Source organism: Aegilops tauschii, chromosome 7, assembly GCF_002575655.3.
Source record: "Aegilops tauschii subsp. strangulata cultivar AL8/78 chromosome 7, Aet v6.0, whole genome shotgun sequence".
Lineage (NCBI taxonomy): Eukaryota > Viridiplantae > Streptophyta > Magnoliopsida > Poales > Poaceae > Aegilops > Aegilops tauschii.
In genome coordinates, this window is record NC_053041.3 from 239,961,082 (window position 1) to 240,013,326 (window position 52,245).

The following is a 52,245-nucleotide window of genomic DNA, read 5'->3' on the forward strand; positions in this document are numbered from 1 at the left end:
CGGCTCATAAACGTGTCCGGCTCGGTCTCTGCTCTATCTTACAACGCAAGTTTACATATTCATGCCGGTTTATGTCTACAGGACTTTAAACCGGTTTTGGGCCCTGGGCCTTCGTAAAGCGTCACCGTCTTGTCTTCATGGGCTTCAGGTATAATGAACCACTATGGGGTTAACCCGGCCTCTCCTGGCCGGTTTACGCCCAGTGGTAATATCCCCAACATTAGGCCCCAGATTGATTTGAACTGGTTCATGTCAATCCTCAATACTTAAGAAAATTTCTTCTTCAACACCTTCACATAGTCTTGTAAACCGCTGTGACATCACCTTCCAGGACCATGATAAATCGCCATGACATCATCTGTTATTAAAAACTGCGTATAACCCACCTTCATTAATGGGCCTCCGACAATCGAGGCAACAGAGCTGTCACATATCCCATTTTTTCGGGCTCCTTGATTCTCGCGCCTACCTTTTATCCATTCACCTTATAAATAAGACCGAGGGGTCCCTTTCACTTTTCCCCCTCATGCCTCTTCGCGTCGTCTTCTTCCTCGTGCCGATCGACCTTCAAGCTCAGCCGCCGCCGTCGTCCTTCGCCTCTGCCTCAACGACGGCCGCTGCATCAACCTGACCGTACCATAGAAACATGGTGATCCTCCGCTGCTTCCTTAGCACCAGTAAGTTCCTCCTTCCCTCACTCCAGATCCACCATTAGGGTTCGGTGCTCTTCATAGTTCTTCAAAGTTCTTGAAGCTGTTCTTCCTTGTTCCTCTTCAGTAATACCAATGGCTAGTTAGATTTGATTTCTCCAGCGCCCTTGTAGTTTAAACTCCTTTTTTCTTTGTTAGGGCATAAAACTCATCTGAACTTGTTGAACTCTTCAAACGCTTGAAACTAGGTCAGAATATATTTTGATTTTCCAATGCACGGTAGATCCAAAATTACCATGTCTCGCCGTGAAACTTGTTTTTCCTTCACTTACGCACCTTTAGACATATATCTTCAATACCAGATTAGGCGGTTTAACCTCATAGAAAAATGATGACTCAGTAGATACCATTAGTCCCATGTTGTACCGCCAAACCGCTTCAGCTTGGTACATCTCCCATGTATGATTCCGGTTTAACAATATCAGACTCCGGTTTAACAATATGTGTGCACCTCTGCTTTAACTTGCATCGCTATATAGTTGTCCACTTCGAATCTTAAACCGGTAATCATCATGTTTCAGCCTCCGTTGAAATGGCCAAACAAGTCTATGAATGCAACTGGGCTCCTTCCCGGGTCACGGAAGATCAGTTAAACAGATGCGTCACAACGGGTGCTTTAGCCAAGAAAGATGTCATTCACTGGCAGGCCCCTAGCCCGGAAAATCCTCCTACACCCAAGGACGGAGAGGTAGTCGTTTTTGTTGACCATCTGGGCCGAGGCTTTAGCCCTCCCGGTTCAAAATTCTTCCGAGATGTGTTGGCTAGCTTTCAACTTCACCCTCAGGACATCGGTCCAAATTCTATGACCAACATCTGCCACTTCCAAGTCTTCTGTGAAGCTTATCTGCAAGAGGAACCTACAGTTGAACTGTTTAGGGATTTCTTTCACTTAAACCGTCGCACAGAGTTCACAGATGGACCCAATACTGAATTGGGCGGAATGGCGGTTCAGAAAAGGAAGGAAGTCACCTTCCCTCATCCCAAGCTCCACAGTCACCCCAAAGAGTGGAACCAGACCTGGTTTTATTGCAAGGATACATCTCCAACTGATGAAAACCCCCTGCCGGGTTACCACCCTGAATGCCTTAGCAATACGCATCCTTTTCCTCAGATGTTAACAGCAAAGGAAAGGGCCGTCTATGCCCCACAGCTGTCGAAGCTTAGAGCCTTTATGGCAAACGGTTTAACAGGTGTTGATTTTGCTCGTTGCTGGATCGGCTGGAGCGTCCTACCCTTAAGCCGGCGCCCCGGCTTGATGTGTGAATACACATGGAGTTTGACCGACCCTCAACGGCACATTAATATTCAACTGACAGAGGCTGAAATTACTGAGGCTGTCAAGAAAATGTTGAATGAACCGGAGGCCGTCTGTAGCCAAACCGGACTAAGTCCTTTCTGTACCTTCAACAAACCGCCATGTGTAAGAATTATACAACTTCCTTACCGTAAGTTACCTCTTTCAAAATATTCTCTGAGAGTTTGTCTGATTTTGACAGGGTGATGATCCGTTCTGGCATAAAAAACCTCAAGACAAACCGGCAAAAACGCAAGATAAAACGGCAAAGCCACTGCGCCCAAAGACCAAGGTTGTTAAGAAACCTGCCAAGAAAAGGACCACTGCATCCTCCGAGCCAAATGCTGATGACGATGTGGGTAACCCGGAATCAGAGGTAGAACTTGACTCTCTTGGTTCATTTTTCGTACACCTCATTGACAATGACTATTATCAGGACGACGCTGAAGGCAGTCAAGCTGATGACGTAGAGGTAATCATTCTTTCCTCCGATTCAGATCCTCTGCCAACATCAAAAATTCGTCGAGCAAACCGGAAAGTAAAATTTTCTCACCCCCTTGCTACCTTGGACCCAAACTTTCTTTTGAAGACGCAGCAGCACGAGGCTCACCGCACAACCCGGCACAGCGGCCAGGTAGTTACCTCCGCCGGTTTACCGAACACTCCGGTTCGGAAACGCCGATCAGAGGTCTCTTATACCCTTGACACTTCATGCCCCAAAGCGGGTTGTTTCCGTCAGCCTCTTAACCCGTCTGATTCAAATTATCAGGGTACTTTCCATTCATCTTCTGGTGAGTCATCGGCCACAAAGCTTCCACCCCTCAAAACAGTTCTTGGGTGAGCTATACACTTGTTTTTATCCTTGATGTGTTATTTTTATATACTGTACTGATCCTCATGTTTATTTTTCTCAGCGCTAAGCCCAGACCCAGCAAGAAGGCTCGGTTGAATAAACCGGCTGATGATAACGTGGCCGTTGAACCGGAAAAGACTCCAGATCCTGAAGAGACTGATGCTGACGCCATGCTTAATGATCCACCGCCTCAAGACCATGACTTGTTTACTGAACAAGTAGAAATTGACACTACAAGCCACGCTGACAAACCGACCAGCCCGGTCTGTCCTGATGACAAATCGGCCAGTCCAGCTAAGGCTACCGACAAACCGCCAACTCCCGTGAAAGCTGCTGATGATAAAGAGGATGATGTCATGATTACTGGCATTGGCCATACCACTCCTGGCAATCCTGTTGCTTTATCAAAGCATACTGCCAAGGACGAGCTCTCTGCTATCGGCAAAGGCAAATGGAACGCCGATTTGTCAAGCTATGCCCATCTCAATGCTCAAGACCTTCACTCTGGCTTCTTGAACCGTCTGTACACCAGCCGTGACTATGAAGCCGGTTTGGTAAATTTGATGAAAGAGCGATATGAGGTAACTAATGCTCAACTCTGCTTAACTGTCTCTCTTGTAAATTCCAAATATAAACTCCAGTAGCCCCCAAGTGACGGTTTATGATATCAATCTGAACCGGGACTTAGCAACAACCTATCATGCTTAGCCTCCAGGGACCGGGTTATCACTTTAAGATGAACCGGGACTGTTAAAAGACTTCCCAAATCAGTACTTTGAGGTGCCAAGAGTAATACTTGTATTGTGCTTGGGACTTGTAAAAATTTCCGAGAACCAGCAAATATGCATTAGCCCCCAAGTATCAAGTACATAACTTGTTATGTGCTTGGTACTTCAAACATGTAGCACCAACTCATTATACTTCTGTCTTGTTATAGGCTGAACTGAGCAAAAAAGAAGTTCAAACCGCTTCCGCAAGAGAACATCAAATCCCAGCAAGCCGAAACCGCCAAGGCAAAGGATGAGCTGACTAGCGCTTTAGCCGCTATGGAAAAACTAAAGGAGAGTTTCAACAAAGAGCGTGCAGATTGGAACACGGAAAAATCTGCTTTGCAGAAAAGAGCCGAAGACGCAGAAGCAGCTCTTAAACCGGTGGTAGATGAGTTGACTGGCGTAAAGCGGCAGATACATGCCATGACTGCTGCTGTGTTCGGTAAGCATCCTTGCCTTATACTTTCAACATATCTTTCCATGCATTGCTGGTTTACTGACGTTTGTAACGATGCAGGAACTCGCATTAATCATCCGGGCTCTGATGTACAGAAAAAGCTGAAAGCTGCCTACACGCTGATAGAGCAATTGTATATCGGTGCGCAACGAATCATCTGCACCGCTTCTCACAATAAACTGCCCCCGACGTTAATCAAGGATACCTTAGACAAGCTATCTATGCTGCCTGCCCGGGTAGAAGAGCTAAAAAGATCTGCTGCAAGGGCTGGCGCTTTGACTGCACTAACCCGGGCAAAAGCATGGGTGCCTGATCTTGATCCGGCACACGTCATTAAAGGCTACCCAAGCTTAAAAGAAGATGGATCAGAATTTTGCACTGATGATCTCCACGCCATAAATCGGGAAGTTCGTCCACTGGCTTGTCAACTTGCTGAAGAGGCTGATCTTTCATTTTACCAGGCGAGTTATGACACCAATAACAAACGGGTTGCTACACCGACTCCAGAGGCTCAAAACCTGATCCCTCCAATCCGTAAGCACACTTATGCCCCTGATATTGAACCGTCCACCCTTATAAGCGACGAAGTTGTGTTCCAAGCGTTAACTGGGATCGACTGGACAACTATTGACTTCCAGCCGCTGGGTAGAGACGAAGAGGATGAACCAGTGCAAGATGATCCGCAGCCATCAGGTCAAGCCGGTGACCAATCATAATCAGGAGGCCGGTTTAGTCTTCCATGTGCTGCAACACGTATTTAAGAAACAATTATCCTTTTGGGCACTGAAACGCCTTGTAATAGGCTAGTTAAAACACTTGGTCTGTTATGCCTTCGTGCATATTTATCTGCGACTGATGCTTGCTAATCCGCCATGCTTAAGATATGATGTTCATAATCCATAGCAATTTATTCAAGCTATCCCTGCAGATAAGAAGCTTGAAGCGCCCTGGCGGTTTACCACCGGGCGGGTCATGATGCCCAAATATATATATAACCAAGGTTGTAAAAAGATAATCAAATATGGAAATATGTGACCTGTGATCTTGAGGCATAATGTCGGCTGACCAACTTTGTAGTGAGGGTAATAACCTAATCCGGAGTATCAGTAACTCCTGTCATATTATGCCGGTTTACAATAAAACCATTCCGGGTTGTGGTAAACACCGGTTTATTCAATACTGGTGACTTTGAGTCAAAACCAGACCGGGTTTAAGAAACTCCGGGTTATAAGTGATTATGTACTGACAACTTGTAGTTGACAGCCTAGCCGGGTTGATGAACACCGGTTTATCAAAAAACATCATAAGTCTTGTCAAAAGAGAGAAAAACTTGGCAAAAGCAAATGAAAACTTGTAGTCGAGGCTTTTCGCGGGCTGCCAGGCCCCAAATTCGAGGCTTTTCATGGGCTGCCAGGCCACTGAGTTAAACCATTTCACAAAGCCTTTTAAGATGGTCCTCAATCCTTAACCAATCATTGTTTTAACTTGATAAGTTCAGGGTCTTATCAGAGTAACTTGTCAAAGTTCGAAGGGTCGTACCAGGTTTACCTGGGCGGAGTGACTTACTTAAATAGGCAGGCTAACCCGGGGTTTTAGGTGTATACACCAGGCTTCCAAGCCATGGCTTGATAGCCTATTACAAGTGTAGATTCTTTCTTCATTTCGACAGCAAAGAATCCCCAAGTAACATTTTGAGCTGTGCTCAGCGGGTGCCTATGTTTGAGTTGTTGTTTTGCAACACTCTCTTTGGCCCCGGATTGATTTGGCTTTGAGCCGATCAAGAGGTGTGACTATGGTTCGGATACGACCAAGCCCCCAAGTGATGTTGTGGCATTGCGCCGATCAAGAGGTGTAGCTATGGTTCGGATACGACCAAGCCCCCAAGTGATGTTGTATAAAGCTTTGATAAGCTGAATCAAGGGGTAAACCGGACGCCGCTTTATAAACAGAAGCTCCATGTAACCACACATGATGTAAGAAAAACAACAGATACCCCGCTTTAGCTGAGGTTCCGGTTTATTATATTGATCATAATATATACATTGTCATAACTATGTACAAAAGCAGAGCCTATGGCTCAAGTATAGTAGGGCCGAAGATGAGCGATATTCCACGGCCGGTGGGTCTCCTCCTCCGATTTGCGTGAGTCTTTGCGCTCTCGAACATCGATTAGGTAGTATGACCCGTTGTGCAGATTCTTGCTGACCACAAAGGGTCCTTCCCAAGGGGGGACAACTTGTGCATATCCGACTGATCCTGGATGAGTCGGAGCACCAAATCGCCTTCTTGAAAGGTTCTGGTTCTAACCCGGCGGCTGTGATAATGAAGCAGATCTTGCTGATAAATCGCCGAACGGGCTGCTGCCATGTCGCGCTCCTCATCTAACAGGTCGAGAGCTTCCTGCCGTGCCTTCTCATTGTCAGCTTCGACATATGCCGCTACACGGGGTGAGTCATGACAGATGTCACTAGGAAGAACCACCTCTGCACCATAAACCATGAAAAAAGGCGTGTATCCCGTTGATCTGTTGGGTGTGGTATTGATGCTCCATAACACAGAAGGTAACTCCTCAACCTAACAACCCGACGTCCGTTGCAAAGGAACCATAAGCTGGGGTTTGATGCCTCTCAAGATCTCTTGATTGGCCCTCTCCGCTTGACCATTAGACTGGGGGTGAGCCACTGATGATACGTCAAGCCGGATGTGCTCACGTTGACAGAACTCCTTCATGGCACCCTTTGACAGATTGGTGCCATTGTCTGTTATAATGTTGTGTGGAAGGCCAAACCGGAAGATCACCTTTTTGATGAATTGAACCGCCGTAGCTGCATCACACTTACTGACTGGCTCTACCTCCACCCACTTCGTGAACTTATCAACCGCCACCAAAAGGTGGGTCTTCTTGTCCTTGGATCTCTTCAAGGGGCCAACCATATCCAGCCCCCAAGTTGCAAATGGCCAAGTGATTGGAATCATCCTCAATTCTTGAGACGGTACATGAGCACGTCGTGAGAATTTTTGACATCCATCACACCTTTTAACCAAGTCCTCGGCATCAGCATGAGCTGTTAACCAATAAAAACCATGACGAAACACCTTGGCCACTAGAGATTTTGAACCGACATGGTGACCGAAATCTCCTTCGTGGATCTCACGCAAAATTTCACGGCCTTCTTCAGGAGACACACAGCGTTGAAACGCCCCTGTCACACTGCAATGATGTCACTCTCCATTGATAATAGTCATGGACTTGGACCACCGGATTATCTGTCTGGCCAAAGTTTCATCCTCTGGTAACTCGCCCCGGTTCATATATGCCAAATATGGAACCGTCCAATCCGGAATAACATGAAGAGCCGCCACCAACTGAGCTTCCGGATCAGGAATAGCCAAATCCTCTTCACCAGGGAGCTTGACGGACGGATTATGCAGCACATCCAGGAAGACATTAGGTGGAACCGGTTTACGTTAGGAACCCAAGCGGCTTAAAGCGCCCGCCGCTTCATTCTTCTGCCGGTCCACATGATCCACCTGATAACCCTTGAAGTGACCTGCAACAATATCCACCTCACGACGATATGCCGCCATGAGTGGGTCCTTGGAGTCCCAAGTGCCGGACACTTGTTGAGCCACCAGGTCCGAGTCACCGAAGCACTTAACTCGGCTTAGGTTCATCTCCTTAGCCATCCGAAGACCATGGAGTAAGGCCTCATATTCAGCTGCGTTGTTAGTGCAAGGGAACATTAAACGGAGAACATAACAAAACTTATCACCTCGTGGGGAAGTTAATACGACTCCAGCCCCCGAGCCCTCCAATTGCCTGGACCCATCAAAATGAATAGTCCAATAAGTATGATCCGGCTTCTCTTCTGGCGCTTGTAGTTCTGTCCAATCATTGATGAAATCCACAAGTGCCTGAGATTTGATCGCCGTTCGGGGTATGTATTTCAACCCGTGAGGCCCGAGCTCGATAGCCCACTTAGCAATCCGGCCAGTTGCTTCCATGTTCTGGATTATATCCCCCAAAGGAGCAGAGCTGACCACCGTGATGGGATGACCTTGGAAATATTGCTTAAGCTTCCGGCTTGCCATGAAAACTCCATACACCAACTTCTGCCAATGCGGGTACCTCTGCTTGGACTCAATAAGTACCTCACTATTATAGTAAACCGGCCGTTGAACCAGATATTCCTTTCCGGCCTCCTTGCGCTCCACCACAATAGCCACGCTAACAGCCCGGGCGTTAGCTGCCACATATAGCAACAATGGCTCTTTGTCAATCGGAGCAGCGAGAACCGGCGGATTAGCCAGCTGCCGCTTTAAGTCCTCAAATGCTTCATTAGCGGCGTCACTCCAGACGAAGTTATCCGTTTTCTTCAGCATCCGATACAAAGGGATGGCCTTCTTGCCAAGGCGACTGATAAACCGGCTCAACGCGACAATCCGGCCTGCCAGGCGTTGAACATCATTGATACACTTCGGTTTGGCCAAAGAGGTGATGGCTTTGATCTTTTCCGGATTAGCTTCAATGCCCCTGTTAGACACCAAAAAGCCCAAGAGCTTGCCTGCCGGTACACCAAAAACACACTTGGCTGGATTAAGCATCATTTTATAAACCCGCGGGTTATCAAAGGTCTCCTTCAAGTCATCTATCAACATCTCCTTCTGTCTAGATTTTACCACAATATCATCCACATAAGCATGAACATTGCGGCCGATCTGATCATGAAGACAATTCTGCACACACCGCTGATAAGTTGCCTGCGCACTCTTGAGCCCAAAGGGCATAGACACATAACAGAAGGCTCCAAAAGGAGTTATGAAGGCTGTCTTCTCCTGGTCCTTAACTGCCATTTTGATCTGATGATAACCAGAATATGCATCCAGAAAGCTAAAACGCTCGCAACCCGCCGTAGCACCAATGATTTGATCAATACGCGGGAGAGCAAAAGGATCTGCTGGGCAAGCCTTGTTGAGATCTGTGTAGTCCACACACATACGCCAAGTGCCATTCTTCTTAAGTACTAGCACCGGATTAGCCAACCACTCAGGATGAAACACTTCGATGATAAACCCAGCCGCCAAGAGCCTGGCAACTTCTTCTCCAATAGCCTTGCGTCTTTCTTCATTGAACCGGTGAAGAAATTGCATGACCGATTTATACTTGGGATCAACATTGAGAGTGTGCTCAGCGAATTCTCTCGGTACACCTGGCATGTCAGAAGGCTTCCACACAAAGATGTCCCGATTCTCACGGATGAACTCGATGAGCGCGCTTTCCTATTTCGGATCCAAGTTAGCGCTGATGCTAAACTGTTTGGACGAATCGCCAGGCATGAAATCAACAAGCTTTGTCTCATCAGCCGATTTAAACTTCAGGGCCGGATCATGCTCTGTAGTTGGTTTCTTCAATGAAGTCATATCTGCCGGATCAACATTGTCTTTGTAAAACTTCAACTCTTCTGTTGCACAAACCGACTCAGCATAAGCCGCATCACCTTCTTCACACTCCAAAGCGATCTTGCGGCTCCCATGCACTGTTATAGTCCCCTTGTGACCCGGCATCTTGAGCTGCAGATAGACATAACAAGGTCGTGCCATAAACTTAGCATAAGCTGGCCGTCCAAACAGGGCATGATACGGGCTTTTGATTTTCACCACCTCAAAGGTCAATGTTTCTGATCTCGAGTCATGCTCATCTTCGAAAGCCACCTCCAGAGCTATTTTACCAACAGGATATGCCGATTTACCAGGCACCACACCATGGAACACTGTATTGGACGGTTTAAGATTTTTATCTGTTAACCCCATGCGACGGAAAGTTCCGTAATAAAGGATATTGATACTACTCCCCCCCATCCATGAGTACCTTAGTGAACTTATAACCTCCCACCTAAGGCGCCACCACCAATGCCAGATGACCCGGATTGTCAACCCGGGGTGGATGATCCTCTCTACTCCACACGATCAGCTGCTCAGACCAGCGTAAGTAACGGGGCACCATCGGTTCAACGGAGTTCACTGCCCTCTTATGAAGCTTCTGATCGCGCTTGCACAAGCTAGTAGTGAAGACATGATACTGCCCACTATTCAACTGCTTTGGGTTGCTCTGATAACCCGACTGCTGTTGTTGCTGCTGATTGCCCTGATGATTATAACCACCTTGGTTGCTCTGATTTCCTTGATTGTTATGTCCACCCTGATTACCGTGGAAGCCTGAACCGGAATTGCCTCCACCATAACCCGGCCCATGAGATCCGGGGCATGAACCGCCACCCGGTCCATGATCATACCGAAAGATATCAGAATTTTTGAATTCCTGCATGATATAACAATCCTTCCAGAGGTGCATGGACGGTGTCTCCTTCGTTCCGTGTTTTGGGCAAGGCTGGTTCAACAGATAAGACAGACGGTCCGGGTTAGGACTTGGCCCTCCACCACGCTGGGGCGGTTTACCCTTACGCCGCTGGCCTTTGTCATGTGTGTTGGTATTAGCCACAAAGTCTAAGTTGTGGTCCGCCTTACGCTTGCCGCCGTTTCCATGACCCGCCGGGTTATGCTGCTGCCCCTTGGCGTTGCCGCTCCTCTTTCCCTTCCCTGTCTTATCATCGTCAGACTCGGGGTCCTTGGTACTATCAGAGTCAGCATACTTTACCAGAGCTGCCATAAGTGTTCCCATGTCATTACAATGACGTTTGAGCCGTCCTAACTTCAACTTCAGGGGTTCAAACCGGCAATTGCCTTCCAATGTTAAAACTGTGGTATCAGCGTTGGTGCGGTCCGATGAATGCAAAATCTCCGAAACCCGGCGCACCCAACGGGTTGTTGACTCTCCTTCCTCCTGGACACAGGCAGCTAAGTCCACAATTGACATGGTCTGCTTGCATGTATCCTTGAAATTCTGGATAAACCGGGCTCTCAACTCGGCCCCTGACCTAATAGAATTAGCCGGTAAGCTCTTCAGCCAAGTGCGGACCGTCCCCTCTAGCATCATGGTGAAGTATTTAGCACACGCCGCATCGTCCACATCCAGCATCTCCATTGCCATCTCATAGCTTTCGACCCATGTCTCGGGGGATAAATCGGCGGTGTAATTCGGCACTTTGCGCGGGCCTTTGAAATCCTTGGGCAGACGCATGTTGCGCAGCGCCGGGACAAGACATGGTACCCCCAAAGAGCTGGAAGTAACTCCTGGTTCCACCGATGTGGTTGGACGAACCGGAGTAAGTTGGCGAGCCTCGTGCTGTGCTGCTAACTCGGCATCTCGACGAGCTCGAGCGTGATCCACCAGATCCTGAGCATCACCGCCACCACCCGCCGGGTTATGGCCACGGGGCGGATCACGGTTTCGTGCATTGCTTGATACGGCCGGTTCATCCATACGCCTGCTATAGCTCCGGCTTGGGCGGGGAGTAGAATGGATCCTCTCGCGACTATATGAATAAGCCTGCTGCTGAACCAAAGCAGTCTGAAGAAGCTCCCTAGCCCGTCGCGTTTCGACTGCCACCGGAGACTCGCCTTCGATCGGGAGGGCCGCCAGCCGTGAAGCGGCAGCGACAATGTTGTCCATCGGGTTAGAGTAATGACCCAGTGGTGTCGGAACATGTTGTGTCACAATGTTGTTCTGGTGAGGCGGATCCACCAAACGTGGCTGAACCGGCGCCCCCGCTCCAGGTGCCTCCGCCCGGTTTACCACCGGCGGATTACTGGTCCCTGCTCCTGGGGTATTAAAGACGTTCCTAGCTTCATAAACCGGAGGCAGACGAGATCGGTACCTCCTCTTCAGGACGTCGTTCGACGCACTCTGATCCAGCATAAGCCGGTAAGCATGTGCATCCAATGCGGCCCGTTCCGTAGCCATCCTGGTATCCTCAGCTGCCAAGTCGGCTTTGGCCTGGGTGATCTGATCTTTCACCTTCGCTATTTCCGCATTATGTGCATCTTGATCCGCCGAGTTAACCTCCGCCATCAGCGTTGCCAAAGCGTCAAATAAATCAGATAGAACCTGAGCCGGCGGTCGCACAGGGCCTCCTGCCCCGGCCACTGTCGTTGCTGCTGACCTGGAAATCATCGCCGCTGCGGTCGAAGAGTGGAGCGCTGGTTGTGTACCAGCCATGAAGATCGCAACCCGGTTTGGCAGATCAAAGGGGTCCAGAATACTGTCGCCATCGGAACAGACCCCAGTCCGGCCATCTTGCAACTGATACAACGACTCAGTCTCTCCGGTCGATGACTCGTCGCCAGAATAAACGACGGTTTCACCACCAGATTCCGATCTATCCTTAGATTCCCCTCCGTGGATGACTCCCACGAAGGCACGCTTCATGACAGGCTTAACCCGGGCAGGTCTCGCACGCTGAGCCGTTTCAACGAGGTCGGTGCAGATGTCCGGCTCAGGGCCCGGTTCGCTGATCTTGCCAATGAAAACGTGTATGCCACCGAAGGGGACCCGGTACCCGTACTCGATTGAGCCGGCCTTGGGGCCCCAGCCTGCATTGTCGATGTAGAGCTTGCCACGACGACTCTTGGTCATCCGGCCCACAGCGTAGCCCTTGAGTCCTTCGAAGCTGCCCTCTAAGAACTCGAAACCATCGTGCGATAGCCCCACGGTGGGCACCAACTGTCGTGGTTTTGTCACGGCAGATGTCCTAAGGAAAGGACTTACACGTGGAGCCATTGCGCGGATTAGCTTAAAGGGGTTAAAGCAGACAAGGGACGCAAAGAGTTTATACTGGTTCGGCCCCTTGCGTTGAAGGTAAAATCCTAATCCAGTTTGTTGTGGAATTGCTAGGGTTTCGATGACCAGGGAGCGAATATGCTTTGCCTGAGTCTCGAGTTGTTGTCTGTCCCCCTGAACCGCCGCCGGGTCGTCCCCTTATATACACGGGTTGACGCCCGTCGGTTTACAGAATCCTGAGGCCGGCTCATAAACGTGTCCGGCTCGGTCTCTGCTCTATCTTACAACGCAAGTTTACATATTCATGCCGGTCTATGTCTACAGGCCTTTAAACCGGTTTTGGGCCCTGGGCCTTCATAAAGTGTCACCGTCTTGTCTTCATGGGCTTCAGGTATAATGAACCACTATGGGGTTAACCCGGCCTCTCCTGGCCAGTTTACGCCCAGTGGTAATATCCCCAACAGAAAACATCGGTATCCATAAAAGATTTAACACAATCAAACTTAGGTGTCATACCTGACTCCTTACCTTCGTCGAGGTCCCAATCTTCAGAGTTGTGTTTAATTCTTTCCAATAAATCCCATTTGAATTCAATAGTCTTCATCATAAAAGAGCCAGTACAAGAAGTATCGAGCATGGAGCGATTATTGGGAGAAAGCCGAGCATAAAATTTTTGAATAATCATTTCTCTTGAGAGCTCATGATTGGGGCATAAATATAACATTGACTTAAGCCTCCCCCAAGCTTGAGCGATGCTTTGTCCTTCGCGAGGCCAAAAATTATATATATAATTGCGATCACGATGAACAAGATGCATAGGATAAAACTTCTGATGAAATTCCAATTTCAATCGGTTGTAGTTCCATGATCCCATATCATCACATAGCCTAAACCATGTCAATGCCTCTCCCTTCAAAGATAAAGGGAAGACCTACTCCTTGATAACATCCTCGGGCATACCTGCAAGCTTAAATAATCCACAAACTTCATCCACATAGATTAGGTGCAAATCGGGATGTAATGTTCCATCTCCTGTAAAAGGATTAGCTAGCAGTTTCTCTATCATACCCGAAGGAATTTCAAAGTAAACATTTTCAGTAGGTTCAGTAGGTTGAGGAGCAACTCTTTGCTCTACTGGTCGGGGTGAAGATACCCCGAACAAGCCCCTCAAAGGATTATGTTCCATACTAACAAGTGACAGTAAATTTTAGCACACTATATAAATTTTTCCTTACCAAATTCCACCTACCAAAGGCGCTTCACTCCCCGGCAATGGCGCCAGAAAAGAGTCTTGATGACCCACAAGTGTAGGGGATCTATCGTAGTCCTTTCGATAAGTAAGAGTGTCGAACCCAAAGAGGAGCAGAAGGAAATGACAAGCGGTTTTCAGTAAGGTATTCTCTGCAAGCACTGAAATTATCGGTAACAGATAGTTTTGTGATAAGGTAATTTGTAACGAGTAACAAGTAATGAAAGTAAGTAAGGTGCATCAAGATGGCCCAATCCTTTTGGTAGCAAAGGACAAGCGGGGACAAACTCTTATATAAAGGAAAGCGCTCCCGAGGACACATGGGAATTATTGTCAAGCTAGTTTTCATCACGCTCATATGATTCGCGTTCGTTACTTCGATAATTTGGTATGTGGGTGGACCAGTGCTTGGGTGTTGTCCTTTCTTGGACAAGCATCCCACTTATGATTAACCCCTATTGCAAGCATCCACAACTACAAAAGAAGTATTAAGGTAAACCTAACCATAGCATGAAACATATGGATCCAAATCAGCCCCTTACGAAGCAACTCATAAACTAGGGTTTAAGCTTCTGTCACTCTAGCAACACATCATCTACTTATTACTTCCCAATGCCTTCCTCTAGGCCCAAATAATGGTGAAGTGTCATGTAGTCGACGTTCACATAACACCACTAGAGGAGAGACAACATACATCTCATCAAAATATCGAACGAATACCAAATTCACATGACTACTTATAGCAAGACTTCTCCCATGTCCTCAGGAACAAACGTAACTACTCACAAATCATATTCATGTTCATAATCAGAGGGGTATTAATATGCATATAGGATCTGAACATATGATCTTCCACCAAATAAACCAACTAGCATCAACTACAAGGAGTAATCAACACTACTAGCAACCCACATGTACCAATCTGAGGTTTTGGGACAAAGATTGGATACAAGAGATGAACTAGGGTTTTAGATGAGATGGTGCTGGTGAAGATGTTGATGGAGATTGACCCCCTCCCGATGAGAGGATCGTTGGTGATGACGATGGCGATGATTTCTGATGGGGATCGTAGCAGAATTTTAAAATTTCCTACGCATCACCAAGATCCATCTATGGAGTATACTAGCAACGAGGGGAAAGGAGTGCATCTACATACCCTTGTAGATCGCGAGCGGAAGCGTTCCAATGAACGAGGTTGATGGAGTCGTACTCGCCGTGATCCAAATCACCGATGACCGAGTGCCGAACGGCCGGCACCTCCGCGTTCAACACACGTACGGAGCAGCGACGTCTCCTCCTTCTTGATCCAGCAAGGGGGAAGGAGAGTTTGATGGAGATCCAGCAGCACGACGGCGTGGTGGTGGATGTAGCGGGATCCCGGCAGGGCTTCGCCAAGCACTAGCGGGAGGGAGAGATGTTGCAGGGGGAGAGGGAGGCGCCAAAGGCTATGGTGCTGCTGCCCTCCCTCCCCCCCCCACTATTTATAGGACCCCTGGAGGGGGGGCGCCGGCCCTGGAACCCATCTGCATGGGGGGCGGCGGCCAGGGGGGGAGACTTACCCCCCAAGGCAAGTGGGGCGCCCCCACCCTAGGGTTTCCAACCCTAGGCGCAGGGGGGAGGCCCATGGTGGGCCCCCCAGCCCACTAAGGGCTGGTTCCCTTCCCACTTCAGCCCATGGGGCCCTCCGGGATAGGTGGCCCCACCCGGTGGACCCCCGGGACCCTTCCGGTGGTCCCGGTACAATACCGGTGACCCCCGAAACTTTCCCGGTGGCCGAAACTTGACTTCCTATATATAATTCTTCACCTCCGGACCATTCCGGAACTCCTCGTGACGTCCGGGATCTCATCCGGGACTCCGAACAACTTTCGGGTTTCCGCATACTCATATCTCTACAACCCTAGCGTCACCGAACCTTAAGTGTGTAGACCCTACGGGTTCGGGAGACATGCAGACATGACCGAGACGCCCCTCCGGTCAATAACCAACAGCGGGATCTGGATACCCATGTTGGCTCCCACATGTTCCACGATGATCTCATCGGATGAACCACGATGTCGAGGATTCAATCAATCCCGTATACAATTCCCTTTGTCAATCGGTATGTTACTTGCCCGAGATTCGATCGTCGGTATCCCAATACCTTGTTCAATCTCGTTACCGGCAAGTCTCTTTACTCGTACCGTAATGCATGATCCCGTGACTAACTCCTTAGTCACATTGAGCTCATTATGATGATGCATTACCGAGTGGGCCTAGAGATACCTCTCCGTCACACGGAGTGACAAATCCCAGTCTCAATCCGTGCAAACCCAACAGACACTTTCGGAGATACCCGTAGTGTACCTTTATAGTCACCCAGTTACGTTGTGACTTTTGGCACACCCAAAGCACTCCTACAGTATCCGGGAGTTGCACGATCTCATGGTCTAAGGAAAAGATATTGACATTGGAAAAGCTCTAGCAAACGAAATACACGATCTTTGAGCTATGCTTAGGATTGGGTCTTGTCCATCACATCATTCTCCTAATGATGTGATCCCGTTATCAACGACATCCAATGTCCATAGTCAGGAAACCATGACTATCGGTCGATCAACGAGCTAGTCAACTAGAGGCTTACTAGGGACATGTTGTGGTCTATGTATTCACACATGCATTACGATTTCCGGATAACACAATTATAGCATGAACAATAGACAATTACCATGAACAAAGAAATATAATAATAACCATTTATTATTGCCTCTAGGGCATATTTCCAACAGTCTCCCACTTGCACTAGAGTCAATAATCTAGTTACATTGTGATGAATCGAACACCCATTGCGTCCTGGTGTTGATCATGTTTTGCTCTAGGGAGAGGTTTAGTCAACGAATCTGCTACATTCAGGTCCGTATGTACTTTACAAATATCTATGTCTCCATTTTGAACACTTTCACGAATGGAATTGAAGCGACGCTTGATGTGCCTGGTCTTCCTGTGAAACCTGGGCTCCTTGGCAAGGGCAATAGCTCCAGTGTTGTCACAGAAGAGAGTCATCGGGCCCGACGCATTGGGAATCACCCCTAGGTCGGTAATGAACTCCTTCATCCAGACTGCTTCTTGTGCTGCCTCTGAGGCCGCCATGTACTCCGCTTCACTTGTAGATCCCGCCACGACGCTTTGCTTGCAACTGCACCAGCTTACTGCCCCTCCATTCAAAATATACACGTATCCGGTTTGTGACTTCGAGTCATCCAGATCTGTGTCGAAGCTAGCGTCGACGTAACCCTTTACGACGAGCTCTTCGTCACCTCCATAAACGAGAAACATATCCTTAGTCCTCTTCAGGTACTTCAGGATATTCTTGACCGCTGTCCAGTGTTCCATGCCGGGATTACTTTGGTACCTTCCTACCAAACTTACGGCAAGGTTTACATCAGGTCTGGTACACAGCATGGCATACATAATAGACCCTATGGCCGAGGCATAGGGGATGACACTCATCTTTTCTCTATCTTCTGCCGTGGTCGGGCATTGAGCCGTGCTCAATTGCACACCTTGCAATATAGGCAAGAACCCCTTCTTGGACTGATCCATATTGAACTTCTTCAATATCTTGTCAAGGTACGTACTCTGTGAAAGACCAATGAGGCGTCTCGATCTATCTCTATAGATCTTGATGCCTAATATATAAGCAGCTTCTCCAAGGTCCTTCATTGAAAAACACTTATTCAAATAGGCCTTTATGCTTTCTAAGAATTCTATATCATTTCCCATCAATAGTATGTCATCCACATATAATAAGAGAAATGCTACAGAGCTCCCACTCACTTTCTTGTAAACACAGGCTTCTCCATAAGTCTGTGTAAACCCAAACCGCTTTGATCATCTCGTCAAAGCGAATGTTCCAACTCCGAGATGCTTGCACCAGCCCATAGATTGAGCGCTGGAGCTTGCACACTTTGTTAACATTCTTAGGATCGACAAAACCTTCCGGCTGCATCATATACAACTCTTCCTTAAGGAAGCCGTTAAGGAATGCCGTTTTGACGTCCATCTGCCATATCTCATAATCATAGTATGCGGCAATTGCTAACATGATTCGGACAGACTTCAGCTTCGCTACGGGTGAGAAAGTCTCATCGTAGTCAACCCCTTGAACTTGTCAATAACCCTTAGCGACAAGTCGAGCCTTATAGATGGTCACATTACCATCCGCGTCTGTCTTCTTCTTAAAGATCCATTTATTTTCTATGGCTCGCCGATCATCGGGCAAGTCAGTCAAAGTCCCTACTTCGTTTTTATACATGGATCCTATCTCGGATTTCATGGCTTCTAGCCATTTGTCGGAATCCGGGCCCGCCATCGCTTCTTCATAGTTCGAAGGTTCACCGTTGTCTAACAACATGATTTCCAGGACAGGGTTGCCGTACCACTCTGGTGCGGAACGTGTCCTTGTGGACCTTCGAAGTTCAGCAGTAACTTGATCCGAAGCTTCATGATCATCATCATTAACTTCCTCCCCAGTCGGTGTAGGCACCACAAGAACATCTTCCCGCGCTGCGCTACTTTCCGGTTCGGAAGGGGTGACTATCACCTCATCAAGTTCCACTTTCCTCCCACTCAATTCTTTCGAGAGAAACTCTTTCTCTAGAAAGGACCCATTCTTGGCAACAAAGATCTTGCCTTCGGATCTGAGGTAGAAGGTATACCCAATAGTTTCCTTGGGGTATCCTATGAAGACGCATTTTTCCGACTTGGGTTCGAGCTTTTCAGGTTGAAGTTTCTTGACATAAGCATCGCATCCCCAAACTTTTAGAAACGACAGCTTAGGTTTCTTCCCAAACCATAATTCATACGGTGTCGTCTCAACGGATTTCGACGGAGCCCTATTTAAAGTGAATGCGGCAGTCTCTAAAGCATAGCCCCAAAATGAGAGCGGTAAATCGGAAGAGACATCATAGATCGCACCATATCCAATAGAGTGCGATTACGACGTTCGGACACACCGTTTCGCTGAGGTGTTCCAGGCGGCGTGAGTTGTGAAACGATTCCACATTTCCTTAAGAGTGCACCAAATTCGTGACTCAAATATTCTCCTTCACGATCTGATCGTAAGAATTTTATTTTCCTGTCACGTTGATTCTCAACCTCACTCTAAAATTCCTTGAACTTTTCAAAGGTTTCAGACTTGTGTTTCATTAGGTAGACATACCCATATCTACTTAAGTCATCAGTGAGAGTGAGAACATAACGATATCCTCCGCGAGCCTCAACACTCATTGGACCGCACACATCGGTATGTATGATTTCCAATAAGTTGGTTGCTCGCTCCATTGTTCCGGAGAACGGAGTCTTGGTCATCTTACCCATGAGGCATGGTTCGCACGTGTCAAATGATTCGTAATCAAGAGACTCCAAAAGTCCATCTGCATGGAGTTTCTTCATGCGCTTGACAACAATGTGACCAAGGCGGCAGTGCCACAAGTATGTAGGACTATCGTTATCAACTTTACATCTTTTGGTATTCACACTATGAATATGTGTAACATCACGTTCGAGATTCATCAAGAATAAACCATTGACCAGCGGTGCATGACCATAAAACATATCTCTCAAATAAATAGAACAACCATTATTCTCGGATTTAAATGAGTAGCCATCTCGAATTAAACGAGATCCAGATACAATGTTCATGCTCAAAGCTGGCACTAAATAACAATTATTGAGGTTTAAAACTAATCCCGTAGGTAGATGCAGAGGTAGCGTGCCGACGGCGATCACATCGACCTTTGAACCATTCCCGACGCGCATCGTCACCTCGTCCTTTGCCAGTCTCCGCTTATTCCGCAGCTCCTGTTTGAGTTACAAATATGAGCAACCGCACCGGTATCAAATACCCAGGAGCTACTACGAGTACTGGTAAGGTACACATCAATTACATGTATATCACATATACCTTTGGTGTTGCCGGCCTTCTTGTCCGCTAAGTATTTGGGGAAGCTCCGCTTCCAGTGACCACTTCCCTTGCAATAAAAGCACTCAGTCTCAGGCTTGGGTCCATTCTTTGACTTCTTCCCAGCAACTGGCTTACCGGGCGCGGCAACTCCCTTGCCGTCCTTCTTGAAGTTCTTCTTACCCTTGCCCTTCTTGAACTTATTGGTTTTATTCACCATCAACACTTGATGTTCCTTTCTGATCTCCACCTCCGCTGATTTCAGCATTGAATATACCTCAGGAATGGTCTTTTCCATCCCTTGCATATTGAAGTTCATCACAAAGCTCTTGTAGCTTGGTGGAAGCGACTGAAGGATTCTGTCAATGACCGCGTCATCCGGGAGATTAACTCCCAGCTGAGACAAGCGGTTGTGTAACCTAGACATTCTGAGTATGTGCTCACTGACAGAACTATTTTCCTCCATTTTACAGCTGAAGAACTTATCGGAGACTTCATATCTCTCGACCCGGGCATGAGCTTGGAAAACCATTTTCAGCTCTTCGAACATCTCATATGCTCCATGTTTCTCAAAACGCTTTTGGAGACCCGGTTCTAAGCTGTAAAGCATGCCACACTGAACGAGGGAGTAATCATCAGCACGCTGCTGCCAAGCGTTCATAACGTCTTGGTTCTCTGGGATTGGTGCTTCACCTAGCAGTGCTTCTAGGACATAATCTTTCTTGGCAGCCATGAGGATGATCCTCAGGTTCCGGACCCAGTCCGTATAGTTGCTGCCATCATCTAGCAGTTTGGTTTTCTCTAGGAACGCGTTGAAGTTGAGGACAACGTGGGCCATTTGATCTACAATACATATTGTAAAGATTTTAGACTAAGTTCATGATAATTAAGTTCATATAATCAAATTATTCAATGAACTCCCGCTCAGATAGACATCCCTCTAGTCATCTAAGTGAAACATGATCCGAGTTAACTAGGCCGTGTCCGATCATCACGTGAGACGGACTAGTCAAGATCGGTGAACATCTCCATGTTGATCGTATCTTCTATACGACTCATGCTCGACCTTTCGGTCCTCCGTGTTCCGAGGCCATGTCTGTACATGCTAGGCTCGTCAAGTCAACCTAAGTGTATTGCGTGTGTTCCGAGGCCATGTCTGTACATGCTAGGCTCGTCAACACCCGTTGTATGCGAACGTTAGAATCTATCACACCCGATCATCACGTGGTGCTTCGAAGCAACGAACCTTCGCAACGGTGCACAGTTAGGGAGAACACTTTCTTGAAATTATTATAAGGGATCATCTTACTTACTACCGTCGTTCTAAGCAAATAAGATGCAAAACATGATAAACAACACATGCAATCAAATAGTGGCATGATATGGCCAATATCATTATGCTCCTTTGATCTCCATCTTCGGGGCACCATGATCATCTTCGTCACCGGCATGACACCATGATCTCCATCATCATGATCTCCATCATTGTGTCTTCATGAAGTTGTCACGCCAACGATTACTTCTACTTCTATGGCTAACGCGTTTAGCAACAAAGTAAAGTAATTTACATGGCGTTATTCAATGACACGCAGGTCATACAAAATAATAAAGACAACTCCTATGGCTCCTGCCGGTTGTCATACTCATCGACATGCAAGTCGTGATTCCTATTACAAGAATATGATCAATCTCATACATCACATATATCATTCATCACATCTTCTGGCCATATCACATCACATAGCACTTGCTGCAAAAACAAGTTAGACGTCCTCTAATTGTTGTTGCAAGTTTTTACGTGGCTTGTATAGGTTTCTAGCAAGAACGTTTCTTACCTACGTAAAACCACAACGTGATATGCCAATTTCTATTTACCCTTCATAAGGACCCTTTTCATCGAATCCGTTCCGACTAAAGTGGGAGAGACAGACACCCGCTAGCCACCTTATGCAACTAGTGCATGTCAGTCGGTGGAACCTGTCTCACGTAAGCGTACGTGTAAGGTCGGTCCGGGCCGCTTCATCCCACAATACCGCCGAAACAAGATAAGACTAGTAGTGGCAAGAAGAATTGACAACATCTACGCCCACAACTGCTTTGTATTCTACTCGTGCATAGTAACTACGCATAGGCCTGGCTCATGATGCCACTGATGGGGATCGTAGCAGAATTTTAAAATTTCCTACGCATCACCAAGATCCATCTATGGATTATACTAGCAACGAGGGGAAAGGAGTGCATCTACATACCCTTGTAGATCGCGAGCGGAAGCGTTCCAATGAACGAGGTTGATGGAGTCGTACTCGCCGTGATCCAAATCACCGATGACCGAGTGCCGAACGGACGGCACCTCCGCGTTCAACACACGTACGGAGGAGCGACGTCTCCTCCTTTTTGATCCAGCAAGGGGGAAGGAGAGGTTGATGGAGATCCAGCAGCACGACGGCGTGGTGGTTGATGTAGCGGGATCCCGGCAGGGCTTCGCCAAGCACTAGCGGGAGGGAGAGGTGTTGCAGGGGGAGAGGGAGGCGCCAAAGGCTATGGTGCTGCTGCCCTCCCTCCCCCCACTATTTATAGGACCCCTGGAGGGGGGCGCCGGCCCTGAAACCCATCTGCATGGGGGGCGGCGGCCAAGGGGGAGACTTGCCCCCCAAGGCAAGTGGGGCGCCCCCCACCCTAGGGTTTCCAACCCTAGGCGCAGGGGGAGGCCCATGGGGGGCCCCCAGCCCACTAAGGGCTGGTTCCCTTCCCACTTCAGCCCATGGGGCCCTCCGGGATAGGTGGCCCCACCCGGTAGACCCCCGGGACCCTTTCGGTGGTCCCGGTACAATACCGGTGACCCCCGAAACTTTCCCGGTGGCCGAAACTTGACTTCCTATATATAATTTTTCACCTCCGGACCATTCCGGAACTCCTCGTGACGTCCGGGATCTCATCCGGGACTCCGAACAACTTTCGGGTTTCCGCATACTCATATCTCTACAACCCTAGCGTCACCGAACCTTAAGTGTGTAGACCCTACGGGTTCGGGAGACATGCAGACATGACCGAGACGCCTCTCTGGTCAATAACCAACAGCGGGATCTGGATACCCATGTTGGCTCCCACATGTTCCACGATGATCTCATCGGATGAACCACGATGTCGAGGATTCAATCAATCCCGTATACAATTCCCTTTGTCAATCGGTATATTACTTGCCCGAGATTCGATCGTCGGTATCCCAATACCTTGTTCAATCTCGTTACCGGCAAGTCTCTTTACTCGTACCGTAATGCATGATCCCGTGACTAACTCCTTAGTCACATTGAGCTCATTATGATGATGCATTACCGAGTGGGCCCAGAGATACCTCTCCGTCACACGGAGTGACAAATCCCAGTCTCGATCCGTGCCAACCCAACAGACACTTTCGGAGATACCCGTAGTGTACCTTTATAGTCACCCAGTTACGTTGTGACGTTTGGCACACCCAAAGCACTCCTACGGTATCCGGGAGTTGCACGATCTCATGGTCTAAGGAAAAGATACTTGACATTGGAAAAGCTCTAGCAAACGAACTACACGATCTTTGAGCTATGCTTAGGATTGGGTCTTGTCCATCACACCATTCTCCTAATGATGTGATCCCGTTATCAACGACATCCAATGTCCATAGTCAGGAAACCATGACTATCGGTCGATCAACGAGCTAGTCAACTAGAGGCTTACTAGGGACACGTTGTGGTCTATGTATTCACACATGCATTACGATTTCCGGATAACACAATTATAGCATGAACAATAGACAATTACCATGAACAAAGAAATATAATAATAACCATTTATTATTGCCTTTAGGGCATATTTCCAATAATTTCCCCCTCCCGGAGGGAAGTTTCCCCGGCAGAACAGCTCTGCCGGAGCCCTAGATTGGTTCCGCCAAGGTTCCGCCTCGTGGCGGCGGATTTTCTTCCCGAAAGCTAGCTTATGATTTTTTCCAGGGTAAAAGACTTCATATAGCAGAATATGGGCACCGGAGGCCTGCTAGGGGGCCCATGAGGCAGGGGGCGCCCCTAGGGGGGTAGGGCGCGCCCCCCGCCCTCGTGGCCAGGGTTTGGGCCCCCTCTGGTGGATTATTTCGCCAGTATTTTTTATTAATTCCAAAACGTGCCTCCGTGAAGTTTCAGGACTTTTGGAGCTATGCAGAATAGGTCTCCAATATTTGCTCCTTTTCCAGCCCAGAATTCCAGCTGCCAGCATTCTTCTAAACCTTGTAAAATAAGAGAGAAAAGGCATAAGTATTGTGACATAACATGTAATAACAGCCCATAATGCAATAAATATCGATATAAAACCATGATGCAAAATGGACGTATCAGCAAGGAGGAAGGACGCCGTGTTTGTTCCCCGCTCTCCACTCCCAACTCGCCCCCGTACAGCCGTCGCCTCTCCCCCACATCCCCATCTTGCCGCCGCTCCCGCAGTCCTTCCCGTCCCCCCGAGAGCATCGAACCCCGCGTCAGAGTTCAGCGGCAGAGCCGCCAGCCCTCCGCCGGATTTGAGCGGCAGGAGCGGAGCGAATCACCGGGCAACAAATAAAAAGGATTCTAGATCGAGGAGGGAGCAAGCCATTGCAGAGGAGAGGGGAGACGATGGTTGGTGGAGGTCAGGCATCAGCAGTGGAGACGAGGAAGAGCGCGAGAGGTGACGCCGGCCGGATGAGATGTGGCAGCGGAGCCCAAGACAGAGCAGCACATTCTCGTCACCCTTCTCCTTGCCTCCACCCAAGCGGCTCCCTGCAGAGGAGAACTCGATGATAGCTCTCAGTTCATGGAGAAAAGGCTGGCACCAGCAGAGAAATCTCACGGGTTAGTGCTCCTTGTGCTTTATGGCCATCTCTCATGGCTGTTGCGTCTCTGTTTCCTAGGGCTCATAGCGATGAGGAAAATAAGAGAGATGCTTAATTTTCCTGTCTGCCCCTTCTTTGGTTAGTCCTTTTGCAACCCAGCAGGGCCTTGTCTACATTTATGCATGATTTCTACTACTAGAAGTACAGTATTTATTCCAGAATGACAAGACTATATTGATCTTGATGAATTTCTTGCAGGTAGATGAGCAACATGTTTTTGATCTTGAATCCCCTTTTAAATTCAGATTGACACTTCAATGGCTCATTGAGATGAAAGTGCCAACGAATGATTCCCAGGGGAAGAAGCAGTTTCCAAACAAGGAAGGTTGGTTTAATTTGCCGAGAAAATGAATATGGTATGTTAAATTATTCTCAACACCAACTAATTATTAATTTGTTCAGGTATCCTTGCTAGGTTGTTGCCATGAAGATGGGAGAAACATCCTGGTCTATGAGTCCATGATGAATGGGATTCTGAAAGAGCATCTTCATGGTAATTTTTCTTATCCCCTACGGTAGCAGAAGAGTGAAATTCAGATGGGGTTCAACTGAACCGGTACATTAGATTTCTCTTCATTACATGTTCGGTCACAATATAACTCTTTCCTAAAATTCACTTTTGGTTTCAGTTTGAAGCTGTCCAGACCTGTAAAATAGATATGCTTTGTAACCTTGATATAATAGTATATACATGACTAAAGGAGCGGACATCGTCGTCGTCGTGAAGATGCTCTATCCCGTTTAAAAAAGAGGTGGACTACAATTACGCCTTTTTTTGGCTCAAACATATTAAATTCAGTACCGTGATTCTAAGTACAATTTTACATCTGCTCTCAGTTCATATTTTCCCCTTGTTGTTTTTTCGTTTGTAGGGTCGACGGTGCTGATTTGTTGTTTTGTCTTCTGTTGTGCGTCTAATCACTGTGTTTGCTAGAAGGTGAGACTATGTTTTTCCCATGCTTTTGACCTACTTGAATGCCTGTGTGGTCCTGTGTTCAGTTTGTTTGTCATGCTTCATATATGTCCTCTGTATTTACAAATTCGTTGGTGAGGTCAAAAGATACTTCTGGCGTTGCTTTGTGCAAATAAAGTTTCCGGCCGTTCTGATTTAGAGATTAGAATTATGAGTGTGTTGTTGTGGTCGATTCTTCTGAGTGTGCTATTCGTGGTTTTATTGCGTGTGGCAAGAATTAATCGTAGATTCTGAGTCTGAATGTAGCCGAAATTTCTGCACATTGAAATAGAGATGCATGCTTTGTTCCTATGCCTCATACAGAAGCTGAAGAAAAAAATTGCGCACATTGAAATAGAGATGCAGCATGTTAACATCATGTTCTAAACCATTTTTAGTGGTTGAGACACGAAACAATTGTTCAGGCTCATAAGCAAGAAGCTTTTCATTTATTTATTTGTGGTTTGATGCTTCATTTGCCACCCAAGTCAGCTAATACACAGGAACAACCTGTAGTCAGGTACATGATTCTCCTCTTATTCCTCTATAACTCAAGAGGATGTGTTCAAGTTTTGTCTGCCATTTTCATGGTTGCCAACATGTGTTTAGTTTCCCAGTTGCATAGGGAGATGCTAATGATGCCTCCTTTGTGGCATGAGGGTCAATTTTTCCTTTCTTTTCACATATTTGTTGTTTTAGTAACAAGCATCTCTGTAGTTGATTACAAAGTTGTTGTTTCACATAATGCCAAAGTGAGAATGAGTAGCAGCGCATTTTCAGGTTGAGTTCTAAAAAAATGAGTACAAGTTGAACGATACCTCCATGCAAAGGAGTTGGACCAACAATGCAATAATATCTCTCCTACTTGGAGAGTTGCTCCTTATGTGCAGTTCCTCCTAATTAATCTAGACTCGGCAGGTGGAGCTCGAGCCGAGGAGCTCAGCCTCGATCCGGATGAGGGGAGCAGCAGCCACAGCCCTCTTCTTCGCGCACGCCTCCAGTTTATTTACTTGTGATGCATTCATCTCTCTAGAAAGAGCATCTTGAGAAGAAGCTCTCGACTAAGAGACATGAGTTCCTGTTAATCTAATGTTCCATATGTTTGTTATACTACTTGGAGCCTTGGACCTTTGGCCTTTTGTCATTTATGTTTTTAATCGATTCCATACAACAATTTAGTCTTGGCTGTCTTAGGTGTAGCCACTAGCGATACAGTTTCATCCAAAGTGGTCAATGAGGCCTTTGTATTCTCTGATTTGCAGCAAAGTGGGACTCCCAAGTCTTCAACCATAATAGAAATCGGGAATGGAGCAAGAGTTCTGTTGGGCATCCTCTGCATTTTCCATATCAGGTTCCATTCTTCATAGTATGTGTGTAAACATAGCAATCCACTTCAGTTCACAATGTCATTTAATACGGGATGCATTAGGTACTATGTTTCCATTATGAACTGGTAATAATTAAGAGCATAGTACGGTGACCATAATCTGTGTTATAGCAGAATGTAGATGTGGTATGCTTGTACGAATAAAATGCAGAGTTTAGAAATGAACTAAGATCGGAGAGCAGGAAGTGATAGGATTATTTTTCAGTTAGAAAGATATGTATACTGTAGCATCATATACTTGTCAGGTTCATGTTTTATACATCATTTATACACCCGCATAAACTAAAGTTTGTTGTTTCAGCAGTAAACAGGGGCACGACTAAGTAATATGGGTAGAAAAATAAGAGCTTATGAAAAGAATAGTATCTCTATTGCAGATGTGTGAGAGCACCCCATTATCATGCAAATAGTACCAGGTTTAGAGCCTTGATTATGGTGGATATAAACACAAATAATCCATCTTATAATTTTGTATACAAACCACATTCTGGTGGGAATTACTCCAATTAGAATTCTAGCTGCAGCATATATCTAATTGGTCCCACATTGAAAATCTCAAATGTTAACCTCTGAAATACAGTACGCACTTGTCGGTGTGGTGTTGCTCCGTACACACTACCGCAGGATGCTGCTAACGCGACACTACGATCAGACGCCCTTCGAGAAACTGTGTGCGATGCCATAATCGCAAACGGTGCTGTATGAAAACCGTCAGAAATGTGTAAAACGTTTGCGATGACGGATGCATCAAACACGGTTCAGGTTTTAGTTGCGTGTGCGATGAAGGGCATACGGTTCAGTTCAATGAACTGTTTGCGATGAGGAGGAACAAAAGAAACAGGAAGCCAGATGGAGGCATGTGCGAGACACAGCATACGGTTCACTCGGATGAACTGTTTGTGATTAGGCAACACAAAAGAAAGGGCCAGCCAGATCAAAGGTGTGTGCGATGTACAGCATACGGTTCACTCGGATGAACTGTTTGTGATTAGGCAACACAAAAGAAACGGTCAGCCAGATCAAAGGTGTGTGCGATGTACAGCATACGGTTCACTCGGATGAACTGTTTGTGATTAGGCAAGAGAACAGAAACGGTTCAATATAACAAGATGTGTGTGATACGCGGCAAACAGGTCTGTAATCAGAACTGTGTGCGAAGACCGATAATAACGCAGACGATTGCTTCTAATAAGACATATGTGATATGCTCTGTCTACACAACATCTATTGGCCATTGTGGGACGGGCGGTCATCCGGATACGCCATAAGCATGCGAAGAGGCCTTCCTATCAGCAAGGACTAAACGTTCCACCAGTAGCTTATGCAAGAAAACTATCAAGTTAAGTGTGCTCAGGCTGGAGCAGCCATTGGATGGGTGACTGGATGGGAAGTTATGTCGATGTTAAATTAGGTGATGGGATGGGTCATTTCGGTCAAATGACCGAAATACCCCATTCCCTCAGCAAATTTAACCTCGAGGTCCTTGTTATTTTTTTTATTTTTTTATTTTTTTATTTTTTAACACATGTTAAAGAAGGTCTACCGCATTACTTTTTAACAATGTGCGATACGTGGCATACTGTTGATCCATCCGACCTATTTGTGATGGAATAGGCCATGTGTGTTGTGGGCAAACGCTTGCTAGTATTCAAACATTTGGGATTGATGAATTCACCACCGACGGGATCCCTAGTGTAGTCCGTGTTCATCTGATCATCATCTACTTCTTGTGCTAGCTCGATGCTAAGTTTCAATTAATTAATGGCGTTTTATGAACATGCCACCGTTTCCCGCCATTTCCTCACATGTTTCCCGCCACCCTGCTATGTTGCACATAGGGGGCGCCCGACGCACGGAGGCGACAAGCGCAGCCTGTAGCACATCCACCTTTTCCAAGCATGCCAACCCACCAAAGCGTCGCCTCTGCCATCAACCTCGTTGACGAGGAAAATGAGCAGGCGCCACGGCCCGTCGAGGCCGAGGCGCTCCCCAGCAACGCGATGGACGACGCTGTGATGCGCATCATCGCCAGGGTTGAGCAGACCTTTGGCGCATGGCGATTGAGCACCGCGGATCAAGATAGGTATGTCAGCGCCGACAGGCTGCAGCTCGCCGCTGATACGTCTCCATCGTATCTACTTTTCCAAACACTTTTGCCCTTGTCTTGGACTCTAACTTGCATGATTTGAATGGAACTAACTCGGACTGACGTTGTTTTCAGCAGAATTGCCATGGTGTTATTTTTGTGCAGAAATAAAAGTTCTCGGAATGACCTCAAACTTCACGGAGAATATTTTTGGAATATATAAAAAATACTGGCGAAAGAATCAAGGCCAGGGGCCCACACCCTGTCCACAAGGGTGGGGGCGCGCCTACCCCCTGGGCGTGCCCCCCTGCCTCGTGGGCCCTCTGGTGCTCCACCGACCTCAACTCCAACTCTATATATTCACGTTCGGGGAGAAAAAATCGAAGAGAAGGATTCATCGCGTTTTACGATACGGAGCCGCCGCCAAGCCCTAATCTCTCTCGGGAGGGCTGATCTGGAGTCCGTTCGGGGCTCCGGAGAGGGGAATCCGTCGCCATCGTCATCATCAACCTTCCTCCATCACCAATTTCGTGATGCTCACCGCCGTGCGTGAATAATTTCATCGTAGGCTTGTTGGACGGTGATGGGTTGGATGAGATTTATCATGTAATCGAGTTAGTTTTGTTAGGGTTTGATCCCTAGTATCCATTATGTTCTGAGATTGATGTTGCTATGACTTTGCTATGCTTAATGCTTGTCACTAGGGCCCGAGTGCCATGATTTCATATCTGAACCTATTATGTTTTCATGAATATATGTGAGTTCTTGATCCTATCTTGCAAGTCTATAGTCACCTATTATGTGTTATGATCCGTTAACCCCGAAGTGACAATAATCGGGATACTTACCGGTGATGACTGTAGCTTGAGGAGTTCATGTATTCACTAAGTGTTAATGCTTTGGTCGGTACTCTATTAAAAGGAGGCCTTAATATCCCTTAGTTTCCAATAGGACCCCGCTGCCACGGGAGGGTAGGACAAAAGATGTCATGCAAGTTCTTTTCTATAAGCACGTATGACTATATTCGGAATACATGCCTACATTACATTGATGAACGTGAGCTAGTTCTGCGTCACCTTATGTTATAAATGTTGCATGAGGAATCGCATCCGACATAATTCTCCATCACCGATCCAATGCCTACGAGCTTTTCACATATTGCTCTTTGCTTAGTTACTTTACCGTTGCCACTGTTACAATTACTACAAAACTACTACTGTTACTTTTGCCACCATTACCGTTACTTCCATACTACTTTGCTACTAAATACTTGCTGCAGATATTAAGTCTTACAGGTGTGGTTGAATTGACAACTCAACTGCTAATACTTGAGAATATTCTTTGGCTCCCCTTGTGTCGAATCAATAAATTTGGGTTGAATACACTACCCTCGAAAACTGTTGTGATCCCCTATACTTGTGGGTTATCAAGACTATTTTCTGGCGCCGTTGCCAGGGAGCATAACTCTAATCTTTGAGTCACTTGGGATTTATATCTGCTGATCACTATGAGCAACTTAAAAGACGAAAGAACTAAGATGTTTCCCTCAACTACGAGGGGAGGTAAGGAACTGCCATCTAGCTCTGCACTTGATTCACCTTCTGTTTTAAGTAAGTTTGCGACGCCTAAACCTGCTTTTGCTATTAATTCTGATATGTCGCATGTTATTGATGATGCCACTTCTGCTATGCATGATACTTATGATGAAACTACTTCTATGCTTGATACTACTGTGACATTAGGTGAATTTCTTGATGAACAACTTGCTAGGGCTAGAGAGAATGAAATTATTGAAACTGATAATATTGATGAAAGTGATGATGAAGATTCTCCCCCTAGATATGAATTTCATGTTGTGCCTGAGGGTTATGTTATGGACGAAGAAACTGCTAGATATTTTCTTGCTTGCAATGATAGATATGATTTTAAGAAATTATTAGCTAAGCTGAAAGAAAAGTCTTTGAATGCTAGAATGAAATATGACCCTGCTTTTGCTACTTCACCTATCTGTATTTTCGATAAGGATTATGATTTCTCTGTCAACCCTGAGATAATTACTTTGGTTGAATCTGATCCTTGTAATGGCTCTGAATCTAAAACTATTGTGGCACATCTTACTAAATTAAATGATATAGCCACCCTATTCACTAATGATGAGAAAACTCGCTACTACTATATCCTTAAATTATTTCCGTTCTCATTAAAGGGTGATGCTAAAACATGGTTTAATTCTCTTGATCCTGGTTGTGTGCGTAGTCCCCAGGATATGATTTATTACTTCTCTGCTAAATATTTCCCCGCTCATAAGAAACAAGCTGCCTTAAGGGAAATATATAATTTTGTGCAAATTGAAGAAGAGAGTCTCCCACAAGCTTGGGGGAGGCTTCTCCGATTACTTAATGCTTTGCCTGATCATCCTCTCAAGAAAAATGAAATACTTGATATCTTTTATAATGGACTAACTGATGCTTCCAGAGACCACCTGGATAGTTGTGCTGGTTGTGTTTTCAGGGAAAGAACTGTTAATCAAGCTGAATTGCTATTGAATAATATGATGAGTAATGAAAATAATTGGACACTTCCTGAACCAACTCCTAAGCCAGCTCCGAAGAAAAGGGGTATTCTATTTCTCAGACCTGAAGATATGCAAGAGGCAAATAAATCTATGAAAGAAAAGGGTATTAAAGCTGAAGATGTTAAGAATTTACCACCTATTGAAGAAATACATGGTCTTGATAACCCGACACAGGTAGTAAAGGTAAATTCTCTCTATAGATTTGATGAAGGTGATATTCCTTGTTATAAGTCTGCTAGCCAATGCTTAGATGAGTTTGATAATTTTATTGTTAAACAAGAAAACTTCAATGCTTATGTTGGTAGACAATTGAAACGAAATGCTTATATGATTGAACACTTGAGTAGTTATATGTCGAGTGTTTAGGGTGAACTTAAACTTATTAGTAAACATGCTTCTATGGTTACCACTTAAGTAGAACAAGTGCTTAAAGCTCAAAATGATTTGCTCAATAAATTAAATAATAAGAAAAATGATAATGTTATTAGAGTTATGACTAGAGGGGGTAAAATGACTCAGGAACCTTTGTATCCTGAGGGCCACCCTAAGAGAATTGAGCAATATTCTCAGAGAACTAATGTTGATACACCTAGTCCTTCTAAGAAGAAGAAAAAGAAAAATGATAGGACTTTGCATGCTTCTAGTGAACCTGTTGTTGACACACCTGAGAATCCCAATGATATTTCTATTTCTGATGCTGAAACACAATCTGGTAATGAACATGAACCTAGTGATAATGTTAATGATGATGTATATTGATGCTCAACCTAGCAATAACAATGATGTAGAGATTGAACCTGTTGTTGATCTTGATAACCCACAATCAAAGAATCAACGTTATGATAAGAGAGACTTCGTTGCTAGGAAGCACGGTAAAGAAAGAGAACCATGGGTTTAGAAACCCATGCCCTTTCCTCCTAAACCATCCAAGAAAAAGGATGATGAGGATTTTGAGCGCTTTGCTGAAATGATTAGACATATCTTTTTGCGTATGCGTTTGACTGATATGCTTAAAATGAATCCTTATGCTAAGTATATGAAGGATATTGTCACAAATAAAAGAAAGATACCGGAAGCTGAAATTTCCACCATGCTTGCTAATTATACTTTTAAAGGTGGAATACCAAAGAAACTAGAAGATCCCGGAGTACCAACTATACCATGCTCCATTAAGAGAAACTATGTTAAAACTGCTTTATGTGATCTTGGAGCCGGTGTTAGTGTTATGCCTCTCTCTTTATATCGTAGACTTGATTTGAATAAGTTGACACCTACTGAAATATCTTTGAAAATGGCCGATAAATGAACTGCTATACCTGTCGGTATTTGTGAGGATGTGCCTGTTGTGGTTGCAAATGTTACTATTTTAACGGACTTTGTTATTTTTGATATTCCCGAGGACGATAGTATGTAGATTATCCTTGGTAGACCCTTTTTGAATACTGCAGGGGCTGTTATTGATTGCAACAAAGGCAATCTCACTTTTCATGTTAATGGTAATGAGCATACGGTACACTTTCCGAGGAAACAACCTCAAGTCCACAGCATCAATTCTATTGGAAAAATTCCAACAATTACTATTGGAGGTTTTGAATTTCCTCTTCCTACTATCAAGAATAAATATGATATTCTTATTGTTGAGGATGTGCATATCCCCGTTGAGGTAACCTAGTGTTATTCGAAATTTCTCCGGTTCCATGTTATTCGAAAAGAGTTTGTTAACAAGACTTGATCAACCTTGTTAGTTGATTCCTTTTGATGAGCATGAGATGGATGAAGCTAGAAAGCACAACCTTATGTACCCTCCTTCTACTTTCTGTTATTTAGATTAAATAAAGCAAAAATAGTATTTTCTGTCTGTTTTCTGAATTATCCTTGCAATAAAAAATACCCCGAAAATAAAAGTTCTCCAAAAGTCCCGAAAATGGAATATGATTTTTTTCTAGAATATTTAAGAATTATTGGCATTGAGAACACACCAGGGGGAGCCACCACCTGGCACCGAGGGTGCAGGGCGCGCCCTACCCCCCTGGGTGCGCCCCCTGCCTTGTGGGCCCACGTGGCCCCCCTCCACTTATTCCAGCACCCACACACTTCGTCTTCCTCCACAAAAAATCACCAACCAGCTCAAGCACGAGTTCTAGCTCATCTGGCTGCCATTTTCGATCTCCTTGCTCAAAGCTCCATTCACAAAACTGCTTTGGGGGATTGTTCTTCGGTATGTGACTCCTCCAATGGTCCAATTGGTTTTTGTTCTAGTGCTTTATTTATTGCAAATTTTTGCTGCTTAGATGACCCTATTCTTGAGCTTGCATGTCAAATTTATACGGTCCCAAGTAGTTCTAATGCATGATATAGTCTCTAGGCACTTGTGGGAGTAGTTGCCATCAATCTTGTTGAGTTTGGTTCACTTTTATTTTCAGTTACTAAAAATTTCAGAAATTTTTCAGAGGAAGAAATATGTTTAGGAAAATGTACCAAGGTGGTTCTTCAAGGAAGCAAGGACCCAGACTCGCAATGCGTGAGCCTGACTATGAACCACCAAGAGAAGCTCAAGTGCGGCCTTGTGAATGGCCGTCAGAAAATTTCATGGTCCAAGCAGGAATTAAGGAGGAATTTGATGCATATGTGCGTAATGCTGAACTCGAGGGCTTCATGGCAGATAAGTGCCCTTAGTATTATTATCTAACTGATTCCTTTGTGAGAAGGTTCAAATTTTCATCCTCGCGCAATTCTCACACTGTCCTATTTGATCTTTATGATAAATCCTATACCATGGACTTAGAAGATTTTAATACTGCTTGTAAACTCCCGCGGTGGGGTAATGTTAGTGAACCTCGCAAATCTGAATTTAAAGATTTTCTTGCTGGTGTCACTATGGGGGAATCTAGAGAAATTGCACAAGCTACCATAGGGAGATTCCACTTTCCTGCCATATATTACTTTGCTCTCTTTATAGGTAGATGTATTAACGGTAAGGACGAGGCATGTCACATGTGTGTCCTGGATCTTACTCTGCGTTTGGATGTCTGTATTGGACCTTTCAATTGGATTTGGTATCGCCTGGCAGCCAATTCGGTTGTTTGGATGCGCACTGAAACGCGAGGCTGAATTGAGCCCAAATACAGGAGCGAATTTGCTCCCACGCACATAGCCCTCCCGCAATACAGACCTCCACTGCTCCGTTTTTGGTCGAATTGACCAGCTCCTGCAAAAGAAAACGATTGGAGCTAGACCCGCCTTCTTTCCCCTGCGCGAGACCTAAGGGCTGCAGGAGCCGCCCCAGGCAGCACACCGACGGCAGCGGTGGCGCGGCGCCCAGGTAAGCTCCTCTCGCCGGCTCTCCTCCTCCTCCTCCGATAACGGCATACCCACCGCCGCAGCTTTTTACCCTTCCTCCCATGGCGTCTCATCTCCTCTGCCGCTCGATGTCCTCCTCCCATGGCCGCCATGGCCGGGATCTAGCCGTCCACCGCCGCTCCTCCTCCTGTACCTCTGCTTCGGCGTCCCTCCATGCCACAGGACCCCCTCCTCCTCTGCCGCCGTTCTCCCATCTCGTCTGCTCCTTCCACATGTGCTCTGCTGTCAGATCCCCTCCACTGTCATCTCCTTCTTCCCAAGCTTTCTTGCTTTAATGTTCCCCTGATATGAACATTGGTCCAGCCTTCCATGTTCTCTTGATTGTCTATGATCCTTGCAATGAACCTACTTTTGCTACTTAATAATACCAGTCTGTGCAATCTGTGTACATAGTACAGCGGTCCGGATGAAGCTGGGCATGCAATATGTCTCGGTCTGAAATCAACGCAAAGTGTGCACATGGACAGTGTGATCGTCGAATACGACTGCTCTGTTGTTTGTTGTGGCGCTGAATGCCAGCACCATCAACGGATATGCATGGTGGACTATCTACGTGGAGGCTCAAAAAATAATAAAAGCTTTCCGGTCCTGAACTATTATGTAATCTTGAACGACTGTAACACCGTTGATACAAATATATAAAGCTCACTCTTACGGTTTTACCCCTAAAATATGAATTATTGATTTTGTTAATTCTTATTGCTATATAATCATTCAATTATAGTCACACATTATACAAATTTGATTTGATGTGTATAGAATAAAGCACTATGCAATTCCATAGTTTGCCATCCAAACACGATTTGGTATTGAAACCTCACTAAGATTCCATGAGTCAATTCAATGAGCATCCAAACAAGCGAATTCGTATTCATGTCCATTACAGTTCCCTTCCTGAATTGGAATTGAAACCAATTCAATACAGAGGCCTCCAGTACAGACATCCAAACGCAGCGTTAGTGTTCTCAAGAGTGCTGTATTAGGATATAAACAATACAACTTGGGGGCCATTGTTGCACGAAGGTTTCATCTTAATAGCTTAAGTGGAGACTTGTTTGGTGGAATTTATGCAACCCGTGTAGCTAATTTTCTTGAGATACCCATACATGAAAATGATATGGAATTGCCTCCTGCTTATCTAGATTTTAATGCTATGGTTCGCCATCAGTTTATTGAGAGGAATGAACAATCCCTCTAGTACCGACTAATCTTTGACAGACGTCGCACTGTCCATATTGCTCTCCCTACTCCTGCTTTCTTTGACTTTCAGGCAAAAAGGAGATATGTTATAACCAGGGAGGAGGCGAACGAGTACGAGAGGAGGACGGAGGCAGCTCGCCTCCAAGCTGCAACCCGTGAGGCAATAGCCGCTGCATCTCAGTATGACCCCAGTTACAACTTTGGATATCCGCCAGGCCAGCCGTGGCCATAGACCAACTTAAGCCAAAAGCCTAAGCTTGGGGGAGTACGTATTTCTCACCGACATTACATTCATGTTCACGCACTCATTCTAGTTGTCGGTGCTCATACTTTTTCACTGTACTATCCATACTAGTTTATTTTCTTTTCTAGTCTTCTTCTTGTGTGTTTGAAAAACCTTAAGAAAACTAAAAAAAATTGTTGTAGCTTTTAGCTAGTTTACTTTCCATGCCTGTAGTAGTAATAATTAAAAGAAAAACCCAAAAGATTTCTTGTTCTTCTTTTGCTTGTTGGGAGCTTTCCCATGTAAATAGTTTTATTTCTTTTCCTTTCTTTGGGGGCTGAGAGGAGAAGACCATAATGAAAATGTTAAGTGGCTCTTATATGCATTATTGTTGATCTAACAAAGAGCCCATATTACCTTGTCTTCTCTCTTGTGTTAAATGCTTGCAGATTCCAGCTTAGTCCAATGCACGTGCACTATTATTATTATCCACATCGTTCGGTCGTGCAAGTGAAAGGCAATAATGACTATATATGATGGACTGATTGAGATAAGAGAAGCTGGTATGAACTCGACCTCTCTTGTTTTTGTAAATATGATTAGTTCATCGTTCCTGATTCAGCCTATTATGAATGAAATATGTTTGCAATGACAATTAGAGATTATAGTTGCTTATGCCATGCTTAATTATCTAGGAGTTTATAATGGTTTACCTTGCGTGCCAACACGCTATTAAAATGGTTGTGATGTGGTATGATAGGGTGGTATCCTCCTTTGAACGATTCAAGTGGCTTGACTTGGCACATGTTCATGCATGTAGTTGAAACAAAATCAACATAGCCTTCATGATATTTATGTTCATCATGGATTATATCCTACTCATGCTTGCACTCAATGTTTATTAATTTTAATGCATGTTCATGACTGTTGTCGCTCTCTAGTTGGTCGCTTCCCAGTCTTTTTATAGCCTTCACTTGTACTAAGCGGGAATACTGCTTGTGCATCCACTTCCATAAACCCCAAAGTTATTCCATATGAGTCCATCATACCTTCCTATATATGCGGTATCTACATGTCGTTCCAAGTAAATTTGTATGTGCCAAACTCTAAACCTTCAAATGAAATTCTGTTTTGTATGCTCGAATAGCTCATGTATCAACTAGGGTTGTCTGTATCTTCCATGCTAGGTGGGTTATTCTCAAGAGGGGTGGACTCCTCTCCTCACTCACGAGAAAATGGCTGGTCACCGGGATGCCCAGTCCCATGCTCAAATCAAATCAAAATAATTGCAAACAAAACTCCCTCAGGACTGTTGTTAGTTTGAGGCACCCGTTGTTTCGGGCCAGCCATGGATTGATGCTTATTGGTGGTGGGGGAGTATAAACTTTACCATTCCGTTTGGGAACCGCCTATAATGTGTGTAGCATGGAAGATATCGAGATCTCTCGGTTGTTATGTTGACAATGAAAGTATGTTGCTCAAAATATTATTCATCTCTACTTCAAAATTCGAGCTCTGGCACCTCTACAAATCCCTGCTTCCCTCCGCGAAGGGCCTATCTATTTACTTTTATGTTGAGTCATCACCCTCTTATTAAAAAGCACCAGCTGGAGAGCACCGCTGTCATTTGCATACATTACTATTAGTTTATATTGAGTATGACTATGACTGGATCTCTTTTACCATGAATTACAATGTTTAGTCGGTCCTTGATCTTCAGAGGTGCTCTGCATTTATGTTTTGCGGTCTCAGAAATGGCTAGCGAGATACCATCTTGTTATATCATATTATGATTGTTTTGAGAAAGTGTTGTCATCCGAGATTTATTATTATTGCTCGCTAGTTGATTATGCCATTGATATGAGTAAACATGAGACCTAAATGTTATTGTGAATATGGTTAGCTTATAATCTTTGCTAAAAACTTGAATGTTGGCTTTACATATTTACAACAACAAGAGCAAACAGAGCTTGTAAAAGTTTTTCTTTATCACTTTCAGTTTATCAACTGAATTGCTTGAGGACAAGCAAAGGTTTAAGCTTGGGGGAGTTGATATGTCTCCATCATATCTACTTTTCCAAACACTTTTGCCCTTGATTTGAATGGAACTAACCCGGACTGATGCTGTTTTCAGCAGAATTGCCATGGTGTTATTTTTGTGCAGAAATAAAAGTTCTCGGAATGACCTGAAACTTCATGGAGAATATTTTTGGAATATATAAAAATACTGGCGAAAGAATCAAGGCCAGGGGGCCCACACCCTGTCCACGAGGGTGGGGGCGCGCCTAGCACCCCTGGGCGCGCCCCTGCCTCGTGGGCCCCCTGGTGCTCCACCGACCTCAACTCCAACTCTATATATTCACATTCGGGGAGAAAAAAATCGGAGAGAAGGATTCATCGCGTTTTACAATATGGAGCCGCCGCCAAGCCCTAATCTCTCTTGGGAGGGCTGATCTGGAGTCCGTTCGGGGCTCCGGAGAGGGGAATCCGTCTCCATCGTCATCATCAACCTGCCTCCATCACCAATTTCATGGTGCTCACCGCCGTGCGTGAGTAATTCCATTGTAGGCTTGCTGGACGGTGATGGGTTGGATGAGATTTATCATGTAATCGAGTTAGTTTTGTTAGGGTTTGATCCCTAGTATCCATTATGTTCTGATATTGATGTTGCTATGACTTTGCTATGCTTAATGCTTGTCACTAGGGCCCGAGTGCCATGATTTCATATCTGAACCTATTATGTTTTCATGAATATATGTGAGTTCTTGATCCTATCTTGCAAGTCTATAGTCACCTATTATGTGTTATGATCCGTTAACCCCGAAGTGACAATAATCGGGATACTTACCGGTGATGACCGTAGCTTGAGGAGTTCATGTATTCACTAAGTGTTAATGCTTTGGTCTGGTACTCTATTAAAAGGAGGCCTTAATATCCCTTAGTTTCCAATAGGACCCCGCTGCCACAGGAGGGTAGGACAAAAGATGTCATGCAAGTTCTTTTCCATAAGCACGTATGACTATATTCGGAATACATGCCTACATTAAATTGATGAACGGGAGCTAGTTCTGTGTCACCCTATGTTATAACTGTTGCATTAGGAATCGCATCTGACATAATTGTCCATCACCGATCCAATGCCTACGAGCTTTTCACATATTGCTCTTTGCTTAGTTACTTTACCGTTGCCACTGTTACAATTACTACAAAACTACTACGGTTACTTTTGCCACCGTTACCGTTACTTCCATACTACTTTGCTACTAAATACTTTGCTGCAGATATTAAGTCTTACAGGTGTGGTTGAATTGAAAACTCAACTTCTAATACTTGAGAATATTCTTTGGCTCCCCTTGTGTCGAATCAATAAATTTGGGTTGAATACTCTACCCTCAAAAACTGTTGCGATCCCCTATACTTGTGGGTTATCAGCCGCACAACATGATCGATGGCGTGCCGCAGAACAAGCTAGGCGCGTCCCCGCCGATAGGTTGCGGCTCGCCGCACGGCGAGACCGTTGGAGCACCGCAGAGCGAGAGGCGCAGCGCGCCAGACAGCAAGAGCGGATCCATCGGCGCTTGCCTGCTGTCGACACGGAGGCGTAGCTGGGTACACGTCCCGTCAGTACCCCCATTCCTCGCTAGGAGTGGGCAGAGGCCCTCAGCGCCGTACTTGCACCAGATGCCGGCCACGCCGTACTTGCACTGGACGCCCGCCGCGCCATTCGCATGGGTGCCACCGTTCGCCTTGTCCGCGGCCCGCTGGATGCCAATGCGCTGGTCCGTAGGCTCGACCGCCTCCTTGGCCCAGGTGTCCACCTGGGTGCAGTAGAGGAACATGGCCGTCGCATCCTCGAGCTAGTGATCTCCAATGATATATTCAACTTGGAGCTCGAGATCGCGCTCCAGATGTACCGTGAGCGTGTCGACCGCTTGGACGAACGCCTGCACGAGTTCACGCAGAGCCAAGAGCTACCCTAGGCAAGGGCTGCTGGTCATGGTCTCATGGACGCGTTTTATTTTGAAAAGTTGTTTCGACGTGGATAGCTTTGTATTCACAGCAATCATAGTATTACTCTGTTTATTGCTCTGTTTCAATGTGTACTCTGTTTTCCATTCTTATATGTTCTGTTTCAATGTGTGTATATACGCTTTCCATTCTGTATATGTGGATGATAACAGCCAGATTCAAATTAGTATACAAAAACAGATAGAAAATGGAATTCATAACGTATATATATATTGTTCATTAGATCATCACAGAATATATATATATATATATATATAATATCATCATATATACATGATGATACTTAACTACTAGGTACAATGCATAAAATTGAAAACGAACAATACTAAAACTATAAACCCTCCTGGGGCCAGTATTCCGGCAGCCCCTAGCCAGCAGCTCCCTGGTGCGTGGCGTCTTCCTAGTGCGGAGGCAGTACTCCGACTCCTCCGCCTCGCAGCGCTTGACGTACCGATCTGCCTCTTGATGGCTGACGCACGCGGCCGATCTTGCCATTTCGTTGGGCGCCCACCGGAGCTCCTCGTCGGTGGCACGCTGGAGCTTATCGGCCTACCTCCATGCAGCGATGATGCGCCCAGCGCCTATGACCTTCCTCGCAAAGTACCCGTCTTCGTACACCTCCTCGGCACGACGACGCGCCCGCCCCGAAAGCTCCGCCGCCTCTTTTTTCCAGGCGGCATCACGGGCTTCACAGGCCGCCTGGTACCTGGCTTCCTCCTCCGCCATCTCCTTCTTGAACGCCACTTGCCTGGCTTTCTCAGCCGGCGGCAACGACTTCCACATAAAAAGATTGTACTGGCCCCAAAACCAATCCAAAGTTGGGGGGGTCCGGCGCAACCTCGTCAGGCGGCGCGTAGGGGTCCTTGTCGCTGCTAATCGAGTGAGCGTCCTCGGGGGGCGGCGACTCCTCGTCGGCGCGTGGGCAGACCGCCGGCGCCATGGCAGAGATTTGAGAGAGAGAGAGGGCGAGCAAGGGGAGGATGTAGATGAGAATGCAGGCGGGACGACATGAGCAAGGTAGTATTTATTGGCGGCCAGAATCTAGATCGACGGGGACAGTACACACGTCAGTCGCCGGAATTTACGAGTACTGTAGTTTGAATTACACACAATTCCCGCAGCAAATCCGTGTGTGAACATAATAGTTGACGGTTTCCAATACAGAACCGTGTCTGATTAATCACCCCCGCCAATCACCTACCAAACCTCGAGCTGCAAGATAGAGTGCCAATCGTGTGGGGGTCGGTTGTCTTGCTAGATCTTTACATTTTCTTTTTTGAACACCAGATATTTACATCATGTGATGATTTTTTAACTCGCACACAAGTACACAAAAATATAATTTTTCAAACCGTTTTGGTTAGGCGTTGCATGTAGACGTAGTTCAAATTTGAATAACGGCCATTAAATGGTTAGAAAATCACTTAAATGTCTTTAAAAGGTCAAATGATCCCTGAAAATTTCCAAATTTTCACATGACAGTTGTATAAGTGCACGTTAAACGTAGGAAAAAATTTGAAGGCTGTAAGAGGAAGCTATCTCCCGTCCGTCAGCAAACATGCATTGTTCCCTCTTAGAACCACGAACCTTCTAGTGAGTTGCTCCGGTTTGTGAGGGGTGTGTGTCCAAACTTTCGTCAAACAGGCCAAATTTTTTACCACATCATCTTGGTGGCATGACATTAAATCAAGCAAGGTTTCATGTTTTTCTGATCATTTTTATTTTTTTGGAATTAAAATGCCATGGCATGCACTCCATGCATGTGCCCATGCCTTGACACCAATATGTTTGAAAATTCATTCGAATTTACTGCACATGGAAATAACTCGCACATAAGTACACAAAAATATGATTTTTTTTAAAACCGTTTTGGTTAGGCGTTGCATGTAGATGTAGTTTAAATTTGAATTACGGTCATTAGATGGTTAGCAAATCACCTAAATGACATTAGAAGGTCAAATGACCCGTGAAATTTACCAAATTTTCAAATGACAATTGTATTAGTGCACGTTTAACGTAGGAAAAATTTGAAGGTCGTAAGAGGAAGCTATCTCCCGTTCGTCATCAAACATGCATTGTTCCCTCTCGGAACCACGAACCTTCTAGCGAGTTGCTCCGGTTTGTGAGGGGCGTGTGTCCAAACGTTCGTCAAATATGCCAATTTCTATACCACATCATCTTGGTGGCATGACATTACATCAACCAAGGTTTCATGTGTTTCTGGTCATTTTTCTATTTTTTTGAATTAAAATGCCATGTCACTCCATGCATACGTATGCATGTGTCCATGTCGTGAGACCAATATGTTTGAAAATTCCTTCTAATTTACTGCACATGGAATTAACTCGCACACAAGTACAGATATGATTTTTCAAACTGTTTTGGTTAGGCGTTGCATGTAGATGCAGTTCAAATTTGAATTACGGTCATTAAATGGTTAGAAAATCACTTAAATGTCTTTAAAAGGTCAAATGACCCCTAGAATTTACCAAATTTTCACATGACAGTTGTATTAGTGCACGCTAAATGTATAGGAAAAAATTTGAAGGCCGTAAGAGGAAGCTATCTCCCGTTCATAGTCAAACATGCATTGTTCCCTTTCGGAACCACGAACCTTCTACCGAGTTGCTCCGGTTTGTGAGGGGTGCGTGTCCAAACGTTCATCAAACATGCCAATTTCTATACCACATCATCTTGGTGGCATGGCATTACATCAACCAAGGTTTCATGTGTTTCTCATTATTTTTCTATTTTTTGAATTAAAATGCCATGTCACTCCATGCATACGTATGCATGTGTCCATGTCGTGAGACCAATATGTTTGAAAATTCCTTCTAATTTACTGCACATGGAATTAACTCGCACACAAGTACACATATATGATTTTTCAAAACGTTTTGGTTAGGCATTGCATGTAGATGTAGTTCAAATTTGAATTACGGTCATTAAATGGTTAGAAAATCACTTAAATGTCTTTAAAAGGTCAAATGACCCCTAGAATTTTCCAAAATTTCACATTACAGTTGTAGTAGTGCACGTTAGACGTAGACAAAATTTGAAGGCCGTAAGAGGAAGCTATCTCCCGTTCCTCATCAAACATGCATTGTTCGCTCTCAGAACCATGAACCTTCTAGCGAGTTGCTTCGGTTTGTGAGGGGTGTGTATCCAAACTTTCGTCAAACATGCCAATTTCTTTACCACATCATCTTGGTGGCATGACATTAAATCAAGCAAGGTGTCATGTTTTTCTGATCATTTTTTAATTTTTTGGAATTAAAATGCCATGGCATGCACTCCATGCATGTGCCCATGCCTTGACACCAATATGTTTGAAAATTCCTTCGAATTTACTGCACATGGAATTAACTCACACACAAGTACACAAAAACATGACTTTTCAAACCGTTATGGTTAGGCGTTGCAGGTAGATGTAGTTCAAACTTGAATTACGGTCATTAAATAGTTAGAAAATCACTTAAATGTCTTTAAAAGGTCAAATGACACCTGAAATTTACCAAATATTCACATGACAGTTGTATTAGTGCACGTTAAATGTATAGGAAAAAATTTGAAGGCCGTAAGAGGAAGCTATCTCCGGTTCGTCATCAAACATGCATTGTTCCCTCTCGGAACGACGAACCTTCTAGCGAGTTGCTCCGGTTTGTGAGGGGTGCGTGTCCAAACGTTCGTCAAACATGCCAATTTCTTTACCACGTCATCTTGGTGGCATGACATTACATCAACCAAGGTTTCATGTGTTTCTCATCATTTTTCTATTTTTTGAATTAAAATACCATGTCACTCCATGCATACGTATGCATGTGTCCATATCGTGAGACCAATATGTTTGAAAAATTCCTTCTAATTTACTGCACATGGAATTAACTCGCACACAAGTACACATATATGATTTTTCAAAATGTTTTGGTTAGGCGTTGCATGTAGATGTAGTCAAATTTGAATTATGGTCATTAAATGGTTAGAAAATCTATTAAATGTCTTTAAAAGGTCAAATGACCCCTAGAATTTACCAAATTTTCACATGACAGTTGTATTAGTGCATGTTAGATGTAGACAAAATTTGAAGGCCGTAAGAGGAAGATATCTCCCGTTCATCATCAAACATGCATTGTTCCCTCTCGGAACCACGAACCTTCTAGCGAGTTGCTCCGGTTTGTGAGGGGTGTGTGTCCAAACTTTCGTCAAACATGCCAATTTCTTTACCACATCATCTTGGTGGCATGACATTACATCAACCAAGGTTTCATGTGTTTCTGATATTTTTTGGAATTAAAATGCCATGCCACTCCATGCATACGTATTCATGCATATGTGTCCATGTCGTGATACAAATATGTTTGAAAATTCCTTCTAGTTTACTGCACATGGAATTAATTCGCACACAAGTACAGAAATATGATTTTTCAAACCGTTTCGGTTACACGTTGCATGTAGATGTAGTTCAAATTTGAATTACGGTCATTAAATGGCTAGAAAATCACTTAAATGTCTTTAAAAGGTCAAATGACCCCTAGAATTTTCAAAATTTTCACATTACAGTTGTAGTAGTGCACGTTAGACGAAGAAAAAAATTTGAAGGAAGTAAGAGGAAGCTATCTCCCGTTCGTCATCAAACATGCATTGTTCCCTCTCGGAACCACGAGCCTTCTAGTGAGTTGCTCAGGTTTGTGAGGGGTGTGTGTCCAAACTTTGGTCAAACATGCCAATTTTTTTACCACATCATATTGGTGGCTTGACATTACATCAACCAAGATTTCATGTGTTTCTTAATTTTTTTGGAATTAAAATGCCATGTCACTCCATGCTTAATTGTGTCATAGCCGTTAGACCAATATGTTTGAAAATTCCTTCCAATTTACCGCGCATGGAATTAAATCGCACACAAGTACATGAAATATGAGTTTCAAACCGTTATGGTTAGTTGTTGCATGTACATGTAGTTCAAATTTCAATTACGGTCATTAAATGGCTAGAAAATCACTTAAATGTCTTAGAAGGACAAACGACCCCTAAAATTTTCCAAAATTTGACATGACAGTTGTATTAGTACTACAAGATTTCCCGTTCATTTAAAACACCATCTGTTGGCACTTTATTCCAAATTCGTCTTTCACAGCTAATAAAAAATATCTACAACATCACACACAGTTGTTTTCTAGGAACCGTTTGCGATGAAAATACCTGGGTCAATTTAAGTCTCCCTCCTTAAGCTTCGTCGGCTCGTCTGCTCCAGTGCCGGCAACCCCCGAATCCACGAATCCCGATCCCCATTCCCGCACGCCCTTCTTGCAAAGATGAGGCCGTGGAAACGCTTCGTGAAGGCCCGTACGATGGCCGTGTCCCCCGCGCCGCCGCCTGCGCCGAGAGCGCGGTCGCCTACGACGAGAGTGCCGCTGCATCCGCATTGAGCGCGGCCGCTTCCGCCGAGAGGGTGTCAGCGGCAGCCGACAGGGCAGCTACAGCAGCCGAGACGACTGCAGCTGCTGCTGCGACGGCGGCTGCAAACGCCGAGAGCGCTCGAGCTGCCGTCCGTGCCGCTGATGTCGCCCTGGCCCGGGTTGAGGCCATCCACGCCAAGATCGAGGATGCACACGCCAAGATATTCCAGGCCACCTCGGACTCCAGCATGCAACCCACGTCTGAAAAGGCGGCGGTGGCCATGGAGCACATGCTTCCTCATGAGGTCAACGAGCGGGAGCTGGAGATGCAGGAGGCAGCGAAGATCGAGGAGCGCCGGGAGGAGGAGTTGCGCGTGGCTGAGGTTGGGGTAGAGAAGAGTATGTCCGTCGAGGAACCGGCGGTGGAGTACCAACGCGAGCTGTGGCGCAGCCACTACTACGAGTACTACAACCTTGAGAGGCGGCGCCAAGGACGAGGACGAGGACGTGGTCGACTTCAGCAGGGGGACGCGGAGTCCACCAACGGCGGCATGTCGCCAGGACAAGTCATCGACGTCTCATCTCACACCGGCGATGCATCGGCGCGCGGCGGCGGATTTTTAATTATGCATACTTAGGCTTTGTTTTTAATGCTGGTCTTTTGTTAGAACAATGTTTAGGTCAACTGGCTCTGTGTAATTACTAAAATTGCTCGATTCAGTAAGTATGGTATGTCTGTTGTACGCTCTTTCATGTGCCCAAATTAGCAAGCGATGTTAAATTATGCAATGACGTACCCGGGGAAATTTCCACCAAAATTTGAATTATCAAACTCATCCCATGCGCGTAAAGCAGAAGAATCGTTTGCGATGCACACAATCGTTCAAAGTGAATGGTCCGGCGGCACCGCGCGCGTTCAAAGTGAATGTGCCCATGCCTTGAGACCAAAATTTGAATTATCAAACTCATCCCATGCGCGTAAAGCAGAATAATCGTTTGCGATGCACACAATCATTCAAAGTGAATGGTCCGGCGGCACTGCGCGCAAAATTTCCCTCCACATTTCCAAAATTTTGGCCTACCGCCAAAATATCTACCCCCGCCCCCTTCCCCCCTTCCCCACCCCCTTTTCTCCCCGACCACAAGTTACATTTCCCCTGTTTCCTCCTTCCTTCCTTCCTTGCTAAGCTATAGCCGCTTCCTCGCTCTCGTCATCTCGCATCCTACCGCCAGGGTCGCCATGGTCTTCTTCAAAGACATCTCCAGCGGTTCCTCCTCCGGCGACTACTACTTCACCACCCGGGTATGCCTCTCTTCTCTCTCTCGGGCTATGACTTGGAATGAAGGATTTTTACCCGGAGGTCGACTTGAGTCGTTTCTTCCTCTTGTAGCTCCCTAAGACCATCAGTGGCAACGACTGGAGCGGGGTGGCTGAAGATCTATCTGCTCATTGTCACCATCAATCTCCATGCGTGAAGCTACTTGCGTTTGATTCTATGGACACTAGGAGGAAGTTTCTGGCATGTGCAGAGAAGGTTAGACCCTCTTCCGTTGTTACAAATCATTTGTTAGATGTGATTCAGACACTGTCACGGTCCCAACCCATTCATACCACACCTTCAACCAAACGCATCCTAAGACAGTGTCACAGTTTGTACCTAGTATCTTAAATTGTTGCCATCTCATCAGTGGTGCCATTAGAAAATTATTTGGCACCGGTTCAGCAGTTTGTGCAGCCAACTTTGGTCCACACATCCGAGCAGCCAAGCAGTAAAATAATAAATCTTTATGGCACAAAGGAACTGGGCATCGGAGCAACTACGTGCTCCGGAGTCCGGGTCCCTGATTGTTTTTCCGCTGCATCGGCTCACCAGTGCAGGGCACGGGTGCGAGATGTAGCAACAGTTGTCTTTACCCCAGTTTTGGCATACATAGTGGACGGCCTTAGTGCTATTAGTTCTTTACTAAATTTGTGCATGTACACACCTGTTTGTATCAATTTGCTGTCATCCAAACACTGTCGCTATGCTATTGCAGTTATATTTACCTTCCTCATAAAATGTTCAATTTGTTATTTATTGTACATGAGTAAGAACTTGTAGCGTCGTTGTAGTTAATTATAGCTTCTGATGTTCCAGAATTTGGTTGTTGTCTCAGTACCAATTATTCAATTGCACATTGATCTTTTTTGAGAAGATATGTCATGATTAACATGTTTCTTCAGTTTTTTAAAATAAGCATTGGTGATTTTCTATGTTGCTATAAACCCATTTCCCCTACAATTGTTACTGATCTAGTTTTAAACATTATAGGATGAACGGAAGTGTTCTTACTTGGAGTGGGTTGATCAAGAGTGGCCACCGTCTTTGAAGATGTGCCTAACGAAGCTCTGGAGCATGTATGAGGAAGTGAACACGGCTAGGCTTAGAGAAAGTCTTGTCAACGCTGAAGCATGTTTTAAGATGCGGGATAAAAAGTTGAAGGTGGAGAATGAGCTCAATTTTTTTAAAGACTTTGCTAAGATGGTGTTGGCGAAGGAGGAGGCGCTTTCCCAATTGGCCTGTGCAAAACGGGTTCTTACTGAACTGAAAGCAGAGGTGGATAAGATGAGCCTGGATGATCTTGATTAGGGAAATGAATATATTGTTCTTATGAAGTTGAACTAGCTATGTGTTGTACTGTGCTGTTTTCATGTAGCTGCTGTACTGTGATGTTATAATATATTTATGTGCGTGATATGAAATTGGCAAACAGCTATTCGATATGAAATGTGAATTTGCGTAATACTGGAATTATTAATTGTAAACTAATAAACCTGCTAAATGTGTCATGGACCTTTGCAAACGGTTCTAGCAGTAAAAGAGGTTGCGATGGATAGCCCAATGCCACACAGTTTTCTTCATCAAATCGTGTGTGATATAGTTGATAAAAGCAAACGGTTAACCAAGGAAGACCGTGTGTGATAGTTACACCTTTCACACACGAGCCTACACATAAAACTATGTGGGATTTACGTCCGAACGGAAACGTTTTCCCTGGATTGACTGTGTGGGATGTATATAAGAATGGAAACGTGTTCCTTGGATTGATTGTGTGCGATATACATACAAACGGAAATGTTTTTCTGGGATTCACCGTGTGGGATGTACATACCTACGGAAATGATTTTCTCGGATTACCGTGTGGGATGTACATACCTACGGAAATAATTTCTGGGATTCGCCGTGTGGGGTGTACATACCTACGGAAATGATTTCTAGGATTCACCGTGTGGGATGTACATACCTACGGAAATGATTGGGTTTCCATGCCTCGCCCGATCGCACACGGCCCCAGCCTGGGTCCCACGAGGGCCTATCCCCGACGATTTCTGGGTCGTGTGGGAAGGACCCCCCCTATTGCCCACACTCACTTGGCGACGGTTTCAAATGCCGTCACGGAAAGGGGTAAAAAAACATTTGTTTAGGACCGACGCACACTAGTTACAGGACTTGCTTGTATGCATTCCTAAATAGTGTACAGGTGGGAGCTAAATTGAAGCTTGCTGCTTGTGACGTGTCAGCCATAAACATGTACTATGAACACTGTTTATCCGGTGAAGTGCCTAAAATTCAGTACCACAATTTAGGAATACACTTGACCTTTTTTGTAGAGAAACATGGGTACTTTAGTGGCATATATGTCCAGATTTAGGTGTTTTGGTTATAGCAGGCTGTAGCAAAGGCTAAACCATGTGCAATAAAGCCTATGCATGTCAGTCATATAAACGAATGGTGAATGCTCACTGGACTTGGTATTTCCTACTAGGCCTGGAATTCTTGAGTTTAGAATATCTTTGTTCCTCGTATAATCTTCTTTTCTAACATCTATTTACAATCATGTCTTCCCAGATCTGCAAAGAAAGGACCAAGCTGCCTGCTGGTATCTAGGTCTAACAGCCTTGGTATCTGCCCTATATAGTCCTCTTCTTTTGGTTGATTCAACAAGCAGCCGTCAGATAAACAGTTGCGCAAATAGCCCTCCTGGCTATATTCAGCAAAGGAATAGGCTATTTTCAGCGCATGACACAAGAAAGTTCAACCAGGTTAGATTTGAAACCCATGCATGTCGTGATTTCTATGTGAGAACATGATTAGATTTTTCAAGTATGAGTTTACCATGACTTGTGACCTTTCCTAGATTATGCTAAGTAAATCTTTTGGTTTTCTGTTAATCCGTGCCCACCCACTACTCGGCTCAGGACATTGCGAAATTAATAACCAACATGTTTAGCAGTGTTACAATTCTGGCCGTTTTGATAAATTATCCTTTCCAAATATAAAAAATAATAATACAATCATTAGGTAACAACCAAACTAATGTAATGGCAAGTGGGTATGTTTTTCGTGTATCTCACTCATTGTCATGCCTACTTGAATTTCACATATTTAAATATGTGTGATCTGGTCACCTTAGGTAGAGTTACATGCATTCTGTTGCACACACTTTTTTTGATCTATTTCGCCCTATAGGATGCATTTACTTTTATCGGTTGTTCTCCTTTTGTTCTTGTGCCATTTTCGTAATTGGGATCATAACACTCACTCTTTTTTGTGTGTAATATATGGTCACCCAGGAAATACCAAAGGAAGTAGCTTGTCGTTTGAATATCCCAAGCACGGACTGGTGGGACTACAGTTTGGCAAGCAACGCTTCTGAGTATGACGAACAATCACATGACGTCTACATCTTGTTCAAGCATGGATGCAAGACATCTCCTAAAAACAGGACTTGAGGTTGGTACGGATGTCCTACTTACATTCAAGACGAACGTTGGCAATGATCTGTATATGATAGTTTTCCTCCATGACTTCTGGGAGGTTCATAGGTCCTAATTGAGGTTGTCTTCAGTTCATTAGTTTTTATCTCTGCTATGTTAGCTCTTTTGTGAGGGTCCAATTTGCTGATCGGCTTAGAAGAAACACACTTCAACTATTTCTAAAGCAATTACATCAAAAGATTTTCTTATGTTAGGAGGTGATCCAGGTTTATTGGAGCAATACATGCTAACCACCAATTTTTTCCTGATCAATTGAAGTGCAAGCCAACCAAAACGTCATATACATAGGCTGACAGATGAAAACTTAAGACCATGGAGAAGATTACACCATCTTTTATCCCAGAAAAAAAAACTACAATATGACTTTGGTTTAATTGATTGACAACTCCTCTTTGTTATTAGCTATATACTAAGGAACATGTATGTGACACCAGATTGTTAACATAATACACTTAGTGAACCCATAATTTATGGTGTTCCTATGCTTTGGGAGACTGCAGCTGACATCCTCAACAGAAATACATCCTTAACAATCATTCCCGCTTTTCTTTAATTAAAACTGTTTCTCTGTTATAGGTGCAAGGATCTGTGATAGGTGTATTAAACCATCTGTTGTATTTTGCTTTCCGCGCCATTGCCGGTGGTCATTATGTATTTCCTATGAACGTATGCTCGGTGTTATTTGTAAGTTGGATCTTCCTAAAAACCAGAGGATGTATTTTTCACTGGAAATAAACTGTGTGTTGTCAAACTTAGTTGAAAAACTCCCAGATTTTACCTACTTCCTTGTTTTTGTGACACTCACGGGCTGTTTGATAATAGGCCTTAAAACCAAGATGTTTGATAATAGGCCTAAAAACCAAGATAAACAGATGTTTTCACACCTTTGCTTTGCATCTGTGTTGACCAGAAGAAATTACTTATAGAGTACGTTTCTTACAAAACCTTTCCTCTCCAATTGTGTTAAGTTATTTTCGATACCAAACCTTTGTTCTAACCTCATTGGCAAACCTGATGACCTGATCCAGTTACTTACCTGTGTAAAGTGCAAACTTGTGTGCTCACTACCTATTCTTCTCTTATTGGAGATGCATTCACCTGCGTTCCATTCAAGTAATGGATACATAGTTGTTGCTAAGTCTATTCATGGTGATTGCAGGCATAGTTAACCTATCCTCTATGTAGTATGATTATTATACACTCTTTTCATTTCTGTTTCCCCCTCCTAAGCCATTTATTCTGTCTACCGCAGGTTGCTTGCTCTCCTCTCATCGTGTATATTGATGCAATATCTCCTATTCTCTCTCGGAGAGATGAGATAAGGATTACAGGGCTACCAACAGCCCACCTATAATGGAAGACATCCTGAGTCA

The 52,245-nt window shown here is 45.1% G+C and overlaps 1 protein-coding gene across 8 annotated transcripts; it reads left to right on the top strand.

Moving 5' to 3' along the window:
• The first annotated feature begins 24,300 nt into the window (after nucleotides 1-24,300).
• Nucleotides 24,301-34,717, top strand: LOC109731965 (uncharacterized). Of its 8 annotated transcripts, none has more exons than XM_073502762.1 (7): nucleotides 24,301-24,801; nucleotides 25,041-25,167; nucleotides 25,245-25,335; nucleotides 25,472-25,594; nucleotides 25,715-25,779; nucleotides 27,057-27,145; nucleotides 29,020-34,717. In XM_073502762.1, the coding sequence occupies exon 7, from the start codon at nucleotides 30,775-30,777 to the stop codon at nucleotides 32,206-32,208; it is 1,434 nt and encodes a 477-aa protein (XP_073358863.1). In that variant the 5' UTR covers nucleotides 24,301-24,801; nucleotides 25,041-25,167; nucleotides 25,245-25,335; nucleotides 25,472-25,594; nucleotides 25,715-25,779; nucleotides 27,057-27,145; nucleotides 29,020-30,774; the 3' UTR covers nucleotides 32,209-34,717. The 8 variants fall into 8 exon arrangements, with proteins under 8 accessions (XP_073358863.1, XP_073358860.1, XP_073358858.1 ...); XM_073502759.1 differs by having other exon boundaries at nucleotides 24,302-24,920; nucleotides 27,057-28,088; nucleotides 28,174-34,717; XM_073502757.1 differs by having other exon boundaries at nucleotides 24,302-24,801; nucleotides 27,057-28,088; nucleotides 28,174-34,717.
• Nucleotides 34,718-52,245: the final 17,528 nt, after the last annotated feature.

Excerpts from the sequence above, each read along its gene's own strand:
- LOC109731965 (XM_073502762.1), top strand. The coding sequence starts at position 30,775 with ATGAGCAACTTAAAAGACGAAAGAACTAAGATGTTTCCCTCAACTACG.